The 72,089-nt window shown below is 44.9% G+C and overlaps 3 protein-coding genes across 3 annotated transcripts; all 3 read left to right on the top strand.

The window, feature by feature from the left end:
* Positions 1-43,141: 43,141 nt before the first annotated feature.
* Positions 43,142-45,469, top strand: LOC120436864 (mucin-5AC-like; the record flags this gene model as incomplete). Its single annotated transcript, XM_039607711.1, has 2 exons — positions 43,142-44,176; positions 44,531-45,469. Coding segments are annotated over 2 exons (1,974 nt in total), but the record flags the coding sequence as incomplete, so codon positions are not given.
* Positions 45,470-55,052: 9,583 nt separating this feature from the next.
* On the top strand, positions 55,053-55,376 carry LOC120436863 (probable beta-glucosidase btgE; the record flags this gene model as incomplete). Its single annotated transcript, XM_039607710.1, has 2 exons — positions 55,053-55,100; positions 55,326-55,376. Coding segments are annotated over 2 exons (99 nt in total), but the record flags the coding sequence as incomplete, so codon positions are not given.
* A 1,771-nt stretch (positions 55,377-57,147) lies between these two features.
* LOC120436848 (uncharacterized threonine-rich GPI-anchored glycoprotein PJ4664.02-like) lies at positions 57,148-63,397 on the top strand. The gene is made up of 16 exons (XM_039607695.1): positions 57,148-57,253; positions 57,349-57,410; positions 57,502-57,644; positions 58,173-58,630; positions 58,723-58,784; positions 58,890-59,038; positions 59,133-59,560; positions 59,658-59,722; positions 59,845-60,050; positions 60,366-60,475; positions 60,571-60,632; positions 60,720-60,862; positions 61,007-61,260; positions 61,836-61,897; positions 61,979-62,124; positions 62,223-63,397. Exons 2-16 carry the CDS (start codon positions 57,391-57,393, stop codon positions 62,306-62,308), a joined length of 2,394 nt encoding a protein of 797 aa, XP_039463629.1. The 5' UTR covers positions 57,148-57,253; positions 57,349-57,390; the 3' UTR covers positions 62,309-63,397.
* Positions 63,398-72,089: the final 8,692 nt, after the last annotated feature.

Here is a 72,089-nt window from a genome sequence, read left to right as displayed (position 1 = left end):
GAGTTTTTTTTAACTTTGCTTTTTTGGAATAATGACCCCAACACTGATCACAATAAAGAGGGGAAATACCTCCAACATGTACAAACATTTCACCACGCAGCATGTACTTAATTTGCATGAATGTTATGTCTCTGATATGCTGCTTAGAGATAGCAGTGACTCTCAAAGTACCATGGTTCTAGTGACGGACTTTTCCGTAAATGGTAAAAAAAATTCTGTAGACTTACAGTATACTCTCTTTACTATTTACAGACATCTTCTTGAACTATAAAATGCAAAATTCCGTTTATTCACGGTTTATTTTCTGTATGATTAACGGATATATCTGTTTCTATTACTATTTACAGTCACTTCTTTTAATTTTAACCCATTAAATGTGCTTTTTTTATATCCTTAACCATACATTTCTAAACAATTACAACCTTATACCCCATTTGCTTGTAAATTAAAACTTAAAAAACTTAATTTAAAACTTAATTTTAAACTTAAAATTATCTGTGCACAACTAGTATGTCAAGAGTTTATTTTTAATAAGACATTCTTCAGGTTGAATAAAGACACTCAGACAGTTAGAATATAGTAACAGCAACGTGCACGGGTGAGGACTCTGGCGAGACCCCGTGCACGGGTGAGGACTCTGGCGAGACCCACCCTGAGTGCAGGCGACAGTTCTTTATTTATAGGTTACATCGCGTATGCAAGCACATCACATTTCCTCTTTTACAAGTTCCTCTAAACCAACGGTTGTGTGTGTGGGTGTGTGTGTGTCACATGTGTGTCTGGCTGCTTCTTCTAGGAAACGTGGTGCACTTTTGAACTCTTGTGGTTTGGGTGCTGCATCTGTTTCCTGTTTAACTTATTTGTGTTGCATGGTTAAATGTCAGCTTGCACAACAGTGGAAAAGTTCAGCAAATCTTGTGAAATATATGAACACTTCATGATATGCTTGTTAATGAAAGATAATAAAACAACGAATAAAAACACATAAAACATAAAATCTTACAACATTCCCTCCTGTTGTTAATATATTTCACACATACTCTATAGACTTCAGTAACAATCACTTGCTCGCGCATTTTCAATTGCTACATCATGTTACGTACAGGAAATTTTTAAACACAGTCTTCTTCTTCCTCAGTTGCTATCGGGCTATAAGCTTCTGCCAGGAAGACTCCGGTTGCAGTGTCTTATTTGGATCAACAAAAGATACACCCTGCTTTTCTGGGACTCTAAGTCTCCATAGGCAGACCATATTTCATGTTATGGGCTGGTTCGGGCGGTGTGACCGGAAGTGTTATTAAGCTCTTTATTGGTTCCTTTGGAGCACATGCACGCAGACTTGTATTTATTACTGTTTCTAGAGTTTGTATTAGGTTTACAAAGAATGCCATTTCAATTTTGTTATGGGGTACATAATTATGCATTAGTTGGCATTCCTCTGACCAGCATCGTCGTCGAGTCCTGTTGGGGACTGGGTCCTCTCCATCTGAAATGTCTGAATGTTCATTTTGCACGTCTATGTCAGGCATTGTTTATGAGTGTCTGAGTAGTTACTTGAGTGATGGGTTGCTCTTCTGGTTTTGCAGGTTGGACTGATCTTCCGTTACTCTACCGGGCAGGTGGGGCTAGGTCGGTGCTCGGGCTACAATGGGGTTTCTTCAGGTCGACCAAGTTCACCAGATCACCTAGTGTGTCGACTGAAAGTGAGAAGTCAAGAGGGCGGGATGTACCCAATCTGCCCTCTCCTTCACTTACAGATCACTAGATGATAGGTGGACTGGCGTCTGGGCTTGTGTCCCCTTGTACTTTTTTTGGCGTGGCTCTGGTGGATCCACGAAGGTCTTTCAGCGATTTTGCACGCTGTCGGTGTTGTGAGCAGGACCTGATAAGGGCCCTCCCACCTCGGAGAGCTCCAGTTTTTCCTCTGGAGTACCTTAATCAGGATCCAGTCGCCTGGTTTCAACCTGGAAGAGACTGGAGAAGAATCATTCGGCAGTTGGTTGCTCAGAACTATTTCTTTGTTCTCTAGCAGTTTTGTCATCCATTCTGCTAGGGTTGTTTCTCTGACTGACTTGTCTATTGGTTCACTGGTGATAGGCAGAGGAAAAGGTCTACCATGTACAATTTCAAATGGTGTCAGTTTCTGCGAGCATTGGGTTAGTCTCATCCACATTTTTACTAGGCCTATACACTCTGGCCACGGTCTTCCTGTTTCTTCCATGCATTTTCTAAGTCTCTGTGCCGTTAGTTCTTTCCGCTAATCCTGCACTTTGCGGGTGATAAGCACAGTGATTTTTGATGCTGAATCCTAGTGCTTCAGAGACTTTGCTGATTACCTCATTGACAAAGTGTGTCCCATTATCTGATCTTATCAGAGTGGGGATGCTATATGTTGGAATAAAATGGTTACATAAGCATTTTGCTGAAGTTTCGAAATTTAGAGTGTAAAAGTGTTTTGGAGATTATATCTCCTATCCCTCCTGTTGACGCATGGAGAGTAACTCCATGTGTCACTAAGGCTGCTGTTTTGTGTAGAGATTTTGGAAGTATTGGTTTTCCTTCACAAATCATCAAGTCATCTCTTAGTTGCGCTCCGCATTTCAGCCATTTCTTTTGCTCAGCTGTGGGAGCTGCTTTTGTTCATCCTTTGTCAGTAAAATTGTTTCCTTTGTAATTTCATAGTCATTCTTCTGATGTGCTGCACACTTGCAAACTGCTAAATGTCGCATCACATGAGGAGTTTCCTCCGATGTAAACAGATGTGTGCCATGATAAAACCTTCTCCACACACTAGAAACAAAAAAACTAATTTCAACCGTTGTTACATCTTATTCACTTATTTTATAATACAGTTATTTTTCAAATCTAATATCAATCAACTAATTTGCATATCAGCTTATAATGCGCTAAATTGACAGGTCAACAGAAATGCACGCTCAAAAGATTATCACAAAAGAGAATTTCCTCCATACAGTAAATTACTTGTGTTGCATCAATCAAGGAGAAAGCATCTCACAATTTATTGTATTACCAACTAAATTTATTGTCTGATCACTGCTTGGTCATACCAGACTCTCTCTGTGTCTTTATTTTTCCTTCTTTGTTTTCACAAACGTTTCACCTATTGTCCTGCAAGCTGGAGAGTTAAATGTCAGTAGTGGGTAAATTCAGCAGTTGATAACAAAACTATTAAGTTTTTCCTGTTTTAACACCAATGTGAGATATAGAGGCGCACATATAGTGTGTGCTCTAGTGTAAGCTGCTCTTCATTGCATGTATGTGTGTTAGCACGCTTGCATGCAGGGCCTCTGGGCCTGTCTCACCCAAAAGGGCATTTTCTTAACAGTTGCCTTTCACTCGCGTGTGTTAAGAAAGGCAAATGTGCTTGTAGCAGTTGTGAGATTATTATGCTGTCATATATTACATTATACCTGTAATCAAAATGAGTGAATCATGATACTGCTGGAGGCCACATCATACTTCTTAGTTAAAAGAATTTGAAAATCATTAGATTTATTAGATAGGTTTGTATTATCCTATACTGCTGATTCACTGCTGATTTACTGTGAGTGAGTTACACTGTTTCATGACATTTCATACTGCCGAGTTATGAAGAGAATATTGTATTCAGAGAGTAGGGGCCTCTTTCTTTTTTTTTTTCTTTGTGATAGTAAAGAGAACAGAGCACATGCCACGGGAGCGTCACCCCACCCTTGGTGGAAGCAGAAAACAGGGAGCCAAGGTCATAACTCAGGCTCACAAAGAGTCAGAAAGAATGTGAATACTTAGTTTTGTGGCTGTGGCGCATTCTGTATAGCTTCTTTTCTTTGTTTAGTAGCTTTCTGCCTTTACCTGAGGGTGTGCCCTAAGCATGTGACTTCAGGTCTCCATAATTGGAGTTTATTCAAAGATAAACAAGATGATTTCATATATTGCTCGCAGATCATGCACTAGACGGTATGTTGCAGTATTAGCCTGGTTCAACACTTAAACAAAACATCACTCTTTGTTTTATTATTATTATTATTATTATTATTATTATTATTATTATCCTGTCTCAAAACAGAAAATGAAATTGTAGTTGTTCTTGGCTGAGAAACACAAAACCTCTCTTTTTCTTCTTTTTTTTTCAAAACAAGAAACTAAGTTTTAATTTCTCAGCCTTGTCACATAAAACAAAACAGATAACCCAGCTCTCAGCTGGCTCTGGACTTATCATCATCAAGGACACAAAAAGAAAAAGAAAAGCTGCTGCCAGAAACAGAGCAGAAGTGTGAGGAAAAACTGAGCTCACAGACAGCTGCATGTGTGACCTTTAATATGCAGCTTCTGCTCTAAAAACAAATAAAAATAAAAAATGTGTAACTTGCTCATCAGCTTGGTAGTGTCCACATATTTAATTCATTTTATTCAGCTTCTCAAACCTGTAGCTTTAGCTGTTGTATACAGGGTTTGGCTTATTAGTTGTTAGTATAGGTTTGCTCTTCATCTTAACAAAGTCTCATCTAAGATGACAGGTTTACAAGCAGGTCAAGTGTCTCTATGCACCTGATTAGTGTAGTTATTTCCTTATTTTCTTCATCTCCTATATCATTGTACTGAGTTTGAGCAAACCTTAAGCTTGAATCAGACTACTTTTAACAATCTTCCACCTCGCATCATAACTGACTGAGGTGCCTCTTCCTATTAATAGTATGTCATTATTAATGTTATCATTGTATTGTTTTTCCTTTTTATAACAGCAATAGTATATCACAATACACTACTTTACTACTAATATACAATAGTTTATTATTTTATATTTTATTATGTATCCATCAAAGGCCTGTGTGAACCTGCAGCTTCACACCTTCCCAAGCTGGAGACATTTCCCTTGGCTGAACAATGACACAGCCTCAATATGCCTTATGCATCTCTTTTTATTTGATATATTTTGTGTGAATTATCTGGTTTCACGCATTCTATTCATTCAGCTTGGTTGTCTTCCCAATTTTGTTTCATTGCTTTAATTTAAGTTAACCTTAATTTAACCTTTTGTTTATTCCACTTCATTCCTCTTTCCATGCTTTAAAATATTACAACTCTTGTGTATGCTTTGATTTCTTTTTAGCTTCCTTTTCAGTATTTATTTCTGCTTGGAGGGTTTCTTATAATTTAGTTAATGCATTTTCCCTCCCACGTGGGACATTTAGGTTTTCTTTGGATTTCTCCATCTATATGCACTAATTTGTCCGGCGCCTGGACATTTCTTTTTTCTAGCCACTGCTCGTCAGCAGTGAGTTTTGTTGTTTTATTTCCCATTTTGATTTTGTGTTATTAATACTACAAACAGAACTGTGTGACCTTCTCTGGTATTAGAGTTAGGGGAGGTTATTAAGGCAGCCTTCTACCCTTGTCCTAATGTCAAGGGCGGCCTTAATTTTATGCGATGAAGCGCAACCTTTTCCTTTCCTCACCAGTATTTCAGTCGACACAGGAAAACAATAGAAGTGGTGTAGGGTCCTACTGTCCCTCTTCAAATGACACTCACTTCCTCTTTTTAAATACAAACAATTCACATACGCTGCAGTGTAATCCTATTTTAATTGACATCTTCCTTTTCCCATTTACTCCCGGAGTAAATTTTGTCCGACTACCAGCTTTTTTTTATTGCGAAGCGAGTCTCTTCTGGACTGCCAGTTTAGGTCTTACAAGCGAGTCCTTTTTTTAAACTGCCAGTCCCTACAGGACGAGTTTCTTCCTTAGAAAAGTGTCAATCTAAAAGACGACTATTCGCGATGTGTCTTTGAGTGTTAATATTCACCTGGTTATGATGATATAAGTGCCGGTCAGAGATTCCTCCTCGTTCCCCAGGATCGTGGACCTCTTACTAAGAACGCTGGCCAACCCCGAATTCACGTAGTTGGTCTTTTCTCCTTCATAGGAAAGAGGCTGTCGACAGACTTCAGCGCTGGCTCTCCACGATGTCAGGAAGCGACGAGGTCACTCCGTTGGAGCATAAAATTAGTTATAATTCGATGTCCTACATCCGCTCGAAGGACCAATTAAATGTCAAGAGTTTATTTTTAATAAGACATTCTTCAGGTTGAATAAAGACACTCAGACAGTTAGAATATAGTAACAGCAACGTGCACGGGTGAGGACTCTGGCGAGACCCCGTGCACGGGTGAGGACTCTGGCGAGACCCACCCTGAGTGCAGGCGACAGTTCTTTATTTATAGGTTACATCGCATATGCAAGCACATCACATTTCCTCTTTTACAAGTTCCTCTAAACCAACGGTTGTGTGTGTGGGTGTGTGTGTGTCACATGTGTGTCTGGCTGCTTCTTCTAGGAAACGTGGTGCACTTTTGAACTCTTGTGGTTTGGGTGCTGCATCTGTTTCCTGTTTAACTTATTTGTGTTGCATGGTTAAATGTCAGCTTGCACAACAGTGGAAAAGTTCAGCAAACCTTGTGAAATATATGAACACTTCATGATATGCTTGTTAATGAAAGATAATAAAACAACGAATAAAAACACATAAAACATAAAATCTTACAACATAGTAGACAACAATATTGGTACATTTAATGTTTAATGTTCTTTTACTGTACTCAACTCAAAAACCATACTAAAATATAATGGTAGAATAATTTACAAATGTTATAATTTGACCATTTTTATGTTTTCTGAAATCAGTTTGTCCTCATGTAAATGTGTTCATATACATTCATGCATTCAAGTTGCTTCAAAATGTTTTCTTCAAACAGGACACCTGACAAACAAAAAATGCAACAATATTTGCACATTTAACAACATCCAGAGTACCTTTTAGCTAGAATCACTGCTGTGGTTGTTTTGGCTCAGCCAAATAGTTAAGGTGTGGTTTACATCCATGTCTGTCCACTCATGATATTTTACATATGTAGTCACTTATAGCCAAAAACTCACCGTTGATTACTGACTTACATTCGCCTCATCAATGAATCAGAGTCAACATTTGTCCTAGAACACTGTAGGGTCTTTACCTTACAATATAAAGTGACTTGAGACAAGATTTGTTGACTGTTAACTGGTGCTACATGAACAAAACTGAACTGATCTAAAGGTGTTCCTGAAATTTGGGTTTATTAGACCAGGATGGATGGATGAACAGGATAGAGGGCTGACAGGGCTTTTCCCTCATATAATAAATAAAACACAAAATGTGTTAAGACAGATTACTATACCAAACTTAGAGATAAAAGTGCATTTACTGTATTTGTTTTATCAGCTCTTGCTTTTCAAAGACAGTGAAGAGCAAAGTACAATTAGAAGTGCTTGTTCTGATGAACACTTTTGTAAACAGCAGCTAAGTGAATGTGTTGTCACTGTGTCCACAAATCCTCGGCAGTGACAACACTTAAATGCCATAGTTCAAAATCTTCAGTGCAACCCTCTTTCTTAGCCTGTGCTCAAAACACTCTTAGCGGTTAAAGTACAGGAGAAAGGTTTCTCATATTTCACAACCATTAAATGTTAGAGAAGCCTCTGAAAAATAGGTCACAGTTACTTTCCAAGCGAAAACCTCTGCTTGTGCTCACAGACCCTAAATCACAAACAATAAGACGATAACAAAACAAGTGACTACAAAGTGACAGCAGATGTTGGTGAAGAGCAAGCATGCAGTGAGACATTGTGTGGACACGTTCTCTTGGTACCAATCTTCATATACCAGTTTAATAAAGTCCTGAATGCAGCATGGTAGTCTATCAAATTCCATCCTTGGATCTTTAGAGTAGTTTGGTTCAGACAGGAACTCCAGCATTCCCAGTTAACGTGTCGCTGTTTTACTCCACCATCTCAGCCAATGAGCCTGGTCACAATTTATCCATCCATCCATCCATCCATCCATCCATCCATTCATCCATACATCCAAATTTTAAGAAGTTCGTTTTTTGTTGCTGTTGTTTACATTCAAGCTTCAAATAAAAGGAATAAAAATACACTGTTTAGTAATGAGAATTGAATTGGATTGAATTTGTACACGCTATCTATGAAAGCCAGCAAGAAAGAACAGACTTTTAGTCAGATCTGCTGTGGATTATCATTGTTAATTTTCCTATAATACATGTAGAGTTGCATACACATAACAGCATTCAGTTGCAATAAAAGCAGTTTATAATTAAAGTAACATACAAACCCTCAAAAATTAAATCTATCACAACATTAAACTCACCTTGTTTTTGTAGAGAAGGTGATCAGGCTTTTTCATCATCTCCTGATCTCTGCACCAGAAAACCAAAGTGTGTGATCACAGGTGAAATAAGGGATATTTTTCCAGTGCAGGTTTAGAGTGTTTTATTTAGTGATAGCTGGTGAACCACTTTTCAAATAATCTCCAAGGATCCGAATTTTTAAGAGAGACCCAAATATCACTTATTATTAAGATCGCTTATTATTAGGCTAAAAGCTTGATATAGACTAGAGCTGGGCGATATGACCCAAAATTCATATCTCGATATTTTTTAGCTGGATGGCGATATAAGATATATATCTCGATATTTATTTTCTTTAAGCCATAAGGTAAGAACAAAAAGAGAGTTTAGTCAAAGCTGTGTCCCAGATGTCACACAGGCACTTTTATTAACATACAGCGTAGATGTACATGAAGAATTTACTCTAATAAATTATCAGCGTTTATTAAATAATAATGCTCCATAAATAAAAGAACACAATGTTGTTTTTGTGCATAACAAAAAGCTCACAATTGTGCAGTCAAAATGTAAACTAAAAGATTCTGAGCATAATAACAAAGAGACAGATTTCACAGCTGCTCCCAAGTTCTACTGCATGACTGACAGCCTGCAATTTGAAATCCTCTTAACCGTGTCTCTGCACAGGTGCCATTTATGGTCCTTATACACACACAATACGGTAATATTACGTTGAAGCACAGTACGTATCACTCCAGAGGCTCCACTACGGTAGCCGTAATGCTCCGACAATCTATCAAGCGGTGCAGCTCCGTAGCTCACCAAAGTCGTACTGAAACATTTTTGACAGATTGCTGTGCGCCGTCTAGCACATGAAAAACTGTTCGCGGTCATCAAGCACAACCAGAATTCATACATAATGCGCGCGGTCAACTTTTGAGAGAATGAAAGGATTTCAGGCCGTGCATGGCGTTAGCGTGGTTAGCTCGTTAGCGTGGTTAGCTCATTAGCGCGGTTAGCTCTCTAACACATTGACGCCGTCCAGCCCCAAGCATGGGGCAATCCACGGTAACACGGAGATTTGCCGTGTTCATCTTGTCGTTGTCTGCAGGTGAAGCTTTGGGGGAGGAGGGGGAGTTGTTCACTGAAGGAGAGACAAGGCCCAGTAACGCAGCGTAGAGACAAAAATGGACGGAAGAGAGGCAAACTTACGGCTCCACAAGTATAGTTATAACGTAACATAGACTATATCGATATAAACGATATTGTCACATCTTATATCTCGTATGAAAATATATCGATATTTTTAAAAAACTCGATACATCGCCCAGCACTAATATAGACATCATATGTCAGCAGCATCCCCACAAGGCATATAACACCCCTGCACACCAGCACTGCGCTTATATTATACTTTAACAATGATATAGTTATGAGTTAATCGCATTAGCTCAACCAGATCGCAAAAATTTCCCACATACTACAAATGATCTGCTCAGCATTACAGAAATAACATTTTCGACAAAAATTGGAGGGAAAACAGTTACAGGAAAAACGTGTCTCTTTACAAATATTAACTAAACATTTTTATGTGCTACAAAATGGACATAATGATAAATATGCTGAGGTTAAACTAAACTTTCAATAATATTACAACTTTAATAATATTACCACCATCAAATTAGTCTATGCTGGTCAGCTAGCTAAAAGTCTTTGTTAGCAGCCCAAATCAGAGGCTGACATTAGCATTAGCTAGCATCAGCCAGGATGGTTTGAGGCTAAAACTAGAGTTAGTATAACTTTGCCTGAAACCCTTTAAAGCCTTCCAGGGCTCTAGAGTGCAACCAATTTGGTCGCAAATGCAACCAATTTTTCAGTGGTATATTTTCAGGTAACAAAAAAAAAAAAAAAAAAAATCTCTGCAACTCTCCCTGTGGTCAACAACAGACAAACATTATGCCCCTATCGTGGACTAAACCAATCAGAGATAGTCAGGGGCGGGACCTCTCTGATTGGCCGTGGTCCAGTTGAAAGTGCAGGTGGAAGAGAGAGGTGAGTAGCTTGAATAAAGCGATATCAATTCATTAACGGATTCCACACAAAGATGTAAACACAGAGCGAACCCGACGCATCAGAATCAGCTTTGTCTTTCGGCTTTCTCACCCCACGGCCCGAACACGGACACGCTGTCGAGACTTAGCGATTCTGATGCGTCGGGTCCGCGCTGTGTTTCCGTCTTTTTTGCGCTGATTCTGAGCTGCAGGTTTTGTCTCTCCAACCAAAATTCGCCAAGCCAGCAGCAAAAGAAGCAGCAAACTACGCTTCACATTTGATAGATGTCGTCATGAATTCCCTCTTACATTTGCTGTTTTGCTTCCACCACGATAAAAATCACACTTCATGCACAGCTCCCTCTCTCTCTCTCTGTACTTCCAGAACAGCTTCCCGTCTCAAATCTCTGTTTTCGGCATTATCCATTCGCTTATTACCAGAGATGGGCAGTAACGCGTTACTTGTAACGCGTTACTGTAATCTGATTACTTTTTTCAAGTAACGAGTAATGTAAGGGATTACTATTGCAAAAACGGTAATTAGATTACCGTTACTTTCACGTAGGAACGCTGCGTTACTGCGTTACTAAAACCGTGATTTTTGCGAGAACGTCTCATGACAGTGACGTAAGCGAGTGCGACGTTCGTGACAACAGCTGTCTGCAGATCATAATATATCGAGTGCGGGACAGAGTGTAGCATGCAGCATTTAAAGCGTGGAAGTACTGACCTTATTTTGAGTTTGATTCCATAAAAAGTGACAAAAACATTAGTGTCCGTTGTGCGTGGGAAGAAAACTTCTTTTTACAGCGAAAAACCCCTAAACTTCCAAGCAAGCACCGAGTGTACTACGACATAATGTGAAATTCACAGAGAAACTCATGGATTCTTCCACTGACCGCTGCAGCACACCTGCACCAGGGTAAACCTCCTCCGCCTACCCCAGTCCTGCTTTACAGGTGAAAATAGAGCAACAGGACCGCTAGTCTTTGATTTTATTTATTTTCTGCTGTGTTTTACTTGCATCTATTTGAAAGAGTGAGTGTAAACACAAAAAAATATTTTATTTTATGTGCTGGAATGTGCAGAAAATAGGTTTAAATGTTAAACAAATTTCTTCCAGTCAGAGAATGTTGCATATAATTTAATTTTTGCTTGATGCATAAAGTTAAAAGATTAAAACTAATAAAACAAGTTTTAAAAAGAGACTTTTCCATTTGATTACATTTTGTATGATGAATTATGCAGAAAAAGTAGAATTGGGCTGAAAGATCTATTGCTTTATTACCTATTCAGGTTGTAAATCGTGTTTTTAAAAAGTAACTAAGTAACTAAGTAACTAAGTAATTGATTACTTTTGAAAATAAGTAATCAGTAAAGTAACGGGATTACTTTTTGGGGGAAGTAATCAGTAATTAGTAACTGATTACTTTTTTCAAGTAACTTGACCAACACTGCTTATTACCCACCAGTCTACCGTTGTTTACAGCGCTGTCGGCCGCTGTCTTTTTCTTTTCTTTTTTTCACTTAAATGACCTCGGACAAGAAAGCCTAATTTCTGCTGTTCAATACTGAAGAAATTTAAACTTCTTAAAATTATGCAATATTGCAGAATATTTTTAAGGTTATCTGCTATAAAACGCCAGACCAGGAAAATCTCCTTCATGTTTTTCTGTGTTTTATTCTCAGTTACTTTGACACAAAGGCATCTGCTGTGATGTTCACAATTCTGATGAAGTCTCATGTGTATCAGTACTGATAAATGATCAGAATTATATTTCTGACTGTCTGAGGCTAAATTGAATCGAATCAGGACTTTGAGAACCGGAATCGAATGGATTATAGAAATCAGTGATGATACCCAGCCCTGAGTAGCCTAGGCCTGACAGAAGTGGATGTAGCTGTGGGTAATAAGAGAAGATGAAAAGAACTATTGATAACTTTTGTGTTAAGTTAAGGACTGATCCGTCTGAAATTCATAGCCATCAATCTTTGAATGCTGAAAAAACAGCAGTGTATCCAGAAAACACATTATATGCTGCAATAAATGCACTGCCCAAGTGTCCCCTCTCCCCACTGCCTTTCAGCAGCAGGCAACAGCAAACAGGTCGTCAGAGGAGCCAAGATGATGATTAAGTTTAACATTTTCTACAATATTGACAAAGCAATTTAAGCACAAGTTTGTTAGTTAATAATTTAGAAATGAATATTGTCTGTATGTCTATGTATAAGCAATGCAGTTGAAAAATTTGAGTGCGCCTAACTTTTGTGCCGGTACGCCTAAATTTTTAAAGTTAGGCGTACCGGTGCGCCCATGTCAAAAAGTTAGTCTAGAGCCCTGCCTTCAGTAGAGGCAACTGTAAAACATAAGTATTATTATTAGAGATGTACTGATCCGATAATACGTATCAGTATCGGTCCGATACTGACCTAAATTACTGGATACGGAGCCCCACAAGGGACATGGGAGAAAAAAAAAAATTAAGATGAACTTTTGCAAAAAATCTCGCAAAACTTGCAAAAGTTATGCGAGATCTCACAAAACAAATTCGGGATTTCGCAAAAGTTTTGGCCGCATTCTTAGGAGGCCGCATTCTTAGGAGGCCGCCAGCTCGAAGCCGACCGGGAGGTCGAGGCACGATGTGCCGGGAGAGCGGTGATGACTGATAACAGAGATGAAGACAACAGACAACGAGGACAGGGAGGAACAGGGGTTTAAATGCACCAAGGAGACAGTCAGAGGGAACTTGGGACAACTGGAGACATTTAAGGATGCAGGGACTGACAGAGACAGGGAAGAAGTCTCATCGTGACGAGTAAAGTTTATCTTGCCTGGCTGGGCAGCTCTCTGGGTGCTCAGCACCCCCAAAGCTCTGATTCTAGAATTGCCCCTGCTCTGAACACACCATCCCCACTGTCAAATATGGTGGTGGCAGCATCATGCTGTGGGGGTGCTTCTCTTCAGCAGGGACAGGGAAGCTGGTCAGAGTTGATGGGAAGATGGATGGAGCCAAATACAGGGCAATCTTGAAAGAAAACCTCTTGGAGTCTGCAAAAGACTTGAGACTGGGGCGGAGGTTCACCTTTCCAGCAGGACAACAACCCTAAACATAAAGCCAGGGCAACAATGGAATGGTTTAAAACAAAACATATCCATACAATTGATTCATGTTTGTGGCTGTAATGTGACAAAATGTGGGAAAGTTCAAGGGGGCCGAATACTTTTGCAAGCCACTGTATCTTGGCACAATCGGGACATCAGTGTTGTGAAAAACACTGGCTCAATACTCAGTGTTTCAGTATATGAAGTTAATAGTCCTTTGTTTTTGACACATTTAAGTCCAGATTGTTATCATCAGACCACTTTACAAATTCAGGTAAAACAGGACCATTGACAGACTTAGAACCTTGAAGCAAGGACAAGAGCACAGCGTCATCAGAAAACTTAACTATAAATCTGTTCTCATAAGGCATCCTTCAGCTGTCGGTGTATATATTAAAAGAAGGGGTGACAGAACACAGTCCTGAGGTGAACCAGAGCTTTACACAATCTTACTGGAAATTTGTTCGTTAACGAGGACCTGTTAAATTCTTTCAGTGTGAAAGTTTAAAATCAGCATCAGGAGCTAGTCTGGGAGGTTAAAATGAGAGGCCAGTCTCATTTTATCAAGTCTTTTCAAAAAGAACAGAGGATAACCATTAGTCTTCCTAGTTTTGTTGATTTGGCTAGTCAGGGGTTAAATCTAATGTAAAGGCTCCGGACTGGCCTTCTTGGTATTGGTTCTTAGGCCTATTTTTGTTTCTTTGTTCTCAGCTTTAAATTCAGAGCTCGTCGCGTCTAATAAAGAACATGACATTGCCTGTTTTGGAGCCTCTATAAGGTTCCAAAAAGTAGAAAGAAAAGCAACTTGGTCAGATTTATAGAGAAGTGAAGCAAAGGAAGAAGCTTAGGTTTAGGCGTAATATAGCTCCAGGCATCTTATTAGTCTACTCAGTGCTCTGAGTGCTGTTTTCTGGGTATGAATGGAAAGTTTTATCCTACTAAAAACCTTAGGAAATTAGAAAAGAGAATATCCAATAAGTAAGCTCTGTGAAGTCAACTGCACTTTTTGTCAACAGTATATAGCCCTGACTTGTCAGAAAAAAGATGTATGCACCTTTTGTCTCAGATGATTTTGCATTTTTGGATGGAAAGGAAAAGGTATCTGTTAAGATTTTGCATCAAATGGGGGCTACAAAGAGCTTTATTGTGAAGACCATTTGACCTTTCCCAGCCTAGAACGGTCAAATGTTTCTCCTGCAACAGGAAGTCCTAGTTCAGGGGTCTGCAACCTTTAACACCGAAAGAGCCATTTGGACCCGGTTTCCACGCAAAAGAAAACACTGGGAGCCACAAATACTTTTTGACATCTAAAATGAAGATAACACTGTATATATTGTTTTTTACCTTTGTGCTTTGTGTAAACAACTAAAGTAAGTAAGTAAAGTTTATTTATTAAGCGCTTTTCACAGACAGGCAGTCACAAAGCGCTGTACACAAAGATTAAAATAAACAATACAATCAATAGACATTATACACAATGTAAAAGATCAAATGTAAATAATGTAAAGAATATAAAATACGTAGATCAACAAAAGGCTTGTTTGAACAGAAAAGTTTTTAACTGCTTTTTAAAAGAATCCACAGAGCAACTAAGGTGTGTTCCTTATGAAATCCATGAAGTGCTACGGAGAAAATTACATTTTATTTATGCAATTAACGCATTTTGAACTCTTAAAGAAATATAACAAAAGGAAAGACACCCAGCTGAACTAAAATGATCCATGTAGCAAACAAAAACCATTGTGAGCCGCCACCCTCACAACAGTGTTTTTTTTCCAATTAAAAAGTAACTGAAAAAAAAAGCACTATGGCGCTAAAAAAAATAGATATTTGCAAAATTCTGCCTAAATATGTATTTTACCTGGTTAATGTGTGTGGCGGGGCGTGGTCTGCAGTGCTGCTGCATGGGAATCGGACGCACCTGAGCAGCACCTGCAATCACGCCTCAGCCTTAGAGTCTGTGCTCTCTCTGCTGTTGTGTTGTCGGGCTGTGAGCTGAAAAGCTACAGCCGGCTTTATACGTACGGCAACCGTGTGTGAAAAGTGGTCAATAAAGAGATGCTGAAAAGCATGTCCATGTAAACATCGTCGGGTCTGCCGTGATATGTTTACAATGAGACTTCTGGTCCCGAACCTCTGCGCACAGCATCTGCAAATCGGGGCTTTCATCTTTACGCAGGACTGTAAGCTGTCAGCTGTGAGGCGTGAGCGGTGTTTGTTTTTAACATAGTTCACGGTTGAGAATAGCTGCTGACATAATGTGAATTCGAAGATCCATAATTGGCCTACCTGGGGTTGAAAGTCTCGATAAATGCACGGCGTTTCGGCGGGTATACCGGCTTCCGCGAGTGTGACGCTTATTGTGAGCAATGAAATAATAAAATATAATTGTATTTTTATATTTCAAAATCACAATAATCTTCCAATTTAGAACTACAAGTTAAAAAAGCACTAACATAAATAAAATACACTTCAGCTAAACTTCTTCTAATGTATTTTCCCAAACCACCCGGAGCCGCAGTATAAGGACAAAAGAGCCGCATGCGGCTCCGGAGCCGCGGGTTGCCGACCCCTGTCCTAGGTTAATGCAACCCACCGGGGGCCACCTCCTCCTTATTAAGTCAAATATACCTTGGCCACCACTAACTTCTGAGCCTCAAAAGTTGCCTCTACCCACACCTGAAGTCTTCACTAATGCATTAGAAAAAAAGTGGTGAATTTCTCACACAGTATTTCCTTGTGTTTTCTTAACAGAGTCAAATTTATTCTGCAAAAATTGCTTTCATGGCTGAGCAGCTGTGAGAGCAAGCTCCAACATGGGCTCAAGAAAAATATCTCTTTTTGAGTTTTTCATTATAAATTTTAAGATTGCTTTTGACAAGGGATAGGTTTGTGTCATCTGCAAGGGAAGTGTACTTTAACATTTGAGGTTCCAATCGAGTCTTGCTTAGATGATGTGAACCATGTCATGGACCTTTTTTTGTTTTATGCATCAACTTTATTGCAAATTGCTTGTACTTTATTTTAACAGAAGGAGAAGCAGCTCATTTTTAGCTTAAACTAGATGTTAGTGTTGTCAAAATTAACATGTCTCATGTTACCATATTGTATTTCTAAAACCCAACTTCTCTGTATGCCTGTAGACTCTCAATAAATCTAGATATTCACAAATTTCATCAGGCCATCTTTAGCGTTTTAAGTGTTTGTTGTTTTTATATTTTACATAAATAAACTTTAACATTTTATATTTTCAAATGAAAGCACAGTGACATGGAAAGATATTTTTCTTTAATGATGTTGCTTAACTTTGTCACCAGGCCAGAGAGTTTGCGTCTGAACTCCCCTCAGGTTGGATGGCGATTGATGGGATCCAGAGACTTCCCGTGAACGAAACAACACGAACAGTGAGTACAGAAGGCCTTAGAGAGCGGCTACGTGCTGTGCGTTGAACGCAGGTACGGGAGCACGCTAGCCGCGTGAGAGAGACACAGGCTTCTCCGCCGTTTGGGGCGTAGAGACAACCTAGGTTTGGTGACTCCGCCGTGAGGAGAGTTCGGAATCTCCGCCATTTGGGGCGTTAGGAGAGTGTCCGATGGTTGAATTCTCCGCCACATGGGTCGTTTGAGAGCTTTCAACAGAGTGCGCTAGCTGTGCGTGTAGACACAAGCGGTAGGCCTATTTTGTGTGGGTGTGCAGGCCAGACGTGGTCTGCGTGAGTGAGTCTGATTGTCGTTTTGTATGCAGTCACTTTTAAGCTGATGAGCAAGCTACACATTTTCAGAGCAGGAGCTGATTGAACGTATCAGAGGGGAGGGAAACCGAGCTATGATATCTCGAGCATGTAGCTATCCGTGAGTTCAGTTTCTTCCTCACACCTCATATGGGCAACAGCTTTTCTGCATCCTGATTTATGTGTGTGAGACTTTTGTAACATCAGCATCATGTTTTTGTTTTGACGAAAAGCAGGTGATTGTGTCTGACGTCATGGTGTGTGTGAGTTACAGAGAGGAGTGAAAGTATGTGAGTGAAGCGGTATCCAGCTGGGGCAGACATGATTCTGCAGGTCACTTTCTAACCCAGTGGACACAAAAGAAAAAAAATATTTGTGTTGATGAAATATGAATGATAACATGAAGAGTGTTTGGTGTTTCTTAGCCTGAAACAACTGCAATCCCACTTTCTGTTTTTGAGAAAGGACAGTTTAAAATTAAAAAAAAAAAAAGAGAGAGAGAGATGTGTGTTGTTTAAGCAGTGATGAGAATAATGAAAATGTCTTAGTTTGTCACTTTCAGGTGAAAGCAGATCTGGATCAATTTTCCACATGCAGCAGTTGGAAGAAAAATATAGGATTAACATCATTAGGAAACACTCAGGCCGAGTTTTTTGGCTGAGTGGTGTTTACAGCTTAACTTCCATGTGTTCCTCACCCTGAGAAAACAAGCTCCATGGAAGGTAACCTCTGCCTGAAGACAAGACAAGAAGTGCAGTTCCAGAAGCACAGCACATCTACAGTTCATAGCAGCCCAACAGACAACAACAAAGTCCTGAGAGAGGTCCAGCAGCAGTGTGTGCAAACGGCATCAGAGAGAAAGAAAATCCATCATCATGGATTGATGGAGATGCGTTCCAGCAAGCTGCAACTTCACTGTGTGTGAAGATGACTTTTCAGGAGACTGTCTGAGTGACATTTGCCACTTTTGGAGTGGAATGGCAAGATGAGACAGTGGAAAAACACAGGACAAAGCTGAAGAGAACTGTTTGCCATTGGACTGCAAAGAGTGAGAGGAGAACGGAGTGAGAGGAGCAGGTGAGAACACAGAGGAATGCTGTCGTTTAGTGTGGGAAATCAAAATTTGGGTTAGCAATCCTGGGAAAAAAAGGAAACTGCTTTAAGTGGGAAAACTGAGAAGGAGTCTGGACTACAAAATGAGAGAGGTACATAAAACACACAAACAGAAAATGCATTAACCATACTAACCCTACATGCATATACACATACAATGACACTCATGAAGACCAGACAGCATCTTAAGCATGAGATTCTGTTTGTCATCTTGTCCAAGTCACTAGTAAGATGAAAATGATACATAGACTAGTGGACTGAATATATTATTAGGAGGACAGATGGTTGCATCATATAGGGAGAAAACAGAATGCTGATGAGGGGTCTTGAATGAGTGAGCTGAGTGAGCTGATGGTTGAGTTTCTGGTGTGTGAAGAAGTTTTAACATGGCACACATTTGGTAACATGAGAAGAAACTTATTATGTGATGAGACAAAAGGGTAATGCTGTATGTTGGGTGTGGCTGATTGGATGAATGTTTTGAGATTAAACTGGCTGATGATTTGTCTTTTGTTGCAAAGTTGAGCCTGCCAATTAGGTTTGGTATGATTTCCTCCCTGAGATGAAGAACACGTGTCATGATTTAACAAGGCCTTTCCTTTCTTTTATTCTTTTTATTTTGATACTTTCACAGTGCACTGAAAGTTTTGTTTGACAATCTCTATCGTTTGAGCAGATCTGCACGATTAGAACGAAAGCGCTATACGGCATGTCGTCGGGAAAACCGTTGCAAGTGAGCTTTTCCACATTAAAATGGGCTCAGGAGAAAGCCACTTATTTGGGACAATTAGGAAGCGAGTCCCTTTTTCTATAAGGATTCAATGAGGAAATCCAGTCTAAATTCTTTTCTTTTTGAAATGTCGTTGTTTTGCTGAGGGTGGAAACGAAATGCAACGATAGATTCCACTATCAGCAAAGAAAGAATCAATGAATGAATGAATGAGTGAAAATTTTAAAAAAAATGGGGAACTGACTGACTGGTAAAAGCTGACAAGACTGACTGACTTAATACCACTATGCGAAGTTAACACCCACGCTGATGTGACAAAGGTGTGGATGTATCTCTATGTGTGTCTTCTGTTGAAGGAGCAGGAGGAGACCACAGGAGGAAACTAGGGTCACATGACTATGTGAACCCTGCAAATTTAACCTTTTTAGTTGTAATTTTTTATTTTTTATTCTTGTAAAGGGTTTCCAAAAAAGTTTTATTTCAAGTAAAAGTCAGGCTGGCAGCAACTTCTGGTCATTCGGGGTCGCTGGAGTTGAGCAAGGATGAGGGTCAAACCCCCGAACTGCTGATTCACAGGGATCAGGTTAAACCCAGCCTCTGATTGGTCAAAGCGAGAGCCTGCCTGTCAGGGTCGGACGGTGCCCCGACCAGTCGACCTGCCTGTGTGTATATGCGTGTGTGTGTGTGTTTTTCTCTCTCTCGCTCTGTTTCTCTCCGGCTCCGTTGCGATTGTTTACGGAGGTCGCGTAGCAACGAGGGATGTCCGACCCGGAAGCGCTGTCGCCCTGAGCTGCCTCACCTGCAACCGATTCTTCACCAGCTGCTGCCAATCATCCACCATCTTAGGCAGGACTATTTACTGGTGTGGCTGAGGGACAGACAGCGCTGGAGTATTGCACTAAGCCTGGTAGTGTTACAGGCCGTTCGTGTTGCTAAGTGTTGTCAGCTCTATTTGGTTATTTACTGTTGTTGTCTGTGTGCGACTAGGAACTGGGACGGAAGATTCACGAGCACAAGGAGACACTTGGAGGAGCGATGGGCACTCACTACCACGCACCGTCTGAGCACGGGAAGGAGGACGCACCTGCCATTATTGCATATTCAAACTATTGTCAACCTTTATCCAGTGTAAATAAACGCACTGCTTATATTCAGAGCTCCGCGCCTGAGTCAACACTATCCTCAACCGTGACACTGCCTCTCTGAAATTGCCATATTGATCAGTGTTTTTTCTCATTGGTAAAAGCTAGGGCCACCTCTATTTAAAATTGCTTTATTGATTGTACGGGGGAGGAGTCACACCGTGAGTCAGAGACCGGTTTTGGTCTCGAGACCACTTTTACGTGGTCTCGGTCTTGTCTTGGTCTCGACGGACTTTGGTCTTGGTCTTGTCTTGGTCTCGGATCCCTCGGTCTTGTCTTGGTCTCGCTGTCTCGGTTTTGCTGTCTCAGATCGACATAGTGGTCGGGAGATTTGGAGTCAATCATCGGCAGAGCGGGGGGGTAGCTTACTGGGCTTAAGCCTGGGTCATTTTTTCAGAAGCCCGGGGTCTTTTGGAGTGTAATTTGTTTCATCGTTAGATGCCTGACTGACAACTGTATAAAACAAAAACTACACACAATATTCGAAGCACATAGCGCACAGTCGTAAATTCCCCCTAATTTTGGTATGATCTGAGCTCGGACACTAGGCGACTGAGCACAGCACTTACGCATGTGAGCGAGGGGAGAGAAGCTGCTGCCTGCGAGTTTGCTGTAGGAGAAGTGCAGACAGGCAGACAGAGGAGAGCTTAAGTTTGACCAGGTACCAAAGCAAATCATTCGTACTGTACAAATAATGTAAATATGACGGTGTATCACAAAAGATTGATATCAAACTGATCACTTGACCCATATTACGTTTCTTGCTCTTCGAGTGAATCAACAAATAGCGAAATGAAAAACCGAACAACAATGCTGGTTTTTAGAGAGTCTTAGTTTACATGTGTGTTTATTTCATATTTTCAGTTGTTACCCTCCACGGCTAAACAAAGCACTCTAAATCGGTTTCAGTTCTGTACTGATGAACACAACAATGGACATGAGGGGCTTCTTTCAAAGAAAAAACTCAGGTAGATCTTATTTTATATATTATGCTTTGGATGTTGTTCAGTATATTTCTATGCAAAACAAGAGGAATTTCAATACACAGCAGTATATTCACAGTTGAAACCAGATATTGAACTGTGTTGTTATGTGTTGTGTTGTGTTTTACGTAGTGTCGACGTGGGACAGTTTTTCAATTTCATTGTACTGTTGTACTATGTATGACTGTGCAATGACAATAAAGAGTTACCGTATCTTATCTTAAGTGTTACAAGTTTATTGAGGTGTTTAACAAGCTGCTGGATTCTTTGGGCACTGCTAGTTTTTTCATAACACTAGATTTACCGTAATAAATCCAAGCTTCTCTTGGTAGGCACTAAATGAACATTATCCAGAACCAACAGTTTCTCTGTTACTATCAATAACTCGCCGGTCTTCGTTTCTTCCTCTGTGAATAGCTTGGGTGTCATCCTCGACAGTACTCTATCTTTCAATTCACACATTAATAATGTCACTCGGTCTGCATATTTTCAATTGCGCAACATTAATCGTCTCCGTCCTTTTCTCACCCCACATGCCACTGCCATTCTTGTCCATAGCCTGTTACTTCCCGGACTGATTATTGTAATTCACTTCTTTTTGGTCTTACTCAAAAATCCATCCACAAGCTCCAATGCGTCCAGAATTCTGCTGCCCGTATCATCACCAGGACCCCTTCTATCCACCATATCACTCCTGTCCTGCAGCAGCTTCATTGGCTCCTGGTCAAATATCGTATCAATTTCAAAATACTCTTGTACACATTTAAGGCTATTCATCATCTCTCTCCTCCATATCTCTCTGATCTGGTTTGGATCACCGCCCCACCTCGGTGTCTTAGATCCTCTTCTTCCCTTTCTCTCTCTGTCCCCTCCCACCGTCTTGCCACCATGGGGAGCAGGGCTTTCAGCTGCTCTGCTCCTCGACTCTGGAATTCCCTACCTCCTGATTTAAGAAATATCTCTTCCTTCTCTCTCTTTAAGTCCCAACTCAAAACTCACTTGTTCAAAATAGTTTATCCCACATAACCTCTCCACTCTGCTATTTTAAATTTGTTTTATGTCTTGTGCTTTTATGATTGTGTAAACTGCTTGCTTTTATGTTGCTTTTATTATTCTACCATGTACAGTGTCCTTGAGTGTTCTGAAAGGCACTTTCAAATCAAATGTATTATTATTATTATTAGATTTGACCAAGGGCTACTCCTTCCGATTCTTTTGTATTCAGTCCAAGGGGAAAAACTGTCTTTCTCCACTCCATATGGTTTGTACCAGTTTGTTACACATCAATTCAGCTTATTTGGAGCCCCCCCACACACGCACACTTTCCAGCATCTGGACCTGATGATGCCCATGCTGCCTGGATGCATACCTGAATGATGTAATCATCTGTAGAGCATCTGCAGCGGGTGGCTGTGGTCCTGAAGTCCCTCAGGCAATGGGGCTCACAGTATGTGTGTGTGTGTGTGTGTGTGTGTGCATGCGCGCGCATTCATGGCTGGGCCTGGGTCTGGGTCTTACTGAGCGAAAAGAGCAAAACATGTTTGGCACAACAGTGCATTCAGATCATATTACTGATTGCAAACGTTGACAGACAGGACAGGATTTTTAAAAAAGAAAAAGCCCAGATAAATGCCACACAGAGCTCCAGTTGCGGATACATCTCTACATCAACCATTCAGAGGAGACTGCGCAAATCAAGCCTTTATGGTCAAAAGCTGCAAAGAAACCACTACTACGGAAAAGCAACAAGCAGAGTGATTTGTTTGGACATTAGACCAGTGGAAATTTGTACTTTGGTCAAATGAGTCCAAATTTGAGATCTTTGGTTCCACCCACTGTATCTTTGTGCGATGCAGAAAAGCTAAACGGATGGTCTCTACATGCATGGTTCCCACCGTAAAGCATAAAAGAGGAGGTGTGAAGGTGTGGGTGTGCTGGTGACACCGTTGGGGATTTATTCCAAATTGAAGGCAGACTGAACCAGCATGGCTACCACAGCATCCTACATCGACATGCCATCCCATCCGGTTTGTGTTTAGTTGGACCATCATTTATTTTCAACAGGAAAATTACCCCAAACACACCTCCTGGCTGTATAAGGGCTATTTGTCCAAGAAGGAGAGTGATGGAGTGCTGCACCAGATGGCCTGGCCTTCAGTCACCTGACTGAAGACCCTAGCCCTCTGTGGCGTCAGTTTGAAAATGTCATGTCTGGGATGTGTGTGGTCTGCAAAGATGTTTTCTGCCCATTTTCTGACCTGGGAGCTGTGCAGGTCCTGGTCGGAGGGAAGATCAGCACCAGTGATCCTCTTTGCAGACCTGATTGTCTGTTGCAGTCTTTTCCTGTCCTGCTTCATGGCTGATCCAAACCAGACAGTGATTGATGTGCACAGGACAGACTGGATGATGTCAGTGTAAAAGGTGACCAGCAACTCTTTTGGTAGGTTTAACTTCCCAGGTTTGCTCAGCTTCACCTGCTGCTTCCTGTCTGTCAGGAAGCTGGTGATCCACTGACAGGTGGAGGTGGGCACAGTAAGGTGGGTGAACTTCCAGTGGAGGATGTCTGGGATTACGGTGTTAAAGGCCTATCTGAGGTCCACTAACAGGATCCTCGCCGAGGTTGGTGGAGAAGATGTAAGATGAAGCACAGTCCAATATTGAGTGGATCCTTGGCTAAGCTGTAGGCAAACAGAAGGGGCTTTGTGATATCCTTTAGGTGGCTCAACATCATTCTTTCAAAGGACTTCATGACCAAAGACATCAGGGCAAAAGGCCTGCAGTCATTAAATCTTGTAATGGTGGACTACTTTGGGACTGGAATGATTGTGGAGTGCTTGAAGCAGGAGAGCACTTCACACAGTTGCAGAGATCTATCAAAGATCGAGGTGATGATTGGGGCCAGTTGGTCGGCACAGGACTTTCAGGCAGGAGGGGGATGCACCGTCAGGTCCTGGAGCTTTCCTGGTCTTCTGTCTCTGGAAGAGCAGACACATCCTCCTCACAGATCTTTAAGCTCTTTTTCCATTAGTACCTACTTGGATCAGCACGGCTCGATGCGACTCGACATGGCACGACTCACCTTGACCTGTTTTCCATTAAAATAGAGTACCACCTAATGTGCATGAAGTTGTTATAGCAAGATGGCTGAGTGCCCCTTGATATAACTAGTATGCGACATGAATGCCACAACAAAGGTGGAAATTGAGGTGACAATATACCTGCTGCTCGGTCTGTAGCTTTTTGTCAGACTCTGAGACTGTGACATTAGTTCTGTGTAGCCATTTAATGCAGAACATTTGTACTTTTATTTTTAGAGAATGCACATATACAGTCATATTGGATTTAGGATAGGTACTTCTTCCACAACTGTAAAAAGTAGATAATAAGGGCATTTGTTCATTGTGTATTGAAACAATGACCGATAATTTTATTAATAACCAGACATCTATGCAAAAATATGCAGATCTATATAATAAGCAGAGAAGCAGCTCTTTAATATTCTTCTTGCTTTATTAAAAGTATTAAGTTTTGTAAATACACAAGTATGTAAATTTATCAAGCCAAAATTAAAAGAATTAAAAGGAAATTGTACAAGAAATATTTAAACAGTGGCAACAGACAGCGGATAGATGGATGTGGTTTTTCTCTTTGGTCTGCAGGTCCAGGGCAGGAGACTGGAGTGATAGATCTACAACAGACATAACTGAAGTAAATGGTTAGCTATACAAAGATAACCACAACGCATAAAAAACTTGGCAAACCTGGATGAACTATTACAGTGGAGCGTGAACCCACTGTGAGTGGAGCTCTGCAGCCCGATATGTACAGCTGTATTACTGAGTGAAATGTACTCACTGGGAACAAAATAAACACATTTTATATTAGTTCCCATTTTATAAAATTAAGTTTACTCAATAGACTAAGAAACAGTCTTTCCTTTTCCTTAGGAATGATGTGTGCTTCTCATTATGATGATTTTTAAAAATCCTAATAGGTATGTGAACATCTTGATGCATTCTCAATCATCCAGGTAAGTAAATCTCCAAAAGTTGATTCTGTTCATCTGGACGTCGCGTTTTCAGTGGGAAAACGCAACGTCCAGATGAACAGAATCAACTTCTGGAGAGGTATGTGAGCAGTATGTGTACAACAGATTAATGGGACAGCAGTGCAGAGGCATCTGAACTTGGCTTAGAATACTCTGGTTTAAAGGATTTCTTCTGCAGTAAAGTGATCCAGTGACTGTCCATCAAAGTGAAGTCACATTAGGACCCCATCCTCCTTTGGGCCCTGCCTCCAAACAGTCAAAAGTCAGTTGTTCACGTGCGCACGAAGCCTCTCCAAGTGCAGAGAGTTACCCTCGAGAGCATGCGAAGAAAACACTCTTGTGTGCGTGATGACTTCTTTTTCGCTTGGCTACAGAGTTCACCTATGCAGATTGTTGAATTTGCCCACAAGGAATGTAATCGGGTGACTGGCAATGAATACCTGCGATCATGCTTTTTCTTGAATGCGACTTATGACAATAGTGCATAGTTGAACCAGTTAGACAAAAAGATATAGTGAGAAATTTGCCAAAGCATTTGGAAAAAAAAATGTAAAAGGCTACAACGTAGACCTATAGTTGCTGTTTTGTTTCTTTGTATTAAGACAGCTTTCTGAAAGCAGCATAGCAAATACTACATGTCAATAATTTTATAACACCTGGTTTGAGAAGGGATGAACTTGATACTTTAAACAGTTACCACTGGTTTGTGGACTGCATTTGTGTTCACCATCATGAAAGAACTTTGCTATTTATATCACGCCCTCTCTCCCAGGTGGAGACAGACTTTAAAAGAGCAACAAACTTGGTTCCAACAATGGAACTTCAAGAAAAGATTCATTGTTTCTCAGATGAGGAAATGTTGCTATGACTTCTGACACCTACTTGGCTCCGTTTGTATTTATGAGTCAGTGATAGAGAAAATACATGAATAAAAGCTCATGTTAAGCTGCACCAGTATTCTTACATTTTTTTTCTTACTCTCGTTTCTTTCTTTATTCTTATTTTTTCACTCCTCAGCAGAACTATAAAACAATTACACATAAATACATCATAATTCAACAGTTTGGGCAGATGAGGCTGCATAAAGTGCATTGTTAAAAACAACAAGGAAACTGCCATGATCTACTTTTGCAAAGCTTCCTGGTCTTGGCTCAGAAGAAAACCCCCCCCCCAAAAAACATGAACAGACCTGATCCAATCCAAAATCCATGTTCAGGTTTAATCAGGTCCATGCAGAGAACAGAAAGGAGATATTAAATGAATAAAATCAGTTTGGTAGAACATGTACTGATGAGCCAACTTTAGAAAGAAATTGCTTTGATACACACCAAAATTCAATAGTTTCTTTTATTTAATTTTGCAATAGATCGTACTAACTTAAAGAGTTTTCAGTTAATTGGAAAAATATGAGGAAATTTAACTGTGATGCTGTATGTGTTATTATAATACATCTTATTTTTTAATTAAAGTTTTGTATTACATGGCACAGTAAACGAACATAAAAAATACACTCGATAATAATCAAAGATGTCTTATTGCTTTGATCATGTTACATATCTTGCAGTTCTTTCAACTACTTTACACCCCACTAGAATTATGTATTTGTCTCTAAAATGCCTATGAGTAACTCAGGTCACAAGCAAAAAGAAGGGAGAGGCTGTTATCTCGAGCCAAGAAACTTTCGGGTTGACAGCTTACAAACCTGTGAAGCCTGTGATGTGACATTGTTCATCCTCAAGGTGTGACAACCGTTTCTATCATCTCCCACATACGTCACTAGCCCCCATTATCCTGATATATATAAGGCCACAGGAAGTGTGGGCATAAGATTAAAAGGTTTACCAAAGCAGAGAGCTCAACTCTGCTGGCTTAGACCAAATAATTTAAAATTATTAACAGGAGATAAAAAGGAGAATTAATAAATTTTCATCTTATCTCAGTTTTGGTAAGTACAATGAAACAGATTTTATGTACTGTGAATGTGACTTTTTTTTGTATTTCACTAACTTTTTAAACTAATGCCAATGAATTATTTTACCGATGTTATTTTAAAATAGTCATGCATTATTATTTCATCATTAAGTATATAAAAAAAGAGTACAATTAAAAATAAAACAAATGGTTTTCATTTTTGTGAAAATCTATTTTACTAGATTTAAAACAATATTTCATCATAGCTTCTATTATTATTTCTTTTACAGATTTAACTGATTAAACAATGGGGGTTGGAGTGATGATATCAATTTCTCTACTTCTAACAGGTGAGCTAAGTGATGCTGAACTTACTGTTGATACAAACTCAATTAACTGCTTTAGCATAGCAATGTCAAAATACATAACATTAAGCTGCAGGACAAATCCTCATGACATTTTTAAGGCTGAAATAAGGGCATTTGGGCTCTTTTAATAATGGCAACAAAATTTCCAACAACTTTAAAAAAGCAATATCATTGTCAGTGTAAAAAGGACTACATTAGAACATTATTTTTACAAAGAAAAAAAAATCACATATAACCGCAGATGTTCTATCAAAACATGGAGAGAAGTGAGATCTTTCATGTTCTATAATTAAGTTGGCCAGCCATCTATGCCAAATGGTGATATGAGCCTTGAAAGTTTAACCAAACTTCACTTTATGAAGTTTTACTCACTGAATTGTCAAAAAGCAAATAAAATATTTATGGTACCATTTTTCTGTTACTTTATGGATTAAAGTTGTGCAGTTTTGCTGCTGAAACTGTGAAATGTCCCATGACATTTATACTTCTAGTTGATAATAGAAAAAATATTGTGCTAAACAAAAATTAGATTTTTACTTTAGAATTTGACATTTGTACCTTATTTTAAATATGAGAATTTTGTATGCCCTTTTCCTTTAATGAGAAATCTGTGACCCACATATATACTTTGAGGAAAATCATCATATAATGAAAGTGCAAGGTTGCGCAGCTTCATTAAATATACAGAATTTATAGTACAAAAAACAGCTAATTATCATTGGTCAGGTGGTAGGCACAAAGATTCGTATAGTTTGCCATCCATCTTTTTTCTTTAACATTTCTGTTATATCCGTCTGTCAACAATGAACAACACAGAAAACAATATGAGGACATAAAGGATTGAACATCAAATCTTTACATAATCCATGTTTCAACCACTGAAACATTTGACATGCTTAACTGTAGTAATTCCTGTTTAAATAAAGTCCATCATTATACTTCTTTTTAAATTAACCCTTCTTTTTTTTGCCAGCATAAGAAAGTTAGCATTAAAATAAAATTAAAAAAAAAAACATGCCAAAAGTGACAAAAAGAGAAAGAAATTAAGCTTAAATACTGGCTGACCAGACCAATTCAGGCACACAGTGGAGCAAACAATTAAATAACAATTTTAAAAAAAACCTAATTAAATACCTAACTCAAGGAACAAAAAAAGAAAGGTTTAATAAAAACAACTCAAGTCACCCAATCAGGGATGGGAATTGAAAAGAACTTAACGATTCCCATTCCGTTATCTTTATCATTTTAATTCCATTTCAATTCCTTATCGATTCTCATTGGGTTCTTGGTGGCGCCCTTTAAGAGTCACCATCATCTCTAAGCAGCATATAGAAGACATGACATTTGTGAAAATTAATTACGTGTTCTGTGGTCAAATGTTTGTGCATGTTCGGGAAGTATTTCATCTGTTGTGATCAGTGTTTGTGGATGGGAATCGGTTCTTGCAGAGAATTGGTTCCCAGCAGGGCTGGACTGGGACAAAAAATCGGCCCAGGCATGTTGACTAGAGACCGGCCCACCAGGTATTAAAGCCATAAAGCCTTTGAATGAAAACAAACGCTGTTGGGACAGTGATGTATACTGTCTTGTTGGTATATGGGGTGTATGATATAGGTGTATGAAAGTAGCAGTGGGCCAGACGTATCAGTGTCTGGCCCATTTCTACGGGCCATTCGATCCCTATACAACCGTTGCAAGAGTTTGGTTCGCATTGCCGGCAATAAGTCGGACTCGTTCCCGGTGGGTGATGGGCTCCGCCAGGGCTGCCCTTTGTCACCGATTCTGTTCATAATTTTTATGGACAGGATTTCTAGGCGCAGCCAAGTGGCAGAGGGCTTTCACTGGTGGCCTCAGAATCTCATCTCTGCTTTTCGCGGATGATGTGGTTCTGTTGGCTTCATCGGGTGAAGGCCTCCAGCTCGCACTGGAACGGTTCGCAGCCGAGTGTGAAGCAGCGGGAATGAGGATCAGCACCTCCAAATCTGAGGCCATGGTTCTCAGTCGGAAAAGGGTGGAGTGCCCACTCCGGGTCGGGGATGAGTTCCTGTCTCAAGTGGAGGAGTTCAAGTATCTCGGGGTCTTGTTCGCAAGTGATGGGAGAAGGGAGCCGGAGATCGACAGACGGATTGGTGCTGTGGCTGCAGTGATGCGGACGCTGCACCGGTCCGTCGTGGTGAAGAGGGAGCTGAGTGTAAAAGCGAAGCTCTCAATTTACCGATCGATCACGTCCCCTACCCTCACCTATGGCCACGAGCTGTGGGTAGTGACCGAAAGAACGAGATCGCGGATACAAGCGGCGGAAATGAGCTTCCTCCGAAGGGTGTCTGGCCTCTCCCTTAGAGATAGGGTGAGAAGTTTGGCCATCCAGGAGGGGCTCAGAGTAGAGCCGCTGCTCCTCCACATCGAAAGGAGCCAGCTGAGGTGGTTCGGGCATCTGACAAGGATGCCTCCTGGGGGCCTCCTGGGTGACGTGTTCCGGGCATGTCCCACCAGGAGGAGGCCCCGGGGCAGATCCAGGACACGCTGGAGAGATTATATCTCTCGGCTGTCCTGGGAACGCCTTGGTGTTCCCCCGGATAAGCTGAAGGAGGTGGCTGGGGAGAGGGAGGTCTGGGCTTCTCTGCTTAGGCTGCTGCCCCCTGACCGGCCTGGATAAAACGGATGAAAATGGATGGATGGATGGTATATGTATGATTTCTATACATTTTACATCAGATAAAAACTTTGGTTGTAAGATTCAGGTAATTATTTAATAAACGCTAGACATTTTAAATGAGAATAAGAAAGAAAGTATTTCTTTGTGCCCCCTTTTCCCTGTTAATGCCCTACCTGGGCCCCTGGCAAAATTTTGCTAGACCCGCCCCTGCACAGTTACCAGCTGTCAGCTACTTAGAAAAGGATCCTGGTGTTATTTGTCTCTCAGAAACAGTTCATAACTTCCCTTCAACTCATTCATGTCACCTAAAAGGTAAACCTGTTTCTCCATCACCTGTTCAGCTCTGATGATTCAGTAAGGACATCTCCTGGTTTCATTTTCATGTTTCCCTCTCACCACATATCCAAAACGATATCATGACCAGCAGCTTTTACGGCTGTGGCTCCAGCAAACATCAGCTGATACTAGAAAGTAATATTAAATCGATTCTAACAGCTGATCAAGCTTAAGCGTGGTGCTGTTGTTTAGGGCGACATCCGCTGGTTTCCTCTTTCTGGCGCAAAGTGGGAGATAAACAAACAAGAGAGATGGGACTTGTATCGGAAAAGCCGATCAGCTGATCATTGATCAGTTTTATGATTGAAGTAGCAACAGGAGATAGAGGGGGAGAGAATGAGAGAAGAAGAGACAGCTGACAGACACAAAGCAGAAAAACTCCAGCTTTGTGTCTTTTTCCATTCTAGCTGAAGTACAGGACAAACTGTGTTCCTTCTCAGCTCAATATGAAACACGTAATATTTTCTCTGAATACGACACAATTCCGTTTTTTACGGGACGGTTGACGGTTGGCAACTCTACTAACTAACCTTATTAATAAAATAAAGTTCACTATCAGTAACATCATAGCACCCACCCAGCTGTATGGAAACTCTGTCATGCTAGCTAGTACGCAGTACGAGTTACTGTAACTGACTGTAAAAAGTCAGCACAACGAAAATAAACTACACCTAAACTTGATTTATATCTGACCCAGATAGACTGCAGGTCATAACTTCTTACCTAAAGTTCAGTGGACCACACACTCGGACCGGTGGTCGCCTCGGGTCTCTCCTCCTAATGCCTCCCCTTTCCCTCATCCACCTGCTGGCCTCAGTGGAAGCTCCGCCATAGCCACCACCAAACAACGGAGTTATTTTTACACATCGGCCAGCATCTGGCCAGTCCACCACCTTTCATTGTTTATACCGTTACAAAAAAAAAAAAAATATCGGCCCATAAAAACGAAAAATCACCATCGGCCCACCGGGCAAATGCCCGGTATGCCCGATGGCCCGTCCGGCTATGGTTCCCAGTTGTCCAACTCCTTGGAATCGTTAGTCTGCCCGCCCATCGATCCTCTTATCGATTCTTGCACTCTTGCTATGGTTAGCTGATTTCAGTTCATGTTCGGGATTTCAGGAAGTAAGCAGTGGCGCACTTTACAGCGTGGATGTGGACGTACTTTTATTTTTATTGCACAAAAAGATGAGAGCGCAATGCTGAAGTGGATACTGCTCCAGGACAGAAACAACTCCGTTAAACTGTTAACACAACTTCGACTCTTCACCTGCACAGACAACATGCTAACGCTAAGCTAGCCAAGAACCCAGAGTGATGATAAAGCTGAGTAAATGCTGACCCCAGCCCAGCACCGATAAAGTGAGCCGTGAGGATGGTTTGTCAGGTAGGATGGATTCCCAGAACACCGTCATTCGTGGTGAAGCTGCTTCAACAGGTATAAAACTGATGAGTAGTCAGACTGCAGCTTCTGTTTCTAATTGTTTATGTTTGTTAAGGAGAATCACTGTGGCCATCGGTTGGTGTTGATCGCAAAGTCTCTTTGTGCTGATTTCGTCTTTGATTTGTGCTGTCAGCTTTCTCTTTATGCCTAAATACCACGACAAAGAGGTTTATATTGTTATCTGGTAATTATGAGACTGTGCTTCAGATCATTTTGCAGAGTAACATTAAAGTACTGTAACGAGTAGTATAACAAATGTCTTTCTCCTGGGTGTAATTAAGTATCGTGCTGCATTACTTTTAAGAAAAGTGTTCTGTGTAATATCTGTAATAACTTTTTTACTTTACTTTTTTTGAGTCATGACCCCAAAACTGATCACAATAAAGAGGGGAAATACCTCCAACATGGACAAACATTTGACCATGCAGCATGTAATTAATTTGCATAAATTTAATGTTTTTAATATGCTGCTTAGAGATGAGATGGTTGTTACTCTCAATGTGGAGCCATGGAATCGAATTGATAAGTGTTATTGATAATGGAATCGGAATCGCTAAATTCTTATCAATTCCCATTCTTATCAGTGTTGTGGTCATTACTTAAAAAATAGTAATGTATTACATATATTACACAAAACATTTTACTTAAAAGAATACTTAATGTATACTTAAAGTAATTAAATAACTTCATGCAGTACATCACTTAATCATTCCCAAGAGGAAGTATTTTGTTGTAGTACTCTTTACATTACTTTTGCTTCTCTCTGTAAAATGACTTGAAACATTTTGTAACATAACATTTAACAACATAAAACTACACCGCTCAAAAAAATAAAGGGAACACAAAAATAGGACATCCCAGATCTGAATGAAAGAAAATTCTTATTAAATACTTTGTTTTTTACATGGCTGAATGTGCTGACAACAAAATCACACAAAATTATCAATGGAAATCAAATGTAGCAACCCATGAAGGTTTGGATTTGGAGTCACACTCAAAATTAAAGTAGAAAAACACACTACAGGCAGATCCAACTTTGATGTAATGTCCTTAAAACAGGTCAAATGAGGCTCAGTAGTGTGTGTGGCCTCCACATGCCTGTATGACCTCCCTACACCACCTGGGCATGCTCCTGATGAGGTGGTGGGTAGTCTCCTGAGGGATCTCCTTCCAGACCCGGACTAAAGCATCCGCCAACTCCTGGACAGTCTGTGGTGCAACGTGGCGTTGGTGGCTGGACTGAGACATGATGTCCCAGACATGCTCAATTGGATTCATGTCTGGGGAACAGAGAGGCCAGTTCATAGCATCAATGCCTTCGTCTTGCAGGAACTGCTGACACACTCCAGCCACATGAGGTCTAGCATTGTCTTGCATTAGGAGGAACCCAGGGCCAACCGCACCAACATATGGTCTCACAAGGGGTCTGAGGATCTCATCTTGGTACCTAATGGCAGTCACCACCTCTGGCGAGCACATGGAGGGCTGTGCGGCCCCCCAAAGAAATGCCATCCCACACCATTACTGACCCACTGCCAAACCGGTCATGCTGGAGGATGTTGCAGGCAGCAGAATGTTCTCAACGGCGTCTCCAGACTCTGTCACATCCGTCACATGTGCTCAGTGTGAACCTGCTTTCATCTGTGAAGACCACAGGGCGCCGGTGGTGAAGTTGCCAATTTTGGTGTTCTCTGGCAAATCCCAAACGTTGTGCTTACATCCAGTGTTGGGATGTAAGCACAACCCCCACTTGTGGATGTCGGGCCCTCATGCCACCCTCATGGAGTCTGTTTCTGACCGCTTGAGCAGACACATGCAAATTTGTGGCCTGTTGGAGGTCACTTTGCAGGGCTCTGGCAGTGCTCTTCCTGTTCCTCCTTGCACAAAGGCGGAGGTAGCGGCCCTGCTGCTGGGTTGTTGCCCTCCTATGGCCTCCTCCACATCTCCTGATGTACTGGCCTGTCTCCTGATAGCGCTCCATGCTCTGGAAACAATGCTGACAGACACAGCAAACCTTCTTGCCACAGCTCGCATTGTTGTGCAATCCTAGATTAGCTGCAATACCTGAGCCACTTTTGTGGGTTGTAGACTCATTCTCATGCTACCACTAGAGTGAAATCACAGCCAGCATACAGAGAAGTGGTCTGTGATCACCACCTGAAGAACCACTCCTTTATTGGTGATGTATTGCTACCTGCCTATAATTTCCACCTGTCGTCTATTCAATTTGCACAACAGCATGTGAAACTGATTGTCAATCAGTGTTGCTTCCTAAGTGGACAGTTTGATTTCACAGAAATGTGATTGACTTGGAGTTACATTGTGTTGTTTAAGTTTTCCCTTTATGTTTTTGAGCAGCGTATATATGTTCCCACACACCAAACTAATACCTGTCATAATGAGATAAGAAATGATCTTTTCCTTCGTATTTATGTATAAACACAAAGCCAATAGCATAAAGCAAAGACAGAAAACCAGCACAAAGGGATCACTACAGCGATTCTACTGTAAAAACATGAACAGGTAAATATGAAGGCCGCAGTCTGACTGCTCATGACTGCTTTTGTTACCTGTTGAAGTACAGGGTCTGGCTGCTGGATTTGGGTCAGCATTCACTCTTCTGTAAAAGCAGTCTGGGTTTTACTGTACAAATTATTTAGATGTAAAGATTATGTTAGATTACTTGAGTGTATATTTTATATGACACAATATCATTGCAGAAAATCGTTTCAACTGTTGGTGCAGTGAATTCATGACAGAATATTTGCATTGCGAAGAGATCAATACTATACATAATGGATTGATTTGGGAATGAGGTCTCAGATTAATTTAATGTAAATTTATATGTATACATGTACATAGATGTAAACTTGTAGTACTTACTACATGTATACATGTATATTGAACAGCATGGCAAATCTTTTCAACAATTTAGAAAACACAGTAGCACAAATAACAAATTACCTCAAATAACGACCACAGGCGCAACAATGTACACGACACTGGAAGCCACCGCGGCATCGTCAACAATGACGACGACAGCCGCACAAACAACAATGACTGCAGCTGCAACAACCACGACAGCCACACCAACAACCACGACAGCGGCACAAACAACCACAACTGCACCTCCAACAACCACAACAGCGGCACCAACAACCACAACTGCAGCTCCAACAACCACGACAGCGGCACCAACAACTACAACAGCCGCACCAACCACGATCGCCGCTCCAACAACCACGACAGCCGCACCAACAACAACGACTGCAGCTCCAACAACCACGACAGCCGCACCAACAACCACGACCACAGCTCCAACAACCACAACCTCAGCTCCAACAACCACAACAGCGGCACCAACAACCACAACAGCGGCACCAACAACAACGACCGCAGCACCAACAACCACAACAGCTGCACCAACAACAACGACCGCAGCTCCAACAACCACGACAGCCACACCAACAACAACGACCGCAGCTCCAACAACCACGACAACCGCACCAACAACCACAACAGCCGCACCAACAACAACAACAGCCGCACCAACAACAACAACAGCCCCACCAACAACCACAACTACAGCTCCAACAACCACAACTGCAGCTCCAACAACCACAACAGCGGCACCAACAACCACGACCGCATTATCAACTACCACCACCGCAGTGCCAACAACCACGACAGCTGCACCCACAACAACGACTGCAGCTCCACCAACCACAACAGCGGCACCAACAACCACGACAGCAGCTCCAACAACCACGACCGCAGCTCCAACAACCACGACCGCAGCTCCAACAACCACGACCGCAGCTCCAACAACCACGACAGGCGCACCAACAACCACGACAGCTGCACCAACAACCACGACAGCTGCACCAACAACAACGACCGCAGCTCCAACAACCACGACCGCAGCTCCAACAACAACGACCGCAGCTCCAACAACCACAACAGGCGCACCAACAACCACGACAGCTGCACCAACAACAATGACCGCAGCTCCAACAACCACGACCGCAGTTCCAACAACAACGACCGCAGCTCCAACAACAACGACCGCAGCTCCAACAACCACGACCGCAGCTCCAACAACCACAACAGCGGCTCCAACGACAACGACCGCAGCTCCAACAACCACGACAGCCGCACCAACAACCACGACAGCCGCATCAACAACAACGACCGTAGCTCCAACAACCATGACTGCGGCTCCAACAACAACGACAGCGGCACCAACAACCACAACCGCGGCTCCAACAACCACGACAGCTGCACCAACAACAATGACCGCAGCTCCAACAACCACGACCGCAGTTCCAACAACAACGACAGCCGCACCAACAACCACGACAGCCGCACCAACAACCACGACAGCCGCATCAACAACAACGACCGTGGCTCCAACAACCATGACTGCGGCTCCAACAACAACGACAGCGGCACCAACAACCACAACCGCGGCTCCAACAACCACGACCGCGGCTCCAACAACCACGACAGCTGCACCAACAACCACGACCGCAGTTCCAACAACCACGACCGCAGCTCCAACAACAACGACCGCAGCTCCAACAACAACGACCGCAGCTCCAACAACCACGACCGCAGCTCCAACAACCACAACAGCGGCACCAACAACCACGACCGCATTATCAACTACCACGACCGCAGTGCCAACAACCACGACAGCCGCGCCAACAACAACGACTGCAGCTCCAACAACCACGACAGCCGCGCCAACAACAACGACTGCAGCTCCAACAACCACTACCGCGGATCCAACAACCACAACAGCGGCACCAACAACCACGACAGCCGCACCAACAACCACGACAGCCGCACCAACAACAACGACCGCAGCTCCAACAACCACAACAGCGGCTCCAACAACCACAACAGGCGCACCAACAACCACGACAGCTGCACCAACAACAACGACCGCAGCTCCAACAACCACGACCGCAGCTCCAACAACAACGACCGCGGCTCCAACAACCACGACCGCAGCTCCAACAACCACAACAGCGGCACCAACAACCCGCGACCGCATTATCAACTACCACGACCGCAGTGCCAACAACCACGACAGCCGCGCCAACAACAACGACTGCAGCTCCAACAACCACGACAGCCGCGCCAACAACCACAACAGCGGCACCAACAACCACGACCGCATTATCAACTACCACGACCGCAGTGCCAACAACCACGACAGCCGCGCCAACAACAACGACTGCAGCTCCAACAACCACGACAGCCGCGCCAACAACAACGACTGCAGCTCCAACAACCACGACAGCCGCGCCAACAACAACGACTGCAGCTCCAACAACCACTACCGCGGATCCAACAACCACAACAGCGGCACCAACAACCACGACAGCCGCACCAACAACCACGACAGCCGCACCAACAACAACGACCGCAGCTCCAACAACCACACCAGCGGCTCCAACAACCACAACAGGCGCACCAACAACCACAACAGGCGCTCCAACAACCACGACAGCTGCACCAACAACAACGACCGCAGCTCCAACAACAACGACCGCGGCTCCAACAACCACGACCGCAGCTCCAACAACCACGACCGCGGCTCCAACAACAACGACCGCGGCTCCAACAACCACGACCGCAACTCCAACAACCACAACAGCGACACCAACAACCACGACCGCATTATCAACTACCACGACCGCGGTGCCAACAACCACAACAGCCACGCCAACAACAACGACTGCAGCTCCAACAACCACGACAGCCGCGCCAACAACCACAACAGCCGCACCAACAACCACGACCGCGGCTCCAACAACCACGACCGCAGCTCAACAACCACAACAGCCGCACCAACAACCACGACAGCCACACCAACAACCACGACAGCCACACCAACAACAACGACCGCGGCTCCAACAACCACAACAGCGGCACCAACAACCACAACTGCAGCTCCAACAACCACGACAGCGGCACCATCAACCACTACCGCAGCTCCAACATCAACGACTGCAGCTCCAACAACCACGACCGCGGCTTCAACTACCATAACTGCAGCTCCAACAACCACAACAGCCGCACCAACAACCACGACAACCGCACCAACAACAACGACAGCCGCACCAACAACAACGACCGCAGCTCCAACAACCACGACTGCAGCTCCAACAACCACGACCGCAGCTTCAACTACCATAACTGCAGCTCCAACAACCACGACAGCGGCACCAACAACCACAACAGCGGCACCAACAACCACAACAGGCGCACCAACAACCACGACAGCTGCACCAACAACAACGACCGCAGCTCCAACAACCACGACCGCAGCTCCAACAACAACGACCGCAGCTCCAACAACCACGACCGCAGCTCCAACAACCACGACAGCCGCACCAACAACCACGACAGCCGCACCAACAACAACGACCGCAGCTCCAACAACCACGACAGCAGCTCCAACAACAACGACTGCAGCTCCAACAACCACAACCTCAGCTCCAACAACCACAACAGCGGCACCATCAACCACTACCGCAGCTCCAACATCAACGACTGCAGCTCCAACAACCACGACCGCAGCATCAACTACCATAACTGCAGCTCCAACAACCACAACAGCCGCACCAACAACCACGACAACCGCACCAACAACAACGACTGCAGTTGCAACAACCACGACAGCCGCACCAACAACAACGACTGCAGCTCCAACAACCACGACCGCAGCTCCAACAACAGCGACAGCCACACCAACAACCACGACAGCCGCACCAACAACAACGATTGCAGCTCCAACAACAACGACTGCAGCTCGAACAACCACGACAGCGGCACCAACAACTACAACAGCCGCACTAACAACCACTACCGCAGCTCCAACAACCACAACAGCGGCACCAACAACCACAACTGCAGCTCCAACAACCACTACCGCGGCTCCAACAACCACAACAGCTACACCAACAACAACGACCGCAGCTCCAACAACCACGACCGCGGCTCCAACAACCACGACCGCGGTTCCAACAACCACGACCGCGGCTCCAACAACCACGACCGCAGCTCCAACAACAACGACCGCAGCTCCAACAACCACGACCGCAACTCCAACAACCACAACAGCGACACGAACAACCACGACCGCATTATCAACTACCACGACCGCGGTGCCAACAACCACAACAGCCGCGCCAACAACAACGACTGCAGCTCAACAACCACGACAGCCGCGCCAACAACCACAACAGCCGCACCAACAACCACGACCGCGGCTCCAACAACCACGACCGCAGCTCCAACAACCACAACAGCCGCACCAACAACCACGACAGCCACACCAACAACCACGACAGCCACACCAACAACAACGACCGCGGCTCCAACAACCACAACAGCGGCACCAACAACCACAACTGCAGCTCCAACAACCACGACAGCGGCACCATCAACCACTACCGCGGCTCCAACATCAACGACTGCAGCTCCAACAACCACACGACCGCGGCTTCAACTACCATAACTGCAGCTCCAACAACCACAACAGCCGCACCAACAACCACGACAACCGCACCAACAACAACGACAGCCGCACCAACAACAACGACCGCGGCTCCAACAACCACGACAGCGGCACCAACAACCACAACAGCGGCACCAACAACCACAACAGGCGCACCAACAACCACGACAGCTCCACCAACAACAACGACCGCAGGCTCCAACAACCACGACCGCGCTCCAACAACAACGACCGCGGCTCCAACAACCACGACCGCGGCTCCAACAACCACGACAGCCGCACCAACAACCACTACAGCCGCACCAACAACAACGACCGCAGCTCCAACAACCACAACTGCGGCTCCAACAACCACAACAGCGGCACCAACAACCACAACTGCAGCTCCAACAACCACTACCGCAGCTCCAACAACCACAACAGCTACACCAACAACAACGACCGCGGCTCCAACAACCACGACCGCGCTCCAACAACCACGACCGCGGTTCCAACAACCACGACCGCAGCTCCAACAACCACGACCGCGGCTCCAACAACAACGACCGCGGCTCCAACAACCACGACCGCAACTCCAACAACCACAACAGCGACACCAACAACCACGACCGCATTATCAACTACCACGACCGCGGTGCCAACAACCACAACAGCGGCGCCAACAACAACGACTGCAGCTCCAACAACCACGACAGCCGCGCCAACAACCACAACAGCCGCACCAACAACCACGACCGCAGCTCCAACAACCACGACCGCAGCTCCAACAACCACAACAGCCGCACCAACAACCACAACAGCCGCACCAACAACCACGACAGCCACACCAACAACCACGACAGCCACACCAACAACAACGACCGCAGCTCCAACAACCACAACAGCGGCACCAACAACCACAACTGCAGCTCCAACAACCACAACAGCCGCACCAACAACCACGACAACCGCACCAACAACAACGACAGCCAGCACCAACAACAACGACCGCAGGCTCCAACAACCACGACAGCGGCACCAACAACCACAACAGCGGCACCAACAACCACAACAGGCGCACCAACAACCACGACAGCTGCACCAACAACAACGACCGCAGCTCCAACAACCACGACCGCGGCTCCAACAACAACGACCGCAGCTCCAACAACCACGACCGCGCTCCAACAACCACGACAGCCGCACCAACAACCACTACAGCCGCACCAACAACAACGACCGCGGCTCAACAACCACAACTGCGGCTCCAACAACCACAACAGCGGCACCAACAACCACAACTGCAGCTCCAACAACCACTACCGCAGCTCCAACAACCACAACAGCTACACCAACAACAACGACCGCAGCTCCAACAACCACGACCGCAGCTCCAACAACCACGACCGCAGTTCCAACAACCACGACCGCAGCTCCAACAACCACGACCGCAGCTCCAACAACAACGACCGCAGCTCCAACAACCACGACCGCAACTCCAACAACCACAACAGCGACACCAACAACCACGACCGCATTATCAACTACCACGACCGCAGTGCCAACAACCACAACAGCCGCGCCAACAACAACGACTGCAGCTCCAACAACCACGACAGCCGCGCCAACAACCACAACAGCCGCACCAACAACCACGACCGCAGCTCCAACAACCACGACCGCAGCTCCAACAACCACAACAGCCGCACCAACAACCACGACAGCCACACCAACAACCACGACAGCCACACCAACAACAACGACCGCAGCTCCAACAACCACAACAGCGGCACCAACAACCACAACTGCAGCTCCAACAACCACGACAGCGGCACCATCAACCACTACCGCAGCTCCAACATCAACGACTGCAGCTCCAACAACCACGACCGCAGCTTCAACTACCATAACTGCAGCTCCAACAACCACAACAGCCGCACCAACAACCACGACAACCGCACCAACAACAACGACAGCCGCACCAACAACAACGACCGCAGCTCCAACAACCACGACAGCGGCACCAACAACCACAACAGCGGCACCAACAACCACAACAGGCGCACCAACAACCACGACAGCTGCACCAACAACAACGACCGCAGCTCCAACAACCACGACCGCAGCTCCAACAACAACGACCGCAGCTCCAACAACCACGACCGCAGCTCCAACAACCACGACAGCCGCACCAACAACCACTACAGCCGCACCAACAACAACGACCGCAGCTCCAACAACCACAACCGCGGCTCCAACAACCACAACAGCTGCACCAACAACAACGACCACAGCTCCAACAACCACGACCTCAGCTCCAACAACCACTACCGCAGCTCCAACAACCACGACAGCCGCACCAACAACCACGACAGCCGCACCAACAACAACGACCTCAGCTCCAACAACCACTACCGCAGCTCCAACAACCACGACAGCCGCACCAACAACCACGACAGCCGCACCAACAACAACGACCGCAGCTCCAACAACCACGACCGCAGCTCCAACAACAACGACCGCAGCTCCAACAACCACGACCGCAGCTCCAACAACAACGACCGCAGCTCCAACAACCACGACCGCAGCTCCAACAACCACGACAGCCGCACCAACAACCACTACAGCCGCACCAACAACAACGACCGCAGCTCCAACAACCACAACTGCGGCTCCAACAACCACAACAGCTGCACCAACAACAACGACCGCAGCTCCAACAACCACGACCTCAGCTCCAACAACCACTACCGCAGCTCCAACAACCACGACCGCAGCTCCAACAACCACGACCGCAGCTCCAACAACAACGACTGCAGCTCCAACAACCACAACCTCAGCTCCAACAACCACAACAGCGGCACCATCAACCACTACCGCAGGCTCCAACATCAACGACTGCAGCTCCAACAACCACGACCGCAGCATCAACTACCATAACTGCAGCTCCAACAACCACAACAGCCGCACCAACAACCACGACAACCGCACCAACAACAACGACTGCAGTTGCAACAACCACGACAGCCGCACCAACAACAACGACTGCAGCTCCAACAACCACGACCGCAGCTCCAACAACCACGACAGCCACACCAACAACCACGACAGCCGCACCAACAACAACGATTGCAGCTCCAACAACAACGACTGCAGCTCGAACAACCACGACAGCGGCACCAACAACTACAACAGCCGCACTAACAACCACTACCGCAGCTCCAACAACCACAACAGCGGCACCAACAACCACAACTGCAGCTCCAACAACCACTACCGCAGCTCCAACAACCACAACAGCTACACCAACAACAACGACCGCAGCTCCAACAACCACAACAGCGGCACCAACAACCACAACTGCAGCTCCAACAACCACTACCGCAGCTCCAACAACCACAACAGCTACACCAACCACAACAACCGCACCAACAACCACAACAGCCGCACCAACAACAACGACCGCAGGTCCAACAACCACAACAGCCGCACCAACAACAACGACCGCAGCTCCAACAACCACGACAGCGGCACCAACAACCACGACCGCAGCTCCAACTACCACGACCGCAGCTCCAACAACTACGACAGGCGCACCAACCACCACGACAGCCGCACCAACAACCACGACAGCCGCACCAACAACAACGACCGCATTATCAACTACCACGACCGCAGTGCCAACAACCACGACAGCCGCACCAACAACCACGACAGCGGCACCAACAACCACAACTGCAGCTCCAACAACAACGACCGCAGCTCCAACAACCACGTCCGCAGCTCCAACCACCACGTCCGCAGCTCCAACAACCACGACAGCCGCACCAACAACCACGACAGCCGCACCAACAACAACGACCGCAGCTCCAACAACCACAACAGCGGCACCAACAACCACAACAGGCGCACCAACAACCACGACAGCTGCACCAACAACAACGACCGCAGCTCCAACAACCACGACCGCAGCTCCAACAACCACAACCACAGCTCCAACAACCACAACTGCAGCTCCAACAACCACAACAGCGGCACCAACAACCACAACTGCAGCTCCAACAACCACGACCGCAGCTCCAACAACCACGACCGCAGCTCCAACAACCACAACAGCCGCAGCAACAACCACAACAGGCGCACCAACAACAACGACAGCCGCACCAACAACCACAACAGTCGCACCAACAACAACGACTGCAGCTCCAACAACCACAACAGCGGCACCATCAACCACTACCGCAGCTCCAACAACAACGACTGTAGCTCCAACAACCACGACCGCGGCTTCAACTACCATAACAAACTCACCGACAACTTCGACTGCAGTACCAATAACCACGACAGCCGCACCAACAACAACGACCGCAGCTCCAACAACCACGACAGCCGCACCAACAACCACGACCGCAGCTCCAACAACAACGACTGTAGCTCCAACAACCACGACCGCAGCTTCAACTACCATAACAAACTCACCGACAACTACGACTGCAGTACCAATAACCACGACAGCCGCACCAACAACAACGACCGCAGCTCCAACAACCACAACAGTCGCACCAACAACAACGACTGCAGCTCCAACAACCACAACAGCGGCACCATCAACCACTACCGCAGCTCCAACAACAACGACTGTAGCTCCAACAACCACGACCGCAGCTTCAACTACCATAACAAACTCACCGACAACTACGACTGCAGTACCAATAACCACGACAGCCGCACCAACAACAACGACCGCAGCTCCAACAACCACGACAGCCGCACCGACAACAACGACCGCATTATCAACTACCACGACCGCAGTGCCAACAACAACGACCGCATTATCAACTACCACGACCGCAGTGCCAACAACCACGACAGGCGCACCAACAACAACGACTGCAGCTCCAACAACCACGACAGCGGCACCAACAACTACAACAGCTGCACCAACAACCACTACAGCAGCTCCAACAACCACTACAGCAGCTCCAACAACCACGACAGCGGCACCAACAACCACAACCGCAGCTCCAACAACCACGACCGCAGCTCCAACAACCACGACCGCCGCTCCAACAACCACGACAGGCGCACCAACAACCACGACAGCTGCACCAACAACAACGACCGCAGCTCCAACAACCACGACAGCGGCGCCAACAACCACAACCGCAGCTCCAACAACCACGACCGCGGCTCCAACAACCACGACGGCAGCTCCAACAACCACAACAGGCGCACCAACAACCACGACAGCCGCACCAACAACCACAACAGCCGCACCAACAACAACGACCGCATTATCAACTACCACGACCGCAGTGCCAACAACCACGACAGCCACACCAACAACAACGACTGCAGCTCCAATAACCACGACAGCCGCACCAACAAACACGACAACCGCACCAACAACAACGACTGCAGGTCCAACAACAACGACTGCAGCTCCAACAACCACGACCGCAGCTTCAACTACCATAACTGCAGCTCCAACAACCACAACAGCCGCACCAACAACAACGACCGCAGCTCCAACAACCACGACAGCGGCACCAACAACCACGACAGCCGCACCAACAACCACGACAGCCGCACCAACAACAACGACTGCAGCTCCAACAACAACGACTGCAGCTCCAACAACAACGACTGCAGCTCCAACAACCACGACAGCGGCACCAACAACTACAACAGCCGCACCAACAACCACTACCGCAGCTCCAACAACCACGACCGCGGCTCCAACAACCACGACAGCCGCACCAACAACCACGACAGCCGCACCAACAACAACGACCGCAGCTCCAACAACCACAACAGCGGCTCCAACAACCACAACAGGCGCACCAACAACCACGACCGCGGCTCCAACAACCACGACAGCCGCACCAACAACCACGACAGCCGCACCAACAACAACGACCGCAGCTCCAACAACCACAACAGCGGCTCCAACAACCACAACCGCAGCTCCAACAACCACGACCGCGGCTCCAACAACCACGACGGCAGCTCCAACAACCACAACAGCCGCACCAACAACAACGACTGCAGCTCCAACAACCACAACAGCCGCACCAACAACCACAACAGCCGCACCAACAACAACGACCGCATTATCAACTACCACGACCGCAGTGCCAACAACCACGACAGCCACACCAACAACAACGACTGCAGCTCCAATAACCACGACAGCCGCACCAACAAACACGACAGCCGCACCAACAACAACGACTGCAGGTCCAACAACCACGACAGCGGCACCATCAACCACTATCGCAGCTCCAACAACAACGACTGCAGCTCCAACAACCACGACCGCAGCTTCAACTACCATAACTGCAGCTCCAACAACCACAACAGCCGCACCAACAACAACGACCGCAGCTCCAACAACCACGACAGCGGCACCAACAACCACGACAGCCGCACCAACAACCACTACCGCAGCTCCAACAACCACGACCGCGGCTCCAACAACCACAACAGCGGCGCCAACAACCACAACCGCAGCTCCAACAACCACGACCGCGGCTCCAACAACCACGACGGCAGCTCCAACAACCACAACAGCCGCACCAACAACAACGACCGCAGTGCCAACAACAACGACCGCATTATCAACTACCACGACCGCAGTGCCAACAACCACGACAGCCGCACCAACAACAACGACTCCAGCTCCAACAACCACGACAGCGGCACCAACAACTACAACAGCTGCACCAACAACCACTAGCGCAGCTTCAACTACCACTACCGCAGCTTCAACTACCATAACTGCAGCTCCAACAACCACGACAGCTGCACCAACAACCACGACCGCAGCTCCAACAACCACGACCGCAGCTCCAACAACCACGACAGCGGCACCAACAACCACATCCGCGGCTCCAACAACCACGACCGCGGCTCCAACAACCACGACCGCAGCTCCAACAACCACGACCGCAGCTCCAACAACCACGACCGCCGCTCCAACAACCACGACCGCCGCTCCAACAACTACGACCGCAGCTCCAACAACCACAACAGCCGCACCAACAACCACAACAGCCGCACCAACAACAACGACAGCCGCACCAACAACAACGACTGCAGCTCCAACAACCACAACAGCGGCACCATCAACCACTACCGCAGCTCCAACAACAACGACTGCAGCTCCAACAACCACGACCGCAGCTTCAACTACCATAACTGCAGCTCCAACAACCACGACAGCCGCACCAACAACCACGACAGCCGCACCAACAACAACGACCGCAGCTCCAACAACCACAACCGCAGCTCCAACAACCACGACCGCAGCTCCAACAACCACGACAGCCGCACCAACAACCACGACAGCCGCACCAACAACCACGACAGCCGCACCAACAACAACGACTGCAGCTCCAACAACCACGACAGCCGCACCAACAACCACGACAGCTGCACCAACAACAACGACTGCAGCTCCAACAACCACGACAGCGGCTCCAACAACCACGACAGCGGCACCAACAACCACGACTGCAGTTCCAACAACCACGACTGCAGTTCCAACAACCACGACTGCAGCTCCAACAACCACGACTGCAGCTCCAACAACCACAACTGCAGCTCCAACAACCACAACAGGCGCACCAACAACCACGACAGCCGCACCAACAACCACAACAGCCGCACCAACAACAACGACCGCATTATCAACTACCACGACCGCAGCTCCAACAACCACAACAGCCGCAGCAACAACCACAACAGGCGCACCAACAACAACGACAGCCGCACCAACAACCACAACAGTCGCACCAACAACAACGACTGCAGCTCCAACAACCACAACAGCGGCACCATCAACCACTACCGCAGCTCCAACAACAACGACTGTAGCTCCAACAACCACGACCGCAGCTTCAACTACCATAACAAACTCACCGACAACTACGACTGCAGTACCAATAACCACGACAGCCGCACCAACAACAACGACCGCAGCTCCAACAACCACGACAGCCGCACCAACAACCACGACCGCAGCTCCAACAACAACGACTGTAGCTCCAACAACCACGACCGCAACTTCAACTACCATAACAAACTCACCGACAACTACGACTGCAGTACCAACAACCACGACAGCCGCACCAACAACAACGACAGCCGCACCAACAACCACAACAGTCGCACCAACAACAATGACTGCAGCTCCAACAACCACAACAGCGGCACCATCAACCACTACCGCAGCTCCAACAACAACGACTGTAGCTCCAACAACCACGACCGCAGCTCCAACAACCACAACAGCGGCACCAACAACCACGACAGCTGCACCAACAACCACGACAGCCGCACCAACAACAACGACCGCAGCTCCAACAACAACGACCGCAGCTCCAACAACCACAACAGCAGCTCCAACAACCACGACAGCGGCACCAACAACCACAACCGCTGCTCCAACAACCACGACCGCAGCTCCAACAACCACGACCGCAGCTCCAACAACAACGACTGCAGCTCCAACAACCACGACCGCAGCTCCAACAACCACGACAGCGGCACCAACAACAACGACAGCTGCACCAACAACAACGACCGCAGCTCCAACAACCACGACAGCGGCACCAACAACTACATCAGCCGCACCAACAACCACAACAGCGGCACCAACAACCACGACCTCTGCTCCAACAACCACAACCGCAGCTCCAACAACAACGACCGCAGCTCCAACAACCACGACCTCAGCTCCAACAACCACGACCGCAGCTCCAACAACCACGACAGCCGCACCAACAACCACGACAGCCGCACCAACAACAACGACAGCCGCACCAACAACAACGACTGCAGCTCCAACAACCACTACAGCCGCACCAACAACCACGACCGCAGCTCCAACAACCATGACTGCAGCTCCAACAACCACGACTGCAGCTCCAACAACCACGACCGCAGCTCCAACAACCACGACCGCAGCTCCAACAACCACAACAGGCGCACCAACAACCACGACAGCCGCACCAACAACCACAACAGGCGCACCAACAACCACAACAGCCGCACCAACAACAACGACCGTATTATCAACTACCACGATCGCAGTGCCAACAACCACGACAGCCACGCCAACAACAACGACTGCAGCTCCAACAACAACGACTGCAGCTCCAACAACAACGACTGCAGCTCCAACAACCACGACTGCAGCACCAACAACCACGACAGGCGCACCAACAACCACGACAGCTGCACCAACAACAACGACCGCAGCTCCAACAACCACGACAGCCGCACCAACAACAACGACTGCAGCTCCAACAACCACAACTACAGCTCCAACAACCACGACAGCGGCACCAACAACTACATCAGCCGCACCAACAACCACAACAGCGGCACCAACAACCACAACCGCTGCTCCAACAACCACGACCGCAGCTCCAACAACAACGACGGCAGCTCCAACAACCACAACAGCCGCACCAACAACAACGACTGCAGCTCCAACAACCACAACCGCTGCTCCAACAACCACGACCGCAGCTCCAACAACAACGACGGCAGCTCCAACAACCACAACAGCCGCACCAACAACAACGACTGCAGCTCCAACAACCACAACAGCCGCACCAACAACAACGACTGCAGCTCCAATAACCACGACAGCCGCACCAACAACAACGACAGCCGCACCAACAACAACGACTGCAGCTCCAACAACCACGACAGCGGCACCATCAACCACTATCGCAGCTCCAACAACAACGACTGCAGCTCCAACAACCACGACCGCAGCTTCAACTACCATAACTGCAGCTCCAACAACCACAACAGCCGCACCAACAACAACGACCGCAGCTCCAACAACCACGACAGCGGCACCAACAACCACGACAGCGGCACCAACAACCACGACAGCCGCACAAACAACCACAACCGCAGCTCCAACAACCATAACAAACTCACCGACAACTACGACTGCAGTACCAATAACCACGACAGCCGCACCAACAACAACGACCGCAGCTCCAACAACCACGACAGCCGCACCAACAACCACGACCGCAGCTCCAACAACAACGACTGTAGCTCCAACAACCACGACCGCACCTTCAACTACCATAACAAACTCACCGACAACTACGACTGCAGTACCAATAACCACGACAGCTGCACCAACAACAACGACCGCAGCTCCAACAACCACGACAGCCGCACCGACAACAACGACCGCATTATCAACTACCACGACCGCAGTGCCAACAACAACGACCGCATTATCAACTACCACGACCGCAGTGCCAACAACCACGACAGCCGCGCCAACAACAACGACTGCAGCTCCAACAACCACGACAGCGGCACCAACAACTACAACAGCTGCACCAACAACCACTACCGCAGCTTCAACTACCATAACTGCAGCTCCAACAACCACGACAGCTGCACCAACAACCACGACAGCCGCACCAACAACAACGACCGCAGCTCCAACAACCACAACAGCAGCTCCAACAACCACGACAGCGGCACCAACAACCACGACCGCAGCTCCAACAACCACGACCGCAGCTCCAACAACCACGACAGCGGCACCAACAACCACATCCGCGGCTCCAACAACCACGACCGCAGCTCCAACAACCACGACCGCGGCTCCAACAACAACGACCGCCGCTCCAACAACCACGACCGCCGCTCCAACAACCACGACAGGCGCACCAACAACCACGACAGCTGCACCAACAACAACGACCGCGGCTCCAACAACCACGACAGCGGCACCAACAACCACGACAGCGGCACCAACAACAACGACTGCAGCTCCAACAACCACAACTGCAGCTCCAACAACCCCGACAGCGGCACCAACAACTACATCAGCCGCACCAACAACCACAACAGCGGCACCAACAACCACAACCGCTGCTCCAACAACCACGACCGCAGCTCCAACAACAACGACCGCAGCTCCAACAACCACGACCTCAGCTCCAACAACCACGACCGCAGCTCCAACAACCACGACAGCCGCACCAACAACCACGACAGCCGCACCAACAACCACGACTGCAGCTCCAACAACCACAACAGCGGCACCATCAACCACTACCGCAGCTCCAACAACAACGACTGCAGCTCCAACAACCACGACCGCAGCTTCAACTACCATAACTGCAGCTCCAACAACCACGACAGCCGCACCAACAACCACGACAGCCGCACCAACAACCACGACAGCCGCACCAACAACAACGACCGCAGCTCCAACAACCACGACCGCAGCTCCAACAACCACGACCGCAGCTCCAACAACCACGACAGCCGCACCAACAACCACGACAGCCGCACCAACAACCACGACAGCCGCACCAACAACAACGACTGCAGCTCCAACAACCACGACAGCCGCACCAACAACCACGACAGCTGCACCAACAACAACGACTGCAGCTCCAACAACCACGACAGCGGCTCCAACAACCACGACAGCGGCACCAACAACCACGACTGCAGCTCCAACAACCACGACTGCAGCTCCAACAACCACGACAGCGGCACCAACAACCACAACTGCAGCTCCAACAACCATGACAGCAGCACCAACAACTACAACAGCCCCTCCAACAACCACGACAGCCGCACCAACAACCACGACCGCAGCTCCAACAACAACGACCGCAGCTCCAATAACCACGACCGCAGCTCCAATAACCACGACCGCAGCTCCAACAACCACAACAGCCGCACCAACAACCACGACAGCCGCACCAACAACCACGACAGCCGCACCAACAACTACAACAGCCCCTCCAACAACCACGACAGCCGCACCAACAACCACGACCGCAGCTCCAACAACAACGACTGCAGCTCCAATAACCACGACCGCAGCTCCAACAACCACAACAGCCGCACCAACAACCACGACAGCCGCACCAACAACCACGACAGCCGCACCAACAACCACGACCGCGGCTCCAACAATAACGACTGCAGCTCCAACAACCACGACCGCAGCTCCAACTACCATAACAAACTCACCGACAACCACAACAGCTGCACCAACAACAACGACCGCAGCTCCAACAACCACGACTGCAGCTCCAACAACCACGACCGCAGCTCCAACAACCACGACCGCAGCTCCAACAACCACAACAGCCGCACCAACAACCACGACAGCCGCACCAACAACCACGACAGCCGCACCAACAACCACGACCGCAGCTCCAACAATAACGACTGCAGCTCCAACAACCACGACCGCAGCTCCAACTACCATAACAAACTCACCGACAACCACAACAGCTGCACCAACAACAACGACCGCAGCTCCAACAACCACGACCGCAGCTCCAACAACCACGACCGCAGCTCCAACAACAACGACTGCAGCTCCAACAACCACGACCGCGGCTCCAACAACCACGACCGCCGCACCAACAACCACGACAGCCGCACCAACAACAACGACTGCAGCTCCAACAACCACAACAGCGGCACCAACAACCACGACAGCGGCACCAACAACCACAACCGCAGCTCCAACAACCACGACAGCGGCACCAACAACCACAACAGCCGCACCAACAACCACGACAGCCGCACCAACAACCACGACAGCCGCACCAACAACCACGACCGCAGCTCCAACTACCATAACAAACTCACCGACAACCACAACAGCTGCACCAACAACAACGACCGCAGCTCCAACAACCACGACCGCAGCTCCAACAACCACGACAGCCGCACCAACAACAACGACCGCAGCTCCAACAACCACGACCGCCGCACCAACAACCACGACCGCAGCTCCAACAACCACGACCGCGGCTCCAACAACCACAACAGCGGCGCCAACAACCACAACCGCAGCTCCAACAACCACGACCGCAGCTCCAACAACCACGACCGCAGCTCCAACAACCACGACAGCCCCACCAACAACAACGACCGCATTATCAACTACCACGACCGCAGTGCCAACAACCACGACAGCCGCACCAACAACAACGACTGCAGCTCCAACAACAACGACTGCAGCTCCAACAACAACGACTGCAGCTCCAACAACCACGACTGCAGCTCCAACAACCACGACAGCGGCACCAACAACCACAACAGCCGCACCAACAACCACAACAGCCGCACCAACAACCACAACCGCAGCTCCAACAACAACGACCGCAGCTCCAACAACCACGACCGCGGCACCATCAACCACTACCGCAGCTCCAACAACAACGACCGCAGCTCCAACAACCACGACCGCAGCTCCAACAACCACGACCGCAGCTCCAACAACCACAACAGCCGCACCAACAACCACGACAGCCGCACCAACAACCACGACAGCCGCACCAACAACCACGACAGCCGCACCAACAACCACAACAGCGGCACCAACAACCACAACTGCAGCACCAACAACCACAACAGCCGCAGCAACAACCACAACAGGCGCACCAACAACAACGACAGCCGCACCAACAACCACGACCGCAGCTCCAACAACCACGACAGCCGCACCAACAACCACGACAGCCGCACCAACAACCACGACTGCAGCTCCAACAACAACGACTGCAGCTCCAACAACAACGACTGCAGCTCCAACAACCACGACTGCAGCACCAACAACCACGACAGCGGCACCAACAACCACGACAGCTGCACCAACAACAACGACCGCAGCTCCAACAACCACGACAGCAGCTCCAACAACCACGACAGCGGCACCAACAACCACGACCGCAGCTCCAACAACCACGACCGCAGCTCCAACAACCACGACCGCGGCTCCAACAACAACGACCGCAGCTCCAACAACCACGACGCCGGCTCCAACAACCACGACAGGCGCACCAACAACCACGACAGCTGCACCAACAACAACGACCGCAGCTCCAACAACCACGACCGCAGCTCCAACAACCACGACAGCCGCACCAACAACAACGACTGCAGCTCCAACAACCACAACTGCAGCTCCAACAACCACGACAGCGGCACCAACAACTACATCAGCCGCACCAACAACCACAACAGCGGCACCAACAACCACAACCGCTGCTCCAACAACCACGACCGCAGCTCCAACAACAACGACGGCAGCTCCAACAACCACAACAGCCGCACCAACAACAACGACTGCAGCTCCAACAACCACAACAGCGGCACCAACAACCACGACAGCGGCACCAACAACCACAACTGCAGCTCCAACAACCACAACAGCCGCACCAACAACAACGACTGCAGCTCCAATAACCACGACAGCCGCACCAACAACCACGACAGCCGCACCAACAACAACGACTGCAGCTCCAACAACCACGACAGCGGCACCATCAACCACTATCGCAGCTCCAACAACAACGACTGCAGCTCCAACAACCACGACCGCAGCTTCAACTACCATAACTGCAGCTCCAACTACCATAACAAACTCACCGACAACTACGACTGCAGTACCAATAACCACGACAGCCGCACCAACAACAACGACCGCAGCTCCAACAACCACGACAGCCGCACCGACAACAACGACCGCATTATCAACTACCACGACTGCAGTGCCAACAACAACGACCGCATTATCAACTACCACGACCGCAGTGCCAACAACCACGACAGCCGCACCAACAACAACGACTGCAGCTCCAACAACCACGACAGCGGCACCAACAACTACAACAGCTGCACCAACAACCACTACCGCAGCTCCAACAACCACTACCGCAGCTCCAACAACCACTACCGCAGCTCCAACAACCACAACAGCGGCACCAACAACCACGACAGCTGCACCAACAACCACGACAGCTGCACCAACAACCACGACCGCAGCTCCAACAACCACGACCGCGGCTCCAACAACCACGACCGCAGCTCCAACAACCACGACCGCGGCTCCAACAACCACGACCGCGGCTCCAACAACAACGACCGCCGCTCCAACAACCACGACAGGCGCACCAACAACCACGACAGGCGCACCAACAACAACGACCGCGGTTCCAACAACCACGACAGCGGCACCAACAACCACGACAGCCGCACCAACAACAACGACTGCAGCTCCAACAACCACAACTGCAGCTCCAACAACCCCGACAGCGGCACCAACAACTACATCAGCCGCATTCAACAACCACAACAGCGGCACCAACAACCACAACCGCTGCTCCAACAACCACGACCGCAGCTCCAACAACAACGACCGCAGCTCCAACAACCACGACCTCAGCTCCAACAACCACGACCGCAGCTCCAACAACCACGACAGCCGCACCAACAACCACGACAGCCGCACCAACAACAACGACTGCAGCTCCAACAACCACAACAGCCGCACCAACAACCACGACTGCAGCTCCAACAACCACGACCGCAGCTCCAACAACTACGACCGCAGCTCCAACAACAACGACTGCAGCTCCAACAACCACGACCGCAGCTTCAACTACCATAACTGCAGCTCCAACAACCACGACAGCCGCACCAACAACAACGACCGCAGCTCCAACAACCACGACAGCCGCACCAACAACTACAACAGCCCCTCCAACAACCACGACAGCCGCACCAACAACAACGACTGCAGCTCCAACAACCACGACAGCCGCACCAACAACCACGACAGCTGCACCAACAACCACGACAGCCGCACCAACAACCACGACAGCCGCACCAACAACAACGACTGCAGCTCCAACAACCACAACTGCAGCTCCAACAACCACGACAGCGGCACCAACAACTACATCAGCCGCACCAACAACCACAACAGCGGCACCAACAACCACAACCGCTGCTCCAACAACCACGACCGCAGCTCCAACAACAACGACGGCAGCTCCAACAACCACAACAGCCGCACCAACAACAACGACTGCAGCTCCAACAACCACAACAGCGGCACCAACAACTACAACTGCACCTCCTACAACCACGACAGCCGCACCAACAACAACGACTGCAGCTCCAACAACCACGACAGCCGCACCAACAACCACGACAGCCGCACCAACAACCACGACAGCTGCACCAACAACAACGACTGCAGCTCCAACAACCACGACAGCGGCTCCAACAACCACGACAGCGGCACCAACAACCACAACTGCAGTTCCAACAACCACGACCGCAGCTCCAACTACCATAACAAACTCACCGACAACTACGACTGCAGTACCAATAACCACAACCTCACCTCCAACAACCACGACAGCCGCACCAACAACCACGACAGCCGCACCAACAACCACAACAGCCGCACCAACAACCACAACAGCGGCACCAACAACCACGACCGCAGCTCCAACAACCACGACCGCTTTACCAACTTCCACGACCGCAGTGCCAACAACAACGACTGCAGCTCCAACAACCACGACCGCAGCTCCAACAACCACGACCGCAGCTCCAACAACCACAACTGCAGCTCCAACAACCACGACCGTAGTGCCAACAACCACAACAGCCGCACCAACCACAACTGCAGCTGCACCACCAACCACAACAGCCGCGCCAACAACAACAACAGCCGCACCAACAACCACAACTGCAGCTCCAACAACCACGAAAGCCGGACCAACAACCACGACTGCAGCTCCAACAACCACGACCGCAGCTCCAACAACCACGACAGCTGCACCAACAACTACAACTGCACCTCCTACAACCACCACGGCATCGTCAACAACAGCAACTGCGCCTCCAACAACCACGATTGCAGCTCCAACAAGTACCACTGCACCTCCATCAACCACAACTGCAGGTCCAACAACCACAACAGCCGCACCAACAACAACGACTGCAGGTCCAACAACCACAACTGCAGCTCCAACAACCACCACTGCAGCTCCAACAACCACCACTGCAGCTCCAACAACCACCACTGCCCCTCCTACCACCTCCATCATGGCTCCTCTGACAACAACCACCACTGCAACACCAACCACAACCACGGCTCCTACGATAACAACTACCACTGCAACACCAACAACCACTACTGCTAAACAAACCACCATCACCACCACTCCTCCAACAACAACCACCACTGCCCCATCAACCACCATCACAACAACAACTACAGCAGTGGCAGTAGTTCGTGCACCAGTTGTTGTCCTTTCAGCAGTTTTGGTTAGACCCTTTGTGCCTCAACTCGAAAATAGAACCAGTCCAGAATTTAAGGCACTTGCGGCAGACGTGGTGTTAGTGGTGAGTAAAATACTGAGATTAATTTTTAAGTGCTGTTAAAATTCCAGCTGATTACAACTAAATTTGAATTAATTCATTTTTACTTTGCTCCACATAGTATGAAGTCATCTATAGAGCTCGATATGGTTTACTTTTCAGTCGTGTAATTGTCATAGCATTTAGGTAAGATATTTAATTTTGTTCATTTATAGCTATATTAATCTTATTATAATGACAAAAAATTTATGTTAATTTAACATATTTAATTAGGAGTTGCATTTCTTTTCTTTCTTTTATGTAGACAAGCTGGGACCAGAACACGAACAGATCCTAGTACTGAAGCACAGGTGGAGGTTGTGTTTAACAACACGATAACACCTGCAGAAATCCCAGAGGCTAAAGATGTTAAACAAACCTTAGTCGCAGCGGTGTCTAATCCCAACAGCACTTTCAATCTCACTGTTGATACAACATCTGTCATAGCAACCCAAGTAAACAGTGAGTAAACAGCAGTCCCACATGCCACTCTGGAAGTCACCCTTCTTTAAACAAGATTGATTTGAATGATTTGTTTTCAACTGCTTTTTTTCTTCCTCTTTGTTTTCTACACCTGAAACAACTACCACTGCTGAGCCAGTTTTACAAAGCTGTTGCAGTTCACATCTGTTGGAGAGACATTTACAGCTGACTTGCTGAACTCATCATCTCAAGCATTTATAAATAGAGCATCACTGATAGTGACAACAGTAAGTTTTCTCTCTTGAAGTCAAACAGTGGTTAAATGCATGCATTCACTTAAGCATATGGACTCACAGATCTTTGATTGTGTGTGTTTCTGCAGCTTGAACCTATCTACAATAAAACATTTTCTTCATACCTCTCAATGAACGTGGCTGGATTCCGGTAATTTATTTTTGTTTGATGATTACATATAATATATAATGCATAATGAATTCATGCAAATAAAACAATATTTGGTTTATTGATTTTGCAGAAATGGATCCATCATCAGTAACATTGACATTCGGTTTGCATCTACATCAGCGCCAAATAACACTGACATTGCAAATGTTTTGATCAATGCAGCTCCAAACATAACAGCTTTCACCATTACCAATGTTGTTGTCAGTGACCCAGGTAAGCAATATTTAATATGATCATGTTTTAAATTCATAATATTCAATTCAATTCAATTCAATTCAATTCAATTCAATTTTATTTATATAGCGCCAAATCACAACAAAAGTCGCCTCAAGGCGCTTTATATTGTACAGTAGATAGCACAATAATAAATACAGAGAAAACCCAACAATCATATGACCCCCTATGAGCAAGCACTTTGGCGACAGTGGGAAGGAAAAACTCCCTTTAACAGGAAGAAACCTCCGGCAGAACCAGGCTCAGGAGGCGGCCATCTGCTGCGACCGGTTGGGGTGAAAGAAGGAAAACAGGATGAAAGACATGCTGTGGAAGAGAGACAGAAATTAATAACAGATATGATTCGATGCAGAGAGGTCTATTAGCACATAGTGAGTGAGAAAGGTGACTGGAAGGGAAAAACTCAATGCATCATGGGAATCCCCGGCAGCCTACGTCTATTGCAGCATAACTATATCTGAACTGTTTGTTGAAGCAGCACCTTGTTTTCATTGCTGGCATTTACAGTGGCTTCAATTACAACTGCGAGCACTACAACACCAGTGATGACTGCAGCTACAAATGCAACCACAGCAAATATTACAAACATCACACCAGGAACAAATACAACTACGTTGCTTACAACAGCTTCAACTACAACTGCGAATACTACAGCACCAATGATGACTACACCTACAAATGCACCCACAGCAAATCTTACAAACACCACACCAGGAACAAATACAACTACAGTGTCTACAACAGCTTCAACTGCAACTGTAAACACTACAACACCAATGATGACTACACCTACAATCGCAACCTTAGTGACTCCTACAACCATTACAACTGTAAGAATCACAACTGCAGAGCCAGTTATAACAAAGCAGGTGCAGTTCAGATCTGTTGGAGAGACATTTACAGTTGACTTGCAGAACTCATCATCTCCAGCATTTACAAAAAGAGCGCAACAGATAAAGACAACAGTAAGTTTTGTTCTTGAAGTCAAACAGTATTTAAATGTTTGCATTCACTTATGCATACACACTCAAAGATCACTGATTGCTTGTTTCTGCAGCTTGAACCTATCTACATGAGAACGTTTCCTTCATTTCGCTCATTGAAAGTGACTGAATTCAGGCAATTTATTTTTCACATACTAATGCAATTGAACAAATATTTTATAATATTTATAAATATTCACAATAACTGAATGCAAGTAAAACAATCTTTTCCATTTTGCAGAAATGGATCCATCATCAATGACATTGACATTCGGTTTGCATCTGCGTCAGTGCCTAATAACACTGACATTGCAGATGTTTTGATCAAAGCAGCTCCAAACATAACAGCCTTCAACATTAGCACAGGCTCTGTTATTGTCAGTGACCCAGGTAAGCAATATTTAATATTATCACACTTTAAATTCGTAATATCTCAGAACTGTTTGTTGAAGCAATACCTCTTTTCATTTTTTGACATTTACAGTGGTTTCAAGTACAACTGCGAGCACTACAACACCAATGATCACTACCCCTACAAACGCAACCACAGCAAATCTTACAAACACCACACCTGTAACAAATACAACTACAGTGTCTACAACAGCTTCAACTACAGCTGTGAACGCAACTGCGAGCACTACAGCATCAAATGCAACCACAGCAAATCTTACAAACACCACACCAGGAACAAATACAACTACAGTGTCTACAACAACTGGTTCAGCTGTGGCAACAACAACAACATCATCAACAACAGCACCAACGACAACAACATCAACAACAACAGCAGTGGCAGTAGTTCGCGCACCAATTGTTGTTGTTGCAGCAGTTTTGATTCAACCCTTTGTGCCTCAACTGGAAGATAAAAACAGCCCACAATTTAAGGCACTTGAGGAGCAAGTGGTAGTAGTGGTGAGTAAAATACTAAGATGGAATATTGTTAAAATTCCAGCTGATTACAACTATATTTAAATTAATTAATTAATTTCTACTCGTTTGCACCACACAGTATGAAATCATCTATAGACGTCAATATGGTTCACTTTTCAGCCGTGTAATTGTCATAGCATTCAGGTAAGATTGTTACTTTTGTTCACTTATAGCAAGACTAATCTAATTATCAGTATTTGCAAATAATTAATTTTAATTTAACATATTTAATTAAGAATTGAGTTTTTTCTTTTTTCTTTCTTTAGAAAAGCTGGGACGAGAACACGAGCATCTACTACTGGAAATAATATTGAAGCAGAAGTGCAGGTTGTGTTTAACAGCACAATAACACCTGCACAAATCCCAGAGGCTAAAGATGTTCAACAAACCTTAGTCAATGCGGTGTCTAACCCCAACAACACTTTCAACCTCAGTATTGATAACACATCTGTTGTAGCAACCCAAGTAAACAGTGAGTAAACAGAAGTCACATATGCCCCTTCTGAAGTGGTTTATTTTTAGGCAATATACCTATTCATATTTAATATCATATTGAATTAATTATTGTTTCTGGCATGAACATCTTTCTAGTTATTTATGTAATTATTCTCTCAGATAAAACCAACATAATTATGTAATGTGATAAACAGCAGAGAGACTCCTTTAAATGAGATCTACCACGTATAAAAACAACATTGTGTGTTTATGAAAAATGACTTTGGTTTCAACTGCTTTTTTTCTTCCTCTTTGTTTTCTACACCTGAAACAACTACCACTGCTGAGCCAGTTTTTACAAAGCTGTTGCAGTTCACATCTGTTGGAGAGACATTTACAGCTGACTTGCTGAACTCATCATCTCAAGCATTTAGAAATAGATCATCACTGATAGTGACAACAGTAAGTTTTCTCTCTTGAAGTCAAACAGTGGTTAAATGCATGCATTCACTTAAGCATATGGACTCACAGATCTTTGATTGTGTGTGTTTCTGCAGCTTGAACCTATTTACAATAAAACATTTTCTTCATACTACTCAATGGAAGTGACTGGATTCCGGTAATTAATTTTTTGTTTGATGATTACATATATAATACATAATGAATTCATGCAAATAAAACAATATTTGGTTTATTCATTTTGCAGAAATGGATCCATCATCACTGACATCTACATTCGGTTTGCATCTACATCAGCGCCAAATGACACTGACATTGCAAATGTTTTGATCAATGCAGCTCCAAACATAACAGCCTTCAACATTACCAATGTTGTTGTCAGTGATTCAGGTAAGCAATATTTAGTATTCTCATATTTTAAATTCATAATATCGCAGAACTGTTTTTTAAAGCAACAATTTGTTTCCTTTTTTTGGCATTTACCGTGGCTTCAACTACAACTGTGAACGCTACAACACCAAATGATGACTACAGTTACAGTCGCAACTACAGCAACTCCTATAACCACTACTACTGCAGCAAATACAACTACAGCGACTCCTACAACCACTACAACTGCAGCAACTACAACTACAGCAACTCCTACAACCACTACAGCTGTAACAACTGCTGAGCCAGTAAGAATGCTGGCCGTGAAATTCAGATCTGTTAATGGAATATTTACAACTGACTTGCTGACATCATCATCCACAACATTTAAACAACGAGCTACACTAATAAGGACAGCAGTAAGTTTTCTTCTTGAAATTTAAAAATACTTAATTGAATGTATTCTAATTAATTGCAAACTTTTACAAGATATTGTCACATAACAATGTTTTGGTAGCATACCATTTTGTAAGAACATTGAATGGTTATCTTTTTTCTATCCATACATTTATGATTCCCCTCCAAAAGTCAACAATTTAAGAAGATTATACAGACTGAGATCAAGAAAAATCATATAGATTATATGCAGTAAACTATAAGCCAATAACATTTCCACCATGACCTAAACTGAACTAAAACTCCACAGTAAATAATCCTGAGGTATCTATTTTTCCAACTGGATGCCATGCTTTTGTAAGTGTTTAAAAAAAAAAAAGATAAACTCTAAAGGTGACCTGTGACATAATCATCATGCGCTAGATTTTCAAAAAATGGGCAGCTGGATGAACAGAAAAAAAGATATTAACTATTAACTTTTTGCACTATGATATTACATAGTGCAAATAATGTATCACAAATGACATGCAAGTAAAGAAGCACAGTCGGAAACCGCAAACCATACATACTTACACTGTGTTTATTCATGTTTCTGCAGCTTGAACCTTTCTACCAGGCAAGATTTCCTTCATTCCGCTTCATCAATGTGACTGCATTCAGGTAAATTGTTTATAGTATAGAATTTCACGAATATTTAGACAAAATAAAATAAAACTAAGTTTGGGGTTATTTCTTTTGCAGTAATGGCTCAATTATCAATAACATGGACATTGGATTTGCATTGTCACTGGTCCCTAATGCAAATCAGATTGCACAAGTTTTGATCGATGCAGCAAAGATAACACCCTTCGACATTGAAACCAGTTCCATTCTTGTGGACGGCACACGTAAGACATATTTAATACAGTCACATTAAAGATATGATATATATTAAGAACAGTTTCTGAAAGGAATGCCTTTTTTCTTTTCTTAACATTTGTAAAAGCGTCACATGGAGTGAGCCACAAGATCAGTCTCCTCACTGCATCCTGTATGTTGTTGCTGTCATGGTTCCTGTCAGGCCAGCAATAACATCTGAGCTGATGTTCTTGTGAAATAACTTGAGGAAATGTCTCCTGTGACTGGGTATAAAGAAGACTTTATTCCAACTGAAAATCCACGAGGAGCTTCTGATGAAGAGGAATCATACTGTGATTTAGAACTAAAATTGAAATGAACCTGTGTTATTAATTACTAATTAATCATTAATTAATTAATTATGTTATGTATTCTATTGTTGTATTTATTCTGTTTGTATTGTATTGGATAATTATGGGAAAAAATATTAGTCTAAGTGATCCTGATACACACATTTAAAATTATTTAAAGAACTATCCTTATTATCGCCAAACAATAATAATGTCATCATTAAACAAACTCTGATTCTCTTATTTTTTAAAGCATACTACTCTAATTAGCAATTCTCAGGAAAATTGATTAGAGAATACTATGGTACTTCTTAAGGTTCCTTCATAGATTTTTGATCCACATAAAACAAAATCTAATTCTAATAATTATCTTTTAGGTTTAGGTTCACACATTACATTGGAACTGGTTAGTTTATGGTGAAATAAGATTGAATTCAGTCTAAAAAACAACCTCTACATGTCTTATTTTTTTAACCAACATACTGTCTTTTCGGTATATTCAGTGAGTTCAGTGAGGTTGTGACTAAGTGAGATGTTATTTTCACAGCTGTATTAGACCTATATATAGTTTAAAACAGACATTGATCTTGGGCTGAGTTTGAATCAAATTACAAATTATCAACAAACACAGCTGAATTTTCATCTGAATTTTCACACAATATCTCCAGGGCTCAAACACTAAGCTGGCACTAAACACTCAAATTTATTTTTTTACAAAACAACATCAGCATGGGACAAGGACATATAGCAAGGAAGGAAAACGGAAAAAACACATATATATACAAAAATGTGGACCTGTGCATACATGGATGCAAAACTATACACTCACACAATTATATACAGACACGCATGCATACAGGAGAAAGTAAAATGGAATGAATGAATGGATGGATATAAATCTCTTGTGTATAGTTACATAACTATTTACTGTAAATCAAATTAAGCAATTAAAAGCCAATATTAGTAAAAAGCAGGGAGATTGTGATTGCCCATCATCATTTTCCTTAGACTGGTTTACCAGCTCTGAGTTACCCCCAAACCTCATCTGAGGGAGCCGACTCAGAGCATGACCATAATGAAAAACAGCCTTCAGACGATGGGAAGGGGGCTTGTTTATTTGTTGTATGTGATTGACATAATTAAATAATAACTAATTAGTAATAACTGTATAATCATTGTATATCATTAATGTTGTGTGTAGAAGTCGGTCAGTGACCCTAGTTAGCACAGACAGCGATATCCCAATGTACTTTGTGGGACTGAAACATGCACATTAAACAATACACAATAATAATAATAATAATAATAATAATAATAATAATAAAAATAAACAAAAGGAACAATGAGAAAAAGAAAAATTACACAAAAATAAAAATGGAAACAATTAGCAATAACAACTCCTCAACACCTATGCTACTTTAACTACACATGCCTGCATACACACATATGAATACATACACATACACATGAATTTCTTATATCAGTGATAATTACAACATATCTAAATGCATGTATATACAGACATACATATACACACATAGCAACAGAGACACAAATACATAGATGTGTGTGCACATACACACACATTTATGTATTTGGATATGTTTATGTGTACGCGAGAGAAATAAGTGGGTATTATGGAGGACCACAAGAGAATAAATTCTGCATTCATAAATTCATTTTCAAATGAATGTTTTTATCATTTTATTTAAACACAATTTTTAAACACATTTTTCAAAATGAATTATTAATCCATCAATAAATATTTCAATTTGAAAATGAATTTCACAAAAAAAAAAGAATATTGCATATTAATGATCAAGGAACTGACCTCCCAGCCCATTGTTCATTCAGTGGTGCTAGTTTCAGTCATTATGCAAATGTACTGTTTACAAGATTAGGGAAACCTGCAGTCAGCTGACACTGAAGAAGTCACTTAGGTGAGTGATGAAACATTTCTCCCACTGAAAACGCTACATCCAGATGAACAGAATCAACTTTTGGGGATCCTTGTTGTATTGCAGCCTTTATGATTATCATAAATTAATTTTTATTTCAGCTCAGCTAGGATAAATGATGGATAGTACGAATTTTACTACAGTCATAGAAATCCAAACAATGAAAAAAATATGAGGAAAAACAGATGGGTCTGGGGCAGACTTCTAAGTAACACAAATTATTGGGATGTTCCAATCACAAGGTGGTCTACTAACAACGTGCTATAATTTATATACAAAGATGCAGCCAGTTCACTTCAGATCATACCAACATTCTGCTACAAGAATGCAAATTAGAGGATCAAAAAGACCAAGGAGGGAGAGTCTGGCAGGGCTACTAACCAAAATCATCCTGTGTAAGCTCAGGTTTCAAGCAACTGTTTCTGTCTAAAATCAGTGTGGCAACTCAGATAAATTTGAGAGACTAAACCATTACACACAAAAAAACCACTTCAAACATCTAAAGAATGCGTGAGGCTGTGTGAGTAAAGGGTGATTCAAGCTTCTGGCCCCTGTGTAATAAACAAGCTGTTTTACACTTTAGGGTAACACTCAAGCAAATGACCACAGACTCTGAGAATCGCTGGTTTTACTTGCAGCAAGGACTGAACCATACAGCTTCTCTATGCCTCCTTTATAGGAGGTCCCATCCTGAGTTGCATAATGAGTCTTTCAAATGTGTCCAGCTGCACGTGTAGTCACGAGATGGAGAGCGCATGGTCTTATTTTTCATTAGCCCTCGACTCAGCGGTGACCTGCAATTAGTTACAGGGTCAGTTTCCTTTTCATCAGAATTATCTGCTCTCGTGCAGACACAAGTTGAGCAATGATTTAACAAAATTTCATTGCAAACTGTTAAAGCAGGCTGGATTTAAACAGAACATAGTAGTGTTGGATGTAAGTTAAGGAAATACAGGGAGTGCAGAATTATTAGGCAAGTTGTATTTTTGAGGAATAATTTTATTATTGAACAACAACCATGTTCTCAATGAACCCAAAAAACTCATTAATATCAAAGCTGAATGTTTTTGCAAGTAGTTTTTAGTTTGTTTTTAGTTTTAGCTATTTTAGGGGGATATCTGTTTGTGCAGGTGACTATTACTGTGCATAATTATTAGGCAACTTAACAAAAACCAAATATATACCCATTTCAATTATTTATTTTTACCAGTGAAACCAATATAACATCTCCACATTCACAAATATACATTTCTGACATTCAAAACAAAACAAAAACAAATCAGCGACCAATATAGCCACCTTTTCTTTGCAAGGACACTCAAAAGCCTGCCATCCATGGATTCTGTCAGTGTTTTGATCTGTTCACCATCAACATTGCGTGCAGCAGCAACCACAGCCTCCCAGACACTGTTCAGAGAGGTGTACTGTTTTCCCTCCTTGTAAATCTCACATTTGATGATGGACCACAGGTTCTCAATGGGGTTCAGATCAGGTGAACAAGGAGGCCATGTCATTAGTTTTTTCTTTTATACCCTTTCTTGCCAGCCACGCTGTGGAGTACTTGGACGCGTGTGATGGAGCATTGTCCTGCATGAAAATCATGTTTTTCTTGAAGGATGCAGACTTCTTCCTGTACCACTGCTTGAAGAAGGTGTCTTCCAGAAACTGGCAGTAGGACTGGGAGTTGAGCTTGACTCCATCCTCAACCCGAAAAGGCCCCACAAGCTCATCTTTGATGATACCAGCCCAAACCAGTACTCCACCTCCACCTTGCTGGCGTCTGAGTCGGACTGGAGCTCTCTGCCCTTTACCAATCCAGCCACGGGCCCATCCATCTGGCCCATCAAGACTCACTCTCATTTCATCAGTCCATAAAACCTTATAAAAATCAGTCTTGAGATATTTCTTGGCCCAGTCTTGACGTTTCAGCTTGTGTGTCTTGTTCAGTGGTGGTCGCCTTTCAGCCTTTCTTACCTCGGCCATGTCTCTGAGTATTGCACACCTTGTGCTTTTGGGCACTCGGTGATGTTGCAGCTCTGAAATATGGCCAAACTGGTGGCAAGTGGCATCTTGGCAGCTGCACGCTTGACTTTTCTCAGTTCATGGGCAGTTATTTTGCGCCTTGGTTTTTCCACACGCTTCTTGCGACCCTGTTGACTATTTTGAATGAAACGCTTGATTGTTCGATGATCACGCTTCAGAAGCTTTGCAATTTTAAGACTGCTGCATCCCTCTGCAAGATATCTCACTATTTTTGACTTTTCTGAGCCTGTCAAGTCCTTCTTTTGACCCATTTTGCCAAAGGAAAGGAAGTTGCCTAATAATTATGCACACCTGATATAGGCTGTTGATGTCATTAGACCACACCCCTTCTCATTACAGAGATGCACATCACCTAATATGCTTAATTGGTAGCAGGCTTTCGAGCCTATACAGCTTGGAGTAAGACAACATGCATGAAGAGGATGATGTGGACAAAATACTCATTTGCCTAATAATTCTGCACTCCCTGTATGAGTGTAAGGCGTCTATGGAGCACATCTCCGTCAATGTTCACAATGACCCGAGTGGATAACATCAGACATTTCTTTCAGTCAACTGACTGTGTTTAGGGGAAAAAAATTACCTAATAGTGGGTTTTGTGTTTCTTGTTAGCGGATGTCTGTGGGTTTTGTCAAACTTGACGTGAACAAAAGCAGAAAAAACAGTAAAAGATGCAGACTGTGAAAGTCTGGTTTATTTCATGATTACAATGAAAGATTCTTACAGTCGCAGAGCAAAGTAGCATATGTGATGGACAGTGAGAAGTAAAACTCATCGTCTTACCAGTTGTTATATTCTTTAAACTTAAAATAAACTCCTGATATTAGAGTTTAGTGTTTTAAGTCATCTATTAAAAAACATGTGTCAACACTTCTTTCTCCCAGCAGCATTCCTGAAGTGACACTTTAACATACTGCTGATGCTTCACATCACAATCTTTTTGATGAAAAAACATGTTCTCTCATTAACAGATGTCTGTGCTGTCAGTTGTTATGAAAATGGACAGAGCCTGGCTTGAAGCTTCAAATCGTTTGAGTTTTATATCTATAAAGTATCGAAAAGAAGACATTTACTCCAATATATGAACTACGCCTCTTGTAAAAAAGCTGCTTGGAAATGCATTCAAAACTAAACGCAATTACAATTACACGGTGTTTGAAAGATACATGATGGTAGATAAAAAGTAATTTTGTCAAGAGTGAATGTACTTTTATGTTCACCAACAGCTCGGGAAGTCCTCAGTCCAAACTGACTTGAGGGTTTATTACACAGGAAGTGTAAACTCAGGAAGCTCCTGAGGCTTTTAATGATTTCTTTGAACTGCTCTTTCTCCAGGATGGAAGGATACAGTAGTCGGCTACTTGATTTACATCTTTTATTTCCGTATTTGCTCCCGTGGAAAACATATCTGGAATTTCTTATTGTCCAGATTATCAATTATGTCTGTGTACTCAGTCTTACATTTGTCTTGGAGATAATGTATCGGAATTTCAGGAGCAGGACCACGCCTCCAAACACGCTTCTTCCGATTGTCATCTATATAGGTTCCCTCAGTTCTATAAGCTGTTAATTCTCATCTACGTGCCCACCGTCCCTCCATCCTTGTTATCAATTCTTTAACTTCTTCATTTCTATTTAGTGCATGGGGATCTGCCAGGCCCAGGAGCCATCGCCAGTCCCCTCCAAGGCCTTCCCCAAACCGCAGCTCAATTCATGTCAAGGCATTCACTTTTACCTACTAACATGCTGTCAAACCTAAAATGAGGATGTGGGCCCAGCTAATGAAATTGATGTTAACCAGCTCAAAGTAGCCCAGGTCATCAGTGAAGCGACCATCTCCTTTCAGAGCCTCTGCCACAGTTATCTCCTTCTCTCTGTAAACACAGGGACACTTGAACAATTTTAAAGTGAAATTTTTTTTTAAAAGCTTTTTTTATGGGGGGGGTTACTCCTCCCTTGTCCTCCCTTTGTACCAATGTAAAAGACAGAATAGTACTCTCTTGCCATAACCATCTTCTAATATTTATTTAAAGGTCTTATGGCCTCCAACACTGTGCAAGGTTGAACACAGTCAGTGTTGTATGTGTTGTCTGAACTGGATTTCTCTCTGAACTGATTTCCGTGTGGGTCCTGCAGGAAATCAGAGTGGGGAAATATGGAAGTTAGAAGCTGTTTATGTGCCTAAAATGTAGTACATTTTGTTCATAATATCTTTAAAGCCATTTTCATTCTTGTTTTTTTCTGTTTTCACTGGACTGGGTAAATGAGTCTACAAAGTTAAAAAACAGATTTACATTTACTGATGTGACTAATTTTTTTATTCAATAACAACAAAGTACACAAATAAAAGATTAAATATTTTATTTATCAAAAATACATGATTACACATGAATACAATGAACAAGGTTTCTATAAAAATTACACACAGTGTAATAAAAACTTTATAACATACAAATAAATGTTTTGTGAAAATCTGACATACTTTCAAAGCATACAAAAAAGTTTTTATAAAAATCATGTTCTTTACATATTACATGTGTCACATAACAAAAACCATAATATACACTGTTCAAAAAATAAAGGGAACACAAAAATAAGACATCCCAAATCTGAATAATTGAAATATTCTTATTAAATACTTTGTTCTTTACATAGTTGAATGTGCTGACAGCAAAATCACACAAAATTATCAGTGAAAATCAAATGTAGCAAGTGGAAAAACACACTACAGGCAGATCCAACTTTGATGTAATTTCCTTAAAACACATCAAAATGAGGCTCAGTAGTGTGTGTGGCCTCCACGTGCCTGTATGACCTCCCTACAACCCCTGGGCATGGTTCTGATGAGGTGACGGGTAGTCTCCTGACGGATCTCCTCCCAGACCTGGACTAAAGTATCCGCCAACTCCTGGACAGTCTGTGGTGCAACAGGGCATTGGTGGATGGAGCGAGATATGATGTCCCATGAGTTTGGACCCCTACTGACCAAACATACACAAAACCTCACTTTGGTAAGACAGGTTGGAGAGAGGTAGGACGGTAAGAAAAACAATGAAAATACCCAACATCAGGGACAGGAGGAGAAAAAAAAGAACTCTACTCAAGGGGTTCCTATGGGATGGCGGTTTGAGGACAGTACAAAAAACACCTCAGCACAAAAAGCACATGAATCTTCACATCTTGCACCATGTAAAAGGATGTGACATGCAACAGAGGGAGGGTAATGGTAAGGAATGATTCAGTATAGACAACAGCCATCCTATCCTGCAGCCATGAACAATGGCACTGAACGCAGACCCGCCGTCCACAATGGATAGGTAACAAGCAACAAAGGCGTTTGGAATGGGGGGAGGGCGGGTGAGTGTATGAATGAACTAAGTTAAAATTTATATTTACCAGACCTCAGTTAAGCTTATTGGTGCAGAACTCCACAAACTCATAGTTTTTCATGTGGTTCATTGAAAAAGAATTAATTGCCGATGGCTGCTCTAACAAGTCAGGTTAAACCGTTAGGCAACAGGCAGAGTGCAAACTGACAAAGCAAGTCCCATCTTTGGATTGAACCATCAGACCTATAGTCAGATGCTCAGCTTTTTCCCTTTAACCCTTACACGCATAGTGGTCACTACAGTGGATAGCTATTCAAAGGCTGTTTTCTTGTATTTGTGTCAGTGTTGATGGTATACTTGCACATAAACCACTACATTGGACACTGATGTGCAGTGTTGGGTAAGTTACTTTAAATTAGTAACTTAGTTACATTACTAGTTACTTCTCTAAAAAAGTAACTCAGTTACTTCAAGTTACTCGTTACTTTCAAAGTAACTAGTTACTAGGGAAAGTAACTTTGGTTTTACTCAGAATTCTCTTGTTAATGTGTTGCTTCCGTAACTGGATGCCCAGCAAGATTGCCAGTCTTCTAGCTTGCTTACTTGCCACAAGTGCACTGTGCCACCTCAGGGCTCGCAAAATCTTTTGATTTTTCCAGTCGGGCTACCAAAATCTAACTCAGCCCTGCCCGTCGGGCTATCATAGGAAGGAAAAATATATGTCAATGCTGTTCCATTGTTTCTCAAATGTAGCTGGGTAATTATGTCATTGGCATCGACGAGCCTCTGTCAATATGTGAAATCGAGTTTGAATTTGCGCTTCTTCTTCTTTTTGGCTTTCACTTTCACTTTGCGATCGTGCGAACTGTGTATAGTGAGCGGCAGCACTGATTGGTGAGTGACAGATTAATTGCGCACCAATTCCTCTGGCATCGTCTTATCACTCATTAGCTTACTATTCAAACGTGACAAGTGAAATTTCCGCAGCAAACTTAAACATGTGATAGAGGTTGATTGCGCAGAGAATCGCTGACCGTTATGTAAGTACGTGTGTAAAACAGCAGGATTTACGCAGGTATTTTAGTTCTGCTAAGCCAAATAAGACAGGTCAGGGTGAAGAAGGGGCAGCCAAAGAAAAGCCTACCACAAAACGGAAAACTTATGACAAATCAGACTATGAGGCAAAAGAAAGCGTAGCCTTTTTGGTTTCATTGCATTGTTGCTCAGTCTGCAGTATCTTTCCCAGAACAAACAGCAGTTGCAAAACATACTAAAAATAAACCAAGCACAACAAGAAGTCCTGAAAAAGCTGTTTAGAACAGTGTACTATGTTGCAAAGAGTGAACTACCACTGGCAAAATGTAGCCGTGTTTGCAAACTTCAAAAAGCAAATGGCCTCGATCTTGGTTCCACTTGCCTCTTACCCGTGATTTCAGTGGAAATTTCAGATTCAGGATCTGACACAGACTGATTCATGTTCTACACAGTTCCAAATATTTGAGTAGATGACTGTAATTTTATACAATTGTTGTAATTTGTGTTTTAACAATTTTTTTGATGGATGTTTTGTTTCCTTTACAATATTATATTTTAATGTATATTACTGTAAAGGAAACAAAACATCCATCAAAAATTGTTCTCATGTTTTTTTTCGGGCTGGTTAAATTTATTTTGGGCTATAGCCCAAAACAAAAACTGAAGAGTGCCTGCCCGAAGGGCTACCAGGGATTTTGAAATTTTACGAGCCCTGCACCTACCAATAGAAAGGAAAAATAATGTGCACATTTCCACGAGAGAAATCCCACGCCTGGACCGTCGTTGACCGCCGCCATGATTCTAGCCTGCTTTTTACATCCAACACAAAAACTGCAGTCGTGGTGCTTTCAATTGTACTCAGAACTCAGAAATTCTGCCTTCTGAATAGGAAGATGTAGGTAACACCAGACTGCAGATGAGCTGCATACAGAGCTGGACTGGGACAAAAAAATCGTCCCGGGCATTTTGACTAGAGACCGGCCCACCATTATAGGAAAAATCATAAAGCCTTTGAATGACAATAAACACTGTTGTGACAGTGATGTACACTGTTCTGATGGTATATATGTATCAATCTATCAATTGTTTGTTGTAAGACTCAGATAATTATTTTTTTTAAAAGCGAGACATTTTAAATGAGAATAATAAAGAAAACTATGTGTAAAGTAAGTGTAAAGTGTAAAGTGTGTTGTGTTATAACTATTTCCTTGTCCCCCCTTTCCCTGTTAATGCCCTACATGGACCCCTGGCAAAAATTTGCTAGACCCGCCCCTGCACAGTTACCAGCTGTCAGCTACAT

Source organism: Oreochromis aureus, unplaced genomic scaffold (assembly GCF_013358895.1).
Source record: "Oreochromis aureus strain Israel breed Guangdong unplaced genomic scaffold, ZZ_aureus HiC_scaffold_25, whole genome shotgun sequence".
Taxonomy (NCBI): domain Eukaryota; kingdom Metazoa; phylum Chordata; class Actinopteri; order Cichliformes; family Cichlidae; genus Oreochromis; species Oreochromis aureus.
This window is presented reverse-complemented; position numbering and strand designations above follow the sequence as displayed.

Bases quoted from the DNA above. Each gene is read 5' to 3' on its own strand.
- LOC120436848 (XM_039607695.1), top strand. From the start codon at position 57,391: ATGAACGTGGCTGGATTCCG. The intron at 59,723-59,844 runs GTAAGATTGTTA...TTCTTTCTTTAG, and splicing joins GTAATTGTCATAGCATTCAG to AAAAGCTGGGACGAGAACAC. The intron at 62,125-62,222 runs GTAAGACATATT...CATTTGTAAAAG, and splicing joins CATTCTTGTGGACGGCACAC to CGTCACATGGAGTGAGCCAC.